General features: G+C 66.9%; 5 protein-coding genes across 5 annotated transcripts; 3 read left to right on the top strand and 2 right to left on the bottom strand.

The window, feature by feature from the left end:
• Positions 1–4193: 4193 nt before the first annotated feature.
• Positions 4194–9112, bottom strand: MECP2 (methyl-CpG binding protein 2). The gene is given in 7 exon segments (XM_066209203.1): positions 4194–4382; positions 4384–4790; positions 4837–5209; positions 5211–5279; positions 5281–5416; positions 5508–5816; positions 9058–9112. Coding segments are annotated over 7 exon segments (1446 nt in total). The 5' UTR covers positions 9096–9112; the 3' UTR covers positions 4194–4268.
• A 3317-nt stretch (positions 9113–12429) lies between these two features.
• On the top strand, positions 12430–17432 carry LOC136305881 (blue-sensitive opsin). Its single transcript, XM_066209198.1, has 5 exons — positions 12430–12814; positions 14170–14338; positions 15058–15223; positions 16503–16742; positions 17304–17432. Exons 1-5 carry the CDS (start codon positions 12430–12432, stop codon positions 17430–17432), a joined length of 1089 nt encoding a protein of 362 aa, XP_066065295.1.
• A 4564-nt stretch (positions 17433–21996) lies between these two features.
• On the top strand, positions 21997–27765 carry LOC136305883 (red-sensitive opsin). Its single transcript, XM_066209202.1, has 6 exons — positions 21997–22132; positions 23071–23367; positions 24140–24308; positions 25468–25633; positions 26201–26440; positions 27495–27765. Exons 1-6 carry the CDS (start codon positions 22021–22023, stop codon positions 27606–27608), a joined length of 1098 nt encoding a protein of 365 aa, XP_066065299.1. The 5' UTR covers positions 21997–22020; the 3' UTR covers positions 27609–27765.
• Positions 27766–32057: 4292 nt separating this feature from the next.
• LOC136305882 (plasma membrane calcium-transporting ATPase 3-like) lies at positions 32058–47704 on the top strand. The gene is given in 24 exon segments (XM_066209201.1): positions 32058–32240; positions 32551–32652; positions 32654–32708; positions 33657–33854; positions 34094–34351; positions 35056–35181; positions 35250–35378; positions 35699–35740; positions 35826–35993; positions 36495–36709; positions 37682–37924; positions 39316–39560; positions 39804–39833; positions 39914–39995; positions 39997–40134; positions 41095–41280; positions 42060–42147; positions 42236–42342; positions 42780–42971; positions 43808–44021; positions 44591–44802; positions 44912–45019; positions 45908–46067; positions 46602–47704. Coding segments are annotated over 22 exon segments (3213 nt in total). The 5' UTR covers positions 32058–32240; positions 32551–32556; the 3' UTR covers positions 45989–46067; positions 46602–47704.
• Positions 47705–47748: 44 nt separating this feature from the next.
• Positions 47749–51028, bottom strand: LOC136305885 (cyclin-Q-like). Its single transcript, XM_066209204.1, has 5 exons — positions 50981–51028; positions 50653–50861; positions 49942–50076; positions 48523–48737; positions 47749–48172 (listed from the first exon to the last, which is right to left on the bottom strand). Exons 1-5 carry the CDS (start codon positions 51026–51028, stop codon positions 47913–47915), a joined length of 867 nt encoding a protein of 288 aa, XP_066065301.1. The 3' UTR covers positions 47749–47912.
• Between the last annotated feature and the right edge of the window lie 30 nt (positions 51029–51058).

Below are 51058 nucleotides of genomic sequence, written 5' to 3'. Positions count from 1 at the left end.
CCTGCCCGGGACGGGAGCGGAGCTTTGGGCGCTCCCCGCGCTCTTCGCTCAGGCCCAACCGCCCCCTCCTCTCGTCCCCCCTCCGGGACGGCCCCGATGCGGCGCCCCAAGATGGCGCAGGTGGGAGCCCGCGGCTCCGCGGCGGCCCAAGATGGCGGCGGCCGCGGGACCCGGATGCGCCGCTCTCCGCGCCGCTCCGCCGCTGCTCCGCACCTGCAGCCACCCGCCGCCCGCCGACCCCGGGCGCCGCTCTCTGCCGCCGCCGCCGCTCGCTCCGGGCCGCCGCCGCCGCGCTGAAAGCCGAGAAAGGCCCGCCCGCCGCGCCGGCTACTGGCGCTTGGGAGCCGCCATTTTGGACGCGTCTCCTCCACCCGCCACAAAGATGGCGCCCGCCTGGCCCCGGATGGTGGCGCTTAACGGCTGCGGCGCTCACTGCGCGTGCGCGACCGCGCGGATGGCTGTGGCGCATGCGCGATTCCACCTCTTTTTTTGCGCATGCGCTTTTCCCGGCTTTCCTGTAACGGATTTTTCTTCAAACACCCGAATTTGGCGCTTTTCGCTCCAGTTTTGCATTTCCGGGACCTTAAAATGCTCCGGGGGGGGTGGGAAGAAGAGAGAGGAGGGGGGGTGGTCCTTGTCCTCAGCAAGGGGTTCGGGATGAAGATCCCAGGGTTTGGGGAGGTTTTGGGGAAGATTTGGGGAGTTTTGGAATGTCCCCTCCACCGGCTCAGGTGTGTAACAACCCCCAGGTGTGACAGTAAACCCCCAGGTGTGACAATAAACCCCCAGGTGTGACAGTAAACCCTCAGGTGTGACGAGGACCGCCCAGAGGGCTCCGGGAGGAGGATTCAGGGGTCTGGAAGGGCGAGTTTGAGAAGGGATTTGAGCCCCCCCTGCAGAAATGAGTCTGGAGGTGCCTCCGGCAACCTCGTGGGGGCTCGGGGCCTTTTGGCGGGGAATGTTGGAGGTCCCAGTCCCTCCCAGTCCGTCCCAGTCCATCCCAGCCTCTCCCAGTCCCGCCGCCTCCGTCCGGGAGGCCCCGCCCTCGGCCCCGCCCCGCGCAGGCGCCGCCATTTTTTGTGTGGCGACAGCGTCGTCCCTCCGCGGTTTCCGCGGCAACGGCGCCATCTTGAATGTGGCGAAACCGCCCCCGGAGGCGGGAAAAAGGGCGGGGCCTAAACACCTTTCCCCGCCCCGAAGCCGCGATGACGTCATTGGATTGATGACGTCGTAAGCGCGAAAGGCATCGCGGGTGTGACGTCATGGCTGTCAGAACACACCCGGGGAGGGACGACACACCTGGGACCCAGTGAGGTCCCACAGGGGGCTCAGTGATGTCATCTGAGGGAATCCAGTGATGTCATCCAGGGGATCTGGTGGGGATATCCTGGATCCACCCTGAGGGCCCCAAAATCCCCCTGGGGACCCCAAACGCCCCCTGTGGGATCCCCAAAAATCAGCACCCGGCGACCTGAAAACCAGCAGGGGGGTCCCAAATACACCTGGATGGATCCAAACCCACCTGGGAGGGGTCTCAAACCCACTTGGATGGACCCCAAACCCCCCTAAGAACCCCAAAATCAGCCCGCGGGGACCCCAAATCCACCCAGGAGCGTCCCAAACCCACCTGAGGACCCCAAAACCCACCTGGACAGATCCAAAATCCACCTGAGAACCCCAAAAGAGGCACCTGGGGACCCCAAAACCCACCTGGATAGACCCAAAATCCACCTGAGAACCCCAAAAGCAGCACCTGGGGACCCCAAAACCCACCTGGACAGACCCAAAATCCACCTGAGAACCCCAAAAGCAGCACCTGGAGACCCCAAAACCCACCTGGATAGACCCAAAATCCACCCGAGTACCCCAAAAGCAGCACCTGGGGACCCCAAAACCCACCTGGACAGACCCAAAATCCACCTGAGAACCCCAAAAGCAGCACCTGGGGACCCCAAAACCCACCTGGACAGATCCAAAATCCACCCAGGGGGGTCCCAAACCCACCTGGGAAGATCCAAAACCCACCTGGCTGAACCCAAAACCCACTTGGAGGACCGGGGGGGGGAGTCCTGAAACCACCTGGGATCCCCAAACTCACAGATGGATCCGGGGGGAGGGGATCAGGGACCCCCTCGGAGTGATCCCGGCCCCCTCCCCTCCGCCGGCCGGGGGGATTCGGGGGGATTCGGGGGGATTTCGGGGGGATCCGTGCGCGGAGCCAAAGAAGCGGCGGAGGCGGCTGAGGGTTACACAGATTTATAATCGCTGGATCACGCGCAGCAGCAGCAGCAGCAGCACAGACACAGACCCGGGGGGGGGGGGCGGGAGGGGATTTTGGGGGGGGGGGAGGGGTGTGTTTGGTGGGGGGGCGGCGCCGTGGGACCCCCCCCCCACCCCCCCCCCAAAAACAACCGACACCGAGGGGCTTTTCCGGAACTTTATAAGGCAAAAACGTCTCGAGAGAATAAATAGGTGGGGGGGGGGGGTGGGGTGGGGGGGGGGGCCCCCCCAAATATCCCCCCCGCGGTGGTGGCTGCCCCCTCCCCCCTCGGGACCCCTCCCCCACACGGGCCCCTCCCCCTCTTTGGGGTTTGCTCTCTCTGGCCGCCCCTCCCCCCCCGTTATTGCCGTGAGGAGCCGGGGGGGGGTGGGGACCCCCGGGGGGGGGGGGGCGATGGAAGAACGGGGGGGGGCACAAGGAGGGGGTGACCCCGACCCCTCCCCCCCCGGAGTGGGTAAAGTGCAGGACGGGGACCCCTCCCCCACCCCGGCATGGGACTGGGGGGGCGGATGGGGGAGGGGCGGGACCACCCCCTTCCCCCAGAGTCAAATGGATCGCCCCGTGCTCGCTCCTGATTGGCTCAGGACCAGATCCCAGCCCAGCTCACTCCTGATTGGTTCCCGATCAGATCCCACCCTCATTTCTGATTGGCTCCAGACTGGATCCCAGCTCCGCCCATGCTCACTCATGATTGGCTCTGCACCAGATCCCACCCTCACTCCTGATTGGCTCCCACCATGCCTGCGGCCTCTCCCAATTGGCCGCGATCGGATCCCCCCCCCCCAGCACAGAGCAACCTCATTGGGCGGGGGCCGGACCCGCCCCTCCAATCCAAACCACTCCCGATTGGATCCTGGCCGGGCCCCGCCTCTGCCCACCGTCACTCCCTGGGCTGGATCCAGCCCTGCCCCCACGGGATCTCAGCCCTGATTGGACGGCGCCGACCCCACCCGATCTCTGATTGGCTCCTGCCTTGATCACACCTCCAGCCAGGGGGATCTGGAATCCCCCCACCCCCCTCTGCTCCCTTCCAGATCGTGGCTCCTGATTGGTAAAACATTGGATCCCAGCGGAACCCAAGGTTGCTTCTTATTGGCTCCAGGCCTGATCCCACCCCTCTTGATTGGCTACACAGCAGATCCTGCTCCTACAGCGATGCCCCCATTGGCCAAAGGCTGTACCCCGCCCCCTTCTGATCCTGCCCCTCCTGATTGGCTCCAGACACCGGATCCTGTTAAGACCGGTAGCTGCTGATTGGCTCGAAATCTGACCCCCAGTAAAGTCGCTCCTGATTGGCTCAACACCAGACCCCTCCTCCTCAGTCGCTCCTGATTGGCTTCACACCAGATCCCACCCCTGCCCAGCGCTGCTCCTGATTGGCTCAGCCCTGGATCCCGGCTGAACCCACCGCTCCTCCTGATTAGCTCCGCACCAGACCCCGCCCCCTGACACCACACCCCCTTCTGATTGGCTCCACGCTGGATCCCTGCCCCCGATTGGCCACAGCCTTGGCCCCGCCCCCTGCTCAGCAGCGCCACTCCCCATTGGCCGCCGGCCAGATCCTGGCCCCGCCCCCTCCCCTCCCCCATAGTGCAAATGGTTCCCATGGGCGGAAAACGCGAACGGAACTGGAAGAACGAGAAAAGCGGCGCCGGGGGAGGGGGGGAAGACGCGGCCCCGCCCCCCCAAAACAACCCCCCCCCAACCCCGCCCAACCTCGGGGAGGGCCCCTGGTGACCCCCCCCCCCTCAAAAAGTGCAAAGTGGGGGGGCCGGGGGTCCCTCGCTGTGCTTGTCGGTAATAAAAATTTCGGGGCCGGGGGGTGGGGGTGACGCGGAGGGGGCTGGGAAACCCTGGGGGAGGGGGGCTTTTGGGGGGGGAGGGGGTCCCCGCTGCCTCGTGAAAGGGGGGGGGTAGGGCGGGGAGGGGGGCCCGTCCGTGTGTCCGTCCGTCCGTCCGTCCGTGCGTCCCCCGCAGGCGCTCACAGTCAGCTGACCCGCTCGGGCACAGGCGTCCGCGTGTCCACCGGCTCCTCGCGGGCCGGGGGCCGCGGCACGGCCACGCTGGGGGGGGGGCGGGGGCGGCGGCGGCGCCGACGAGGACGATGAGGACGAGGAGGATGAAGAAGAGGAGGAGGAGGAGGTGGAGGAAGAGGAGGCAGAGTCTTTGTGCTCGGGCTCCCCTCGGTGTTTGTAGGGCGGCGACGGCGGCAGCGGCGCGGGCGGGGGCTGAGTCTTAGGGGGCTCCTTGGCGCAGCCGTCGGGGGCCGCGGGACCCCCCCTCTGCTCCGCGCACCCGCTCAAGTCCTGGGGGGGCGGCGGCGGCGGCGGCGGGGGGCGGCGGGGGGGGGGGGGGCTGGCGCTGTCCTTGGGGCCGCTCTGGGGGGGCTCCGGCGGCGGCGGCGGCGGCGGAGGGGGCGCGGGGGGAGCCCCCCGGCCTTTGGGGCTGCCCTCCTTGCTGCGCCGGCCGGGGCTTCGGGCGCTGCGGGGGCCGCGGGGGGCCCGGCGGGGTTGGCGGCGGCCGCGGCGTCGTCGTCGTCGTCGTGGCGGCGGTGGCGGCCGCCGTCATGGTCACCGGTTCCACCACCACCGTCTCCCTCGTCTTCCTCTTCTTGATGGGCAGCACGGTCTCCTGCACGGCCGGGGGAGTCGCCGCCTTCTTGTCGGGGCCGCCCGGCCCCCCCGGCCCCGCCGCCCCCGCCGGTTTGCGCCCGCGTTTCTTGGGCACGGCCGGACTGTCCGGCTCGGCCCGGCGCTTGCGGCCCGGCCGCCTCGGGGCCGGCGGGGCGGCGGGGCCCGGCTGGCCCGGAGCGAACGGCATCTTCACCAGCAGCTTCCCGGGGGGCTTCTCCAGCGCCCGCTTGGCCGCGGAGCCCCCCTCGGACACGGCCGCGGCCGCCTTGGGCCGGGCGCCGCCGCCGCCGCCCCCCGCTGCCCTTGGGGCGGCCCCGGCCGCGGCCCGTGCCGGGGCCTTTGGGCGATTTGGGTTTCTTGGGCGGGGCGCTGCTCGCGGCGCGAGGGGCTGCCCCGGCCCGTCACCGTGAAGTCGAAGTCGTTGGGGTCCAGCGAGGTGTCCCCCACCTTCTCGAAGTAGGCGATCAGCTCCACCTTGGAGCGGAATGCTTTTCCCTGCGGGCTGCGGACGGAGAGAGGACGGTCAGCAGCGAGCGGTCGGCGGCGCCGGCCGCGCGTCCCCCCGCGCCCCCCCAAACCCCGCCGGGCCTCACTTGATCAGGTAGACGTCGTACTTGCCGGCCGAGCGGCCGGACTTGCGCTGCTTCAGCTTGCGCGTCCAACCCTCGGGCAGCGTGGGGTCGTCGTACATGGGCCCGCGGTCGCGGATGATGGAGCGGCGCTGCTTCGGCGACGCCGACGCCTCCGGGGCCGCCGGGGCCGCCCCGGCCCCCTCCGAGCTCTCGGCCTTGCCAGCCTCGGCGGGCTCGGCCGCGGGCTGCGCCGGCTCCGGCTCTTTGCGCTCCTTCTTGGGCTTCTTGGCCTTGGGCGGCCGCTGCAGGTTCTCCTCGGACTTCTCCTCCCTGTGGGGACACACAGCGGTCAGCGGCGGGCGGGGGACGGGGTCAGCGATGGACACACGGACGCGGGGACGCGGCCCCGAGGGTAGCTGGACACAGAATGGGTCAGTGCCGGACACACGGACAGTGACAGACAGGGCCCTGCGGATGACTGGACACAGCACTGGTCAGTGTTGGACACATGGACGGAGCTCTGAGGCTCTCTGGACACAGCACTGGTCAGTGCTGGACACACGGACAGGGCACCACAGATCCCTGGTCACTGCTGGACACTCAGACACTGACAGACAGAGGGACGCAGCCCAGTCAGTTCCTGGACACAGCACTGGTCAGTGCTGGACACACGGACACCCACAGACACGGCCCTGCGACTTTTTGGACATGATGCTGGTCAGCACTGGACACACGGACCCAACGGACACACGGACCAGGCCCTGCAACTCTGTGGACACAGTGCCGGTCAGTGCTGGACACACGGACACCAATGGACAGGGCACTGGTCAGTGCCGGACATACAGACAGAGCCCTGCATCTTCCCGGACACAGCAGTGGTCAGTGCTGGACACACAGACCCTGACAGACAAACGGACACCACCGGACAGACAGACACACACAGCCCCCGACACCGGCACGGGGTGACACGGCGCCGAATTGAGCAAAGCACGGGATGGGCCCGGCCGGAGCCAGGACGAGGAGGAGGAGGAGGAGGAAGGAGGGGCAGCCCGGACCGGTGGGAATTCCGGCCGTGGCCGGAGTAACATCCCGGTGTCGGTCAGTCCGTGGTGTGGGGGGCACCGAGGGGACGGGGGCTCAGAGTGGACACGGCCACAGCCACGGCCGGACACCCCCAAAGCCCCGGCCTGGCTCGGCCACCCGAGAGTCCGGCAGCCCCGTGTCCACCCCGCGGAGTGACCGGTGCTAAAACCAGCCCTGGTGGTCCCCAGGGGCCGTGGGCAGCGCGTGGTGACACCACGGCTGTCACCGGACCCCCGTGTCGGTGGCACCACGCTGGTGGCACCGGGGGGTGGGGGGATTTGGGACCCCCGTCCTCGGTGTCACCGCTGTCACCGGCGCGGGGGGTCCCGTCCTGGCGAGGAAACACAGACAGGTGAGGCTGGGGGAGGGGTGGGACCCCCGCTATGGGGTCAGTCATGGGGTGGGGAGGGGGATGCAGCCCCCCAGGACCCCCCCGGGGGTGTCACCCAGCACTGGGGGTCCCCAAGGTGCCACCAGCCCGTCCCCATTCCCGTGGTTCATTCCCAGTGGCCGTCAGGGCCGGGATCGGGAGCGCCCCGACCCCTCCAGACCCCTCCCCACCGAGGGGGGCAACACGGCCGGGACCCTCCCCCAGCCCCAGCCCCATCGTGGGGCTGAAAGTCGGCAAAAAACGGCACCAAAAAATTGGGGAAGGGGCGCGGGAACGTCGGGATGAGGGGGACTGGGGGCACGGGGTGACCCCCAGGGACCCCCCACCCAGGTGGCCTCAGTGCCCCGGGGGTCTCGGGGGGTCTGGGGGTGGGCACAGCAAAGGGTGGGCGCGAGAGGCCGAATTTTGGGGCGTTCCGGGGAAATTTGGGCGATTCCAGCGGAATTTGGGAGATTTCGGGGTGATTTTGGGGGCGATTCGCGGGATTTCAGGGAGTGAGGGCAGTTTTAGGGTGAATCCAGGTGGGATTTGGGGAGACCCAGGGGGGGTCCTAGGACCGCGGCCGTTTTGGGGGAATTTGAGGCGTTTTTGGGAGCAGCGTGAGGGGAACATTTGGGGCAATTCTGGATATTTTGGGGCTCAGCACGGCTGCTGCATTTTGGGGGAGTTCAGGGTATTTTGGGGTAACTCGGGGAGTTTGGAGGCGCTGCACGAGTGCAGCAATTCAGGGAAATTTGGGGGATTTTAGGGTAAATTTTACGGGTTTGGAGGACGCTGCGTGAGCCGCAGTTTCGGGTAATTTCGGGTACTCGGGGGCACCACGTGAGCTCAGCAAGTCGGGGAAATTTGGGGGATTTTGGGGTAAATCAAGAGTTTGGGGTACGCAGCACGAGCAGCACTTTGGGGCAATTTGGGGGATTTTGGGGCGCAGCATTTCGGGATAACTCGGGGGGATTTGGGGACGCGGCGTGAGAAGTTTGGAGCGTTTTCGGGTGTTTTGGGGAGCACATTTCGGGGCAGTTTGGGATATTTCGGGGCGCCACGTGCACGCAGTAATTCGGGGCGGTTTTGGGGTGCAGCATTTTGGGGAAATTCGGGGTATTTTGGGGTAACCCGGGGTGTTTTGGGGCACCACGCGAGCGCGGCGGTTCGGGGCACATTTGGGAGTTTTGGGGGCGCAGCGCGAGTTTAACATTTTGGGGCGACTCAGGGAGTTTCAGGGTGGTTTTGGGGTGACTTCGGGGGGTTTTGGGGTGACTTCGGGGTGGTTTTGGGGTGACTTCGGAGGGCTCGGGATAACTCGGGGAGTTACGGGGTGACTCCGGGGGGGGGTTGGGGGTAACTCTGGAACTCCGGGGTGACCCGGGGCGTTTCGGGGTGCCTCGGGGGAGGGTTTCGGGGTGACTCGGGAGGGGTTTCGGGCGGTTTTTTGGGGTGAATCCCCGCGCTCGCAGCGCGCGGGACGGGCGGGGGGGGTGTGTCCCCTTGTGTGGGGCGGGGGTCCCCTCACGGCGGCTCCCTCCGAGCTGAGGGGGGGGGGTCCCCATCTCCCGAGCCAGCCAAGGCAACACCGCCACGGGGACGCTGAGAAAACGGGGTGGGGGGGGGGGGGGGGGGGTGGGGGTCCCCAAATTTCGGGGCGGGGTGGGGGGGGGCGGGGGGGGCCGCATTTGAGGGCTGACGGGGGAAAGGGAACGGGGGGGTCCCCGCAGCCCCGGGGCGGCGCGGAGGGCTCGGGGGGGTCCCGCCGAAGGGTCGGGGGGTCCCACCGAGGGGTCCCCGCGCCGGGGGAGCCGCTCCCGCCCGCCGGGGGGGGCCGCGGCCGCTCGTGACGCACTCGCGGCGCTCACAGCCCCCCCCCAGCCCTCACACACCCCCCCCGCCCGCCATTCCCGGTTCCCGCCCGGCCCGTGAGGGGAAGGAAAGGAGGGGGGGAGGGGGGGGGGGGGGCGTGAGGGAGAGAAGGAGGAGGGGGGGGGGTCTCGAGCGCGCGCGCGCGCGCGCGGGGCGACGCCCCCCCCCCCCTCAGCGTCCCCACAGCCTTCCCCAACACCCGCCGCGGCCCCCCCCCGGCCCCGCCGCCCCCTCCTCACTCACAGCCGCCCCTCGTCGCCGCTCGGCGCCGCCGCCGCCATTTTCTTCGCAGCGAAGAACCCGCGGGGGGGGGGGGGGAGAGCTGAGGGGGGGGGGCCGAGGGGGGGGGGCGGGAGGGGGGGGGGCGGCCCGGACCGAGCGGCGACGGGAACCCGGAGCGGCGCTGGCCCCGCCCCTCCGCCTGGCGCTCATTGGCCGAGCGTCCCGTCGCTCAAGGCGTCGGCGCGCGGGGATTGGGCGGCGGGGCGGCCCTCCGGGGGCGGGGCCGGGGCTCTCGCGCCGGGCCGTTGGAATTGGCGGGAAGCGCTGTCAGTTACGGGGGGCGGGGCCGGCGGAGCGCGCGCGGCCATTCATTGGGCCCCGCGCCGGGACGCCGGGCTCTGATTGGCTTCGGTGAATGTCGATCAAGCGCCGACGAAGGGGGGCGCGGCCTGGGCCCCCCCGCGCTGCGAAAGGTTTGAAATCCAACGGCCGTAACGGTCCGGGAGACCACGCCCCCTCTTGGCCACGCCTCGGTCACGCCCTGACCACGCCCCGCCCGCCCCGGGTCCCGCTGCCCCAGTATAAGGGGAGAGCGGAGACCGGGATGGGACAGCGGGGACCAGGATGGGAACAGCGGGGATCAGTGTGGGGACAGTGGGGACCAGGATGGGGACAGCGGGGACCAGTGTGGGGACAGTGGGGACCAGTGTGGGGACAGCGGGGACCAGGATGGGGACAGTGGGGACCAGTGTGGGTCAGCAGGGACCAGTGTGGGGACAGCGGGGACCAGGATGGGGACAGCGGGGACCAGTGTGGGGACAGCGGGGACCAGGATGGGGACAGCGGGGACCAGGATGGGGACAGCGGGGATCAGTGTGGGACAGCGGGGACCAGTGTGGGGACAGCGGGGATCAGTGTGGGGACAGCGGGGACCAGTGTGGGACAGCGGGGACCGGTGTGGGGACAGTGGGGACCAGGATGGGGACAGCTGGGACCAGTGTGGGACAGCGGGGACCAGTGTGGGACAGCGGGGACCAGTGTGGGGACAGTGGGGACCAGGATGGGGACAGCTGGGACCAGTGTGGGACAGCGGGGACCAGTGTGGGACAGCGGGGACCAGTGTGGGGACAGTGGGGACCAGGATGGGGACAGCTGGGACCAGTGTGGGACAGCGGGGATCAGTGTGGGGACAGCGGGGACCAGGATGGGGACAGCGGGGACCAGGATGGGGACAGCGGGGACCAGTGTGGGGACAGTGGGGATCAGGATGGGACAGCGGGGACCAGTGTGGGACAGCGGGGACCAGGATGAGGACAGCGGGGGACCAGGATGGGGACAGTGGGGATCAGGATGGGGACAGCGGGGATCAGTGTGGGGACAGCGGGGATCAGTGTGGGGACAGCGGGGATCAGTGTGGGGACAGTGGGGATCAGGATGGGGACAGCGGGGACCAGTGTGGGGACAGCGGGGACCACGATGGGGACAGCGGGGACCAGGATGGGGACAGTGGGGATCAGGATGGGGACAGCGGGGACCAGTGTGGGGACAGTGGGGATCAGGATGGGGACAGCGGGGACCAGGATGGGGCAGCGGGGACCAGTGTGGGACAGCGGGGACCAGTGTGGGACAGCGGGGACCAGTGTGGGGACAGTGAGGAGCAGTATGGGGATCGTGGCCACCTGTACAAGACCAGTATGGGCACCATTGCCACCAGTATGGGCACCACAGACCCCAGTGTGGGACCAGTCCGGCCACTGTGGCCACCAGTGCGCTCGCCGTGCCCCCCAGTCCGGCCAGCGCGTCGCTGGGGGGGGGCGGGGGCTGTTCCGGAGGGGGGGGCGGGGGCCGGGTGCCCCCCCGGCCCGGGTGGGGGATGAGCGGGGATGGAACGTTAATCCCCCCTCCCCCTCCCCCCCGACCCCTTCCGACCCCCCCCGGGACAGCCCCAAACCCCCCCCCGACCCCCTCCCCAATGTGGGACACCCCCAAAGCCCCCCCGGACCCCCCAAGGGACACCCCTACACCCCCCGGACCCCCCTGTCCCCCCGGTGTCCATGGGCCCGTCTCCCCCCCCACCCCTTTTTCCACCCCCCCTCCCCTTTTCAGGGGTCCCGCCCCCCCCTCGCCCCCCCGCCACCCCAGGGATCGGGGCCATCTCCGGGGGGATTGTCCCTAATCCCGGCCATCCTTGACCCCCCCCCCCATTTCGGGGGGATTAGGGGGACACCTGGGGGGGGTCCCCAGAGGGACCCTGGGACATGTAGTCCCCCCCGGGGGGAGACAAGGACCCCCCCAAATGTCAACCGGGACCCTCAAATGTCACCGGGGGGTGGAGCCGGGGACCCCCCAAAATCCCCTGAGACCCCCCCAAAATGTCACCCGTCCCCCTCCCCCGATGTCCCCAGAGCCCTGCGGTGGCACTGGGGGGGGGGCAGCGGGACCCCAGAACCCAGAGGGGGGGAACTGGGAAGGTTTTAGAGGGGCTCGGGAGGAGTTTTGGGGTTCAAGGGGAGGGTCTGGGGTGTTTTGGGCTATGAGGGGGCTCGGGAGAAGTTTTGGGGTGTGGGCGAGGGGGGTCGGGAAGATTTGGGGTTCAAATTTACGGGTCCCAGGAAGTTTTTTTGGGGTTCGGTTTGGGGGCACAGGACGGTCCCAGTAAAATGTTGGTGTGCAGGGTGGTCCCGGGGAGGTTTGGGGCTCCAGTCTGGGATCCCAGGGGGCTTTTTGGGGTCCAACATGGGGTCCCAGGGAGGTTTGGGGGTCCAATTTGGGATCTCAAGGAGCTTTTGGAGTCCAAGTTGGTAGCACGGGGTGGCGCCAGGGACTTTTTGGGGTCTAATTTGGAGTCCCGGGGAGCTTTTAGGGTGCCAACATGGAGTCCCAGGGAGCTTTTGGGGGTCCAATCTGGGGTCTCGCAGAATTTTTGGGGTCCAATTTGGGGTCCCACGCAACTTTTGGGTCCCAATTTGGCATCCCCGTGACCTCCCAGGCTCCAATTCGGGACCGCAGCCCCCCCAAAAACCCTCAACCCCTCCCAGCACCCGGGGGTATTTCAGGACCACCGCCCCCCACCCCCTCCCCATTGCACCAGCACCCAATTAAGCCCTTTTAAGGTGGGGGGGGTGCCCTGATACCCCCTGATCCCCCCCCAACCCCGCTAATCAGGGCTCGGGGGCGATTAAGACCCCCCGAAAGCCGCTTGCCTGGCGCCTAAGCCCGGCTTGGCCAGCGCCGGCCGCCGGATGAGCCGGGCTCAGCCGCGCTTTTCCTCCTGAGCCCCGATTATTGGTGCTGGTGGTGGTGGGGGGGTCCCATCCGCCCCCCGCCCTATAAAAGTTCCTCCCCGTCGCCCCCCACCCATTTGCCGTGCCCCCCGCCGCCGCCTCCGCCGCCATGCAGAAGTCGCGGGACATGCGTGACGAGCTCCCCGAGGATTTCTACATCCCCATGAACCTGGACACCCCCAACCTGACGGCGCTGAGCCCTTTCCTGGTGCCCCAAACCCACCTGGGCAGCCCCGGGATCTTCAAGGCCATGGCGGCCTTCATGTTCCTGCTGATCGTGCTGGGCGTGCCCATCAACGCGCTGACCGTGGTGTGCACGGCCAAGTACAAGAAGCTGCGCTCGCACCTCAACTACATCCTGGTCAACCTGGCGGTGGCCAACCTGCTGGTGGTGTGCGTGGGCTCCACCACGGCCTTCTACAGCTTCTCGCAGATGTACTTCGCCCTGGGGCCGCTGGCCTGCAAGATCGAGGGCTTCGCCGCCACGCTGGGCGGTGAGGGGTCACGGGGACGGGGCGGAGGGGGGGCGTTGGGGTTTGGGGGGGTCTTGGGGATTGTGGGGCACAGGGGTGCCATGGTCTGGGGGGTGGTGGGTTTGGGGGTGTTGGGGGTGCGGGATGTGGGGTGCAGGGTTTGGGGACATTGGGTTTGGGGACATTGGGTTTGGGGGTGGTGGGTCTGGGGACATTGGGGGTGTGGGACATGGGGCACAGGGTTTGGGGACATTGGGTTTGGGGGTGGTGGGTCTGGGGACATTGGGGGTGTGGGACATGGGGCACAGGGTTTGGGGACATTGGGTTTGGGGATGGTGGCTCTGGGGACATTGGGGGTGCGGGATGTGGGGCACAGGGTTTGGGGACATTGGGTTTGGGGACATTGGGTTTGGGGGTGGTGGGTCTGGGGACATTGGGGGTGCGGGACGTGGGGCACAGGGTTTGGGGACATTGGGTTTGGGGGTGGTGGGTCTGGGGGTATGGGATATGGGGTACAAGGTCATCATGGTCTGGGGGTGTTTGGTTTGGGGACATCGGGGGTGTGGGACATGGGGTTCAAGGTCACCATGGTCTGGGGACATTGGGCCAGGGGATGTTGGACCTGGAGGATGGGGGGTAGAAGGTCACCATGACCTGGTGACATTGGGTCTGGGGGTGTTGGGTCTGGGGACGTTGGGTTTGGGGCATCGAGAGTGGGAACATAGCGGGTGTGGGACACGGGGCACAGGGTCACCGTGGTCTGGGGGCGTTGGGTCTGGGGACATTGCGGGTGTGGGACACGGGACACAAGGTCACCATGGCCTGGGGGCGTTGGGTCTGGGGACGTTGGGGACACTGGGTATGGGATTGTTGGGGTGGAAGGACCCCACGGTGCACAGATGGTGGTTCTGGGGACGTTGGAGATGTGGGACAAGAGGGAAGAAGGTCACCATGGCCTGGGGGTGCTGGGTATGGGGACAGTTGGCCAAGGAGCGTTGGCTCTGGGGACACTGGACTTGTGGGCTGTGGGGCAGAAGGTCACTGTGGCCTGAGGACATTGGGGGACAGCTGGCCGGCTGTGGGGACATCAGGCAGGTGGCACCTGACAAGGGTGGGACACCGGGCAGAGGGACAGGGGGACACAAGGACGGGGGGGGCATGGGGACACCAGGGACAGTGGGGACGTGTGGGTACCGTGACATTGGCACCGGGCAGTGTCCCTGTGGTCCCTGGCCATGGTGGCCATGGTGGGGACGGCACAGGAGGTGATGACAGGGGTGTCACCTGTGTCCCCTGTCCCCAGGCATGGTGTCCCTCTGGTCCCTGGCCGTGGTGGCCGTGGTGACAGGAGTGTCACTCATGTCCCCTGTCCCCAGGCATGGTGTCCCTGTGGTCCCTGGCCGTGGTGGCCTTTGAGCGGTTCCTGGTCATCTGCAAGCCACTGGGCAACTTCACGTTCCGGGGCAGCCACGCGGTGCTGGGCTGTGCCATCACCTGGATCTTCGGCCTCATCGCCTCCGTGCCCCCCCTCTTCGGCTGGAGCAGGTCTGGGGGGGGTCCCGGGGGTCCCGGGGGAGTCAGAGGGTCTCTGGGGGTTTGGGGTTCCAGTGGCAGTTGGGGGTCCCTGAGTTGGGGATCTGGGGGAAGTTGGGGGTCACAGTTGCATTGGGGGTCCAAGGGGAGTTTTGGGGTTCCAGGGGGGGTCTGGAGGTCCTGGGTGGGATGTGGGGGTCCTGGAGGGCATCTGGGCGTCCCAGAGGGGATCTGGGGGTCCCTGGGGTGTCGTGGGGTTCCCAAGGTTTGGATTTTGGGGTCCCTGGAGTTGGGGATCTGGGGAAGATTGGGGGTTCTGGGGGGATCTGGGGGTCCCTGAGGGCATCGAGGGGTCCCTGGGGGTCAGGGGTCGCAGGGGCGTTGGGGGGCTCCAGGGGGATTGAGGGTTCGAGGGAGGTTGCGGGGGGGGTCTTAGATGGGGTCTGGGGTCCCGGGCGTTGAGGATCCTGGAGGGTTTTGGGGGTCCCGAGGGTTTTTTAAGAGTCCGGGGGCAGATTGGGGGTCCCGGGGTGGGTCCGGGGGTCCCGCAGGTGCCCCCCCAGCCCATCCCCGGGGGACTGCAGACCCCGCGGGGTCGGGAATGACGGGAATTGTCGGGGATTTGGGGATCCCGGCGATCCCGGGGATTTTGCTGATCCCGGCGGCGCTTCGGGGGTCCCGGGCTGTTTTCGGGGGTCCCGCAGAGGTGTGACCCTCGCCCCCCTCCCCAGGTACATCCCCGAGGGGCTGCAGTGCTCGTGCGGCCCGGACTGGTACACGACGGACAACAAATGGAACAACGAGTCCTACGTGATTTTCCTCTTCTGCTTCTGCTTCGGCTTCCCCCTGAGCGTCATCGTCTTCTCCTACGGGCGGCTGCTGCTCACCCTGCGCGCGGTGAGGGGGATTTGGGGGGTCCCGGGGGGGTCCTGGGGGGTCGGGGGGATCAGGGGAGCGCAGGGTCCCGATCGTCTTCATTTTCTATGGGCGGCTGGTGCTCGCCCTGCGCGCGGTGAGGGGGATTTGGGGGGTCCCGGCGGGGTCAGAGGGTGTCTCGAGGGTCTCTGGGGGCACACGGTTTATTGGGGGTACACGGCTTTATTGGGGTGCGCGGTTTATTGGGGGGCACAGGGGAGGAGGGGTCCCGTGGGGTGGGTGGTCCTTGGGGGGACCCCAAAGCAGGAGGGGAGGCCTCCCTGGGGGTCAGTGACGTCCCCGCGTGTCCGAGAGCCCCGTGGGTCAGCGGCATGGTTGAGTGCCCCAGTCTGACCCCATGAGTGACCCTGTAACTGACCCCCAACGTGTGACACCCCCGTGTCTGTCCCCATATCTGACCCCATATCTGACCCCATATCTGACCCCACATCTGACCCCACATCTGACCCCACATCTGACCCCATATCTGACCCCACATCTGACCCCACATCTGACCCCATATCTGACCCCATATGCCCCACGTCTGTCCCCACTCCCCCGGTGCCTGACCCCTCTCGGTCCCCTATATCTGTCCCTATATCTGTCCCCATATCTAACACCCCCCCGGTGCCTGACCCCCCGTGTCCCCGCTGTCCCCACACCTGTCCCCACACCTGTCCCCACATCCGTCCCCCCCGTGCCTGACCCCCGTGTCCCCTCTGTCCCCACACCTGTCCCCACATCCGTCCCCCCTGTGCCTGACCCCCCGTGTCCCCTCTGTCCCCATACCTGTCCCCACACCTGTCCCCACATCCGTCCCCCCTGTGCCTGACCCCCGTGTCCCCTCTGTCCCCATACCTGTCCCCACACCTGTCCCCACATCCGTCCCCCCCGTGCCTGACCCCTGTGTCCCCTCTGTCCCCATACCTGTCCCCACACCTGTCCCCACATCCGTCCCCCCCGTGCCTGACCCCCCGTGTCCCCTCTGTCCCCATACCTGTCCCCACACCTGTCCCCACATCCGTCCCCTCCGTGCCTGACCCCCCGTGTCCCCTCTGTCCCCATACCTGTCCCCACACCTGTCCCCACATCCGTCCCCCCCGTGCCTGACCCCTGTGTCCCCTCTGTCCCCATACCTGTCCCCACACCTGTCCCCACATCCGTCCCCCCCGTGTCCCCTCTGTCCCCACACCTGTCCCCACACCTGTCCCCACATCCGTCCCCCCCGTGCCTGACCCCCGTGTCCCCGCTGTCCCCGCAGGTGGCCAAGCAGCAGGAGCAGTCGGCCACCACGCAGAAGGCGGAGCGCGAGGTGACCAAGATGGTGGTGGTGATGGTGCTGGGCTTCCTGGTGTGCTGGCTGCCCTACTGCGCCTTCGCGCTCTGGGTGGTGACACACCGGGGACACCCCTTCGACGTGGGGCTGGCCTCCATCCCCTCCGTCTTCTCCAAGGCCTCCACCGTCTACAACCCCGTCATCTACGTCTTCATGAACAAGCAGGTGGGGACGCGGGGACAATGGGGACAGTGGGGACAGTGGGGACAGTGGGGGATGTGGGGGCAATGGGGGCGATGGGGACAATGGGGGTGGTGGGGACAGTGGGGACAGCGAGGGATGTGGGGGCAATGGGGGTGGTGGGGACAATGGGGACAGTGGGGACAGCGGGGACAGTGGGGGCAATGGGAGTGGCATGGACAATGGGGACAATGGGGGACAGTGGGGACAATGGGGGTGATGGGGGCAATGGGGATGTGGGGACAATAGGGGACAGTGGGGGTGACGGGGACATGGAGATGGTGGGGAGATGGAGGTGTTCCTGTGGGTCCCTCTGTGGGTCTGGCGTCTCTCTATGGGTCTGGGGTCCCTCCGTGGGTCTGGGGTCCCACCTGACGCCCCCAGCCCGCAGTTCCGCTCCTGCAATGCTGGAGCCCCTTTGGGTCTGGGGGTCTGTCTGTGGGTCTGGGGGTGTTCCTGTGGGTCCCTCCGTGGGTCTGGGGTCCCTCCGTGGGTCTGGGGTCTCTCTATGGGTCTGGGGTCCCACCTGACGCCCCCCGCCCGCAGTTCCGCTCCTGCATGCTCAAGCTCGTGTTCTGCGGCCGGAGCCCCTTCGGGGACGACGATGACGTGTCGGGCTCGTCCCAGGCCACGCAGGTGTCCTCGGTGTCCTCCAGCCAGGTGTCCCCGGCGTAGGGGCTGCCCCACGGCGGGCCCTGCCCCACGGCGGGGCTGCCCCACGGCTCTGCCCCACGGCTCTGCCCCACAGCGGGCCCGACCCAGCCGGGGCTGCCCCACAGCGGGCTCGGCCCTATATGGGGCTCGGCCTCGCCGTTCTGCCCTATGGAGGGCTCTGCCCCCGGCAGTGCTGCCCCACGGCTCTGCCCCACATCGGGCTCTGCCCCACATCGGGCTCTGCCCCATGGAGGGTTGTGTCCCATATCGGGCTGTGCCCCACATCGGGCTCTGCCCTATGGCGGCACTGCCCCACATTTGGCTCTGCCCCACATCGGGCTCTGCCCCACATCGGGCTCTGCCCTATGGCGGCACTGCCCCACATTTGGCTCTGCCCCACATCGGGCTCTGCCCTACATCGGGCTCTGCCCTATGGCGGCACTGCCCCACATTTGGCTCAGCCCCACATTTGGCTCAGCCCCACATCGGGCTCAGCCCCACATCGGGCTCTGCCCCACATCGGGCTGTGCCCCATGGCGGCACTGCCCCACATTTGGCTCAGCCCCACATTTGGCTCAGCCCCACATCGGGCTCAGCCCCACATCGGGCTCAGCCCCACATCGGGCTGTGCCCCATGGCGGCACTGCCCCACATTTGGCTCAGCCCCACATTTGGCTCAGCCCCACATCGGGCTCAGCCCCACATCGTGCTCTGCCCCACACCGCGCTCAGCCCCACGGCAGCTCTGCCCCCCCCCGTGCCCGCTGTGGGGCAGCCCCACGGCTCCGTTGTACATAACCCCCCCCCGCATTAAACACTGGAGACGCAGCCGCTGCCTCTGCTTTGGGGCCGCCCCACAAGTGCCCCCAGACCCACGGGTACCACGCCGAATGCCCCACAAGTGCCCCACAAGTGCCCCCCAGACCCACAAGTACCACCCTGAATGCCCCACAAGTGCCCCACAAGTGCCCCCAGACCCACGGGTACCACGCCGAATGCCCCACAAGTGCCCCACAAGTATCTTCACAGTGCCCCCACTTCCCCCCCACAGTGCCCCCAGCCCCACAAGTGTCCCCCCAATGCCCCACAAGAGTCCCACCAGTGTCCTCGCACCGCCCCCAGCCCCGCAAGCGCCCCCAGTGCCCCACAAGCACCCCACAAGTGCCCCCAAACGCCCCCATGTTGCCCCCCAAGTGCTCTCAGCCCCCCAAGTCCCCCCCAGGTGCCCCCCAAGTGCCCCCAAATGCCCCCAAGTGCCCCCCAAGTGCCCCCAGGTACCCCCCAAGTGCCCCCAAGTGCCCCCAGGTGCCACCCAAGTGCCCCCAAGTGCCCCCAAATGCCCCCAGGTGCCCCCCAAGTGCCCCCAGGTGCCCCCCAGGTGCCCCCCAAATGCCCCCAGGTGCCTCCCAGGTGCCCCCAAGTGCCCCCAAGTGCCCCCAAGTGCCCCCAAATGCCCCCAGGTGCCCCCCAGGTGCCCCCGCAGTGGGGCGCGCGGCCGAGTTCTGCCAGTAGTGAGCTTTTTTTTTTTCCAGGAAAAAGTTCAGAACTAGCGGAATTCCGGCCGCACGGCCCGGGGGGACACGCGGGGACACCCAGGGGACACCCACGGGGGACACCCCATAGGGGGCACCCCATAGGGGGCACCCCATAGGGGGCACCCACGGGGGACACCCCATAGGGGGCACCCCATAGGGGACACCCCATAGGGGACACCCACGGGGGACACCCCATAGGGGGCACCCCATAGGGGACACCCACGGGACACGCGCAGGGCCCATGGAGGCCCCACAGCGACTCATGGTGGCCCCACAGCAGCCCCACAGCACCCAAAGGTGGCCCTTGGTGGCCCCACGGCACCCACGGGTGCCCCACAGCGACCCACGGCACCCGCTGCTGGCCCCACCGCAGCTCGTGGTGGCCCCACAGTGACCCACAGCAGCCCCACAGCACCCAAAGGTGGCCCCACGGTGGCCCCACAGAGCCCCCCCACCCCCCCGGAGCCCCCCCAGCACTTACCGGCGCCCCCCGCCATGGGGGGAGGGAGAGATGGGGGGTGGGGGGCATCGCCCGCCCCCTTTGCCCCCCAATTTGGGGTGGGCCCGACAGCCCCCCGACCCAATCCCTCCAGCCCGGAACCCACGGGACCCCCCCCCCCCAAACCCCCAGAGACCCCCCCGGACCCCCCAAAGCCTCCCCAGGGACCCCTGGAACGGCCCCAGAACTCCCTCAGAACGCCCCCAAACCCCCCCCCAGAGATCCCCCAGAACCCCCAGACCCTCCCTAGACCCCCCCCGATCCCTCCCAGAGCCTCCCGGAACCCTCCAGACCCCCCCAACATCCCCTGAGATCCACCCCAGACCCCTCCGGAACGGCTCCCAAACCCTTCAAAACCCCCCCGGAGACCCCCGGAGACCCCCGGAGACCCCCGGAACCCTCCGGAGACCCCCGGAGACCCCCGGAGACCCCCAGAACCCCCCGGAGACCCCCAGAACCCCCCGGAGACCCCCAGAACCCTCCGGAGCCCCCCAGAACCCTCCGGAGACCCCCGGAGCCCCCCAGCTCCTCCCCCAGAACTGCCCCCAAACCCCCCCCCCCCCAGAGAGCCCCCAGAACCCCAAAATTCCTCCTAGAGCCCCCCAGAACCCCCCGGAGCCCCCCGGAGCCCCCCAGCTCCTCTGTCTGCGCCGCTCCGCGCCCCCTTTTCCCCGGGGGGGGGATTAAAGTTTCCGTGTCCCCCCTAATCGGACTCCCCCGGGGCGACCCGAAAATCCCGGGATTAGGGGTGGGGGGAGGGGGGGCAGCTCCGGCCCCACCCCCCCGGCATGTGTGGGGGGAGGGGATTAAGGTCAGGCCTGGGGGGCCCTTCTGGGGTGACCCCCCACCCCCGTGGGAAGAGCCCCCCAAACCCCCGCGACCCCCCCGGACCCCCCCGTGGGTGCAGAATGGGGGAGGGGACACACCCCAGGACCCCCCAATTTCAGCCCCCCCCTCGTTAATCCGCCCCCCTCCCCTCCCGCAGTGGGTTAATTGCTAATTAGGGCTGTGGTTATTTTGGGGGGCGGGGGGGGGGGGCTCCCCCCGTGCCCCACTTGGCCCCGGGCCGGAGCCCCCCGTGATGTAACGCGCGGCCCCGTGACCCCGATCCGGGGGTCCGGGGGGGGGGGCCCACCCCAAAATGTGGGTCAGGAGGGGGCCCCGAGCTCCCGGTGTGGGGCAGGACCCCGCCGTGTGGGGCGGGAGGGCGATGTGGGGCAGGGAGGGGGTTCAGGACCTCGCTATGGGGAGGGAGGGGGGTCAACACCCCCAAATGTGGGTCAGGACATGGCCCCGAGCCCCCGCTGTGGGGCAGAACCCCCCGGTGTGGGGCAGACCCCCCAGTGGGGGTCAGGAGGGGGTCAGAACCCCGCTATGGGGCGGGAGGGGGGTCAGGACCCCAATGTGGGTCAGGACATGGCCCCGAGCCCTCAATATGGGGCAGGACCCCGCAGTGTGGGGCAGGATCTCGATGTGGGTCAGAATCACCCGAAGTGGGTCAGGAGGGGGTCAGAACCCTCCGCTATAGGGCGGGACGGGGGGTCAGGACCCCAGTGTGGGTCAGGAAGGGGGCCGGGACCCAGATATGGGGCGGGGGGGGGGGCTCCAGGACCCCTCAATGTGGGTCAGGACCCCCCGATGTGGGTCAGAGCTCTGATGTGGGTCAGGAGGGGTCCGGGACTCTGATGTGGGGCGGGGTGTGCTGGGACCCCCCCTGATGTGGGGCAGGAGGGACAATCGACACCTCGCTATGGGACAGGAAGGGGTCAGGACCCCGCTATGGGGCAGAAGGGGGTGAGGACCCCGCTATGGGGCAGGAGGGGAATCAGAACCCCAATGTGGGTCAAGAAGGGAGGTCAGGACCCCGCTATGGGGCAGAACCGGGACAGGACCCCGCTATGGGGCAGAAGTGGGACAGGACCCCGCTATGGGGCAGCGTCTGGCCGTGTCACACCCCTGGGGGGCTCAGCCCCACACTTGTGGGTCCCGGGGCTCCCAGTTTGGATCCCGAGGGGGCCCAGTCGGGAACTGGGGGTGGGAAATTCCCGCTGGGGTTCGGGGGGGGGGGTCCCGGGGGTTTCTGGAGGCGCCGATTTCAATCCCGGGGGTCCCGTTCGGCTCTCGGGGGTCCCGGGGGGGCAAATTTCAATCCCGGGGGGGGGGGGGGCAATTTGAATCCTGGGGGGGCCAATTTGGACCCCGGGGGTTGGAAATTATCCGGGAAACGTCGGAGCTGCGTGTGATTCACGCTGGGGGCTTTGGGGGTCCCGGGGGTTTCTGGGGGCGCCGATTTCAATCCCGGGGGTCCCGTTCGGCTCTCGGGGGTCCCGGGGGGGGGGGGCCCAGTTGGGAGGGGGGGGGGCCCAGCCCAGGAAACAGCGGGGGATTAGCGCTGGCGTCAATCCCATCAGCTCACCCCGGCTGCTCAGGTGAGGCCGGGCCGCGCCCCCCCGGATCCGCGCGGCCCCAATTAAGGGATTTTGGGGGGGTCCGGGCTAATCCGGGGGTGGGGGGGGGTATAAGAGCAGGGGGGCGCGGGCGGCCGGGGCAGTGGCGCTGGTGGCACTCGGGGGACGATGGCGACGGGCGTTTGGGACGGGGCGGTTTTCGCCGCGCGCCGGCGCCACGACGACGACGACACCACGCGCGACAGCATCTTCACCTACACCAACAGCAACAACACGCGCGGTGAGCGGCGGGGACAGGCGGGGACACCGCGGGGACACCGCGGGGACAACGGGGGAGGGGGTCTGGGGGCGTTTTGGGGGCGGTTTGCGAAGTTTTGGGGTCAACGATCGAGCTTCGCCGACGGTCGCGACGTGCGCGGTGAAGATGTTGGGGACATCAGGGGACACACAGAGGCATGATGGGACACAGAAGGACATCAGGGGACACTGGGGGGGGGGCACTTGGGGACATGGGGGGAGGGGGTTTGGGGGAGTTTTGGGGCGTTTTGGGGGAGTTTTGGGGTCAACGATCGAGCTTCGCCAACGGTAGCAACGTGTGGGGTGGAGATATTGGGGACATGAAGGGACATCAGGGGACACCAGGGAGGCATGAAGGGACACAGAAGGACATCAGGGGACACTGGGGGGGCACTGAGGGACATGGGGGGACACGGGGGGACGGAGCTTGGGGGAGTTTTGGGGCAGTTTGGGGGAGTTTTGGGGCCAACGGACATCAACGGCAGCGACGGGCGGCGAAGACGTGGAGGGACATGGGGGGACAAAAAGGGGCGCGAAGGGACATCGGGGTCACCAAAAGGCGTGAAGGGACATGGGGGGACACAAGGGAACACGGGGGGACATGAGGGGATACAGGGGAAGCATTTTTGGGAGAGTTTTTTGGGGGAGTTCTGGGGTCAACGATGAACCTGCGCCAACCGGGATCGATGGCAGTGACGCAGCGAAGACGTGGGGGGACATGGAGGGGACATGAGGGGACACAAGGGGACACGGAGGGACACGAGAGGATGGCTTTGAGGGAGTTTCGGGCGAGTTTTGGGGTCGTTTTACGGTCAACAACCAACCACCATCACCGCTGCCACCGCGAGGGGACACGGGCTGACACCAGGGGACACAAGGTGACACGAGGGTCACCTGGGGACACCTCCTACCGTCCCTCAGGTCCCTTCGAGGGCCCCAACTACCACATCGCCCCGCGCTGGGTGTACAACCTGACGTCGCTGTGGATGATCTTCGTGGTGATCGCCTCGGTGTTCACCAACGGGCTGGTGCTGGTGGCCACGGCCAAGTTCAAGAAGCTGCGGCACCCCCTGAACTGGATCCTGGTCAACCTGGCCGTGGCCGACCTGGGCGAGACGGTCATCGCCAGCACCATCAGCGTGGTCAACCAGATCTTCGGCTACTTCATCCTCGGCCACCCCATGTGCGTCATCGAGGGCTACACCGTCAGCGCCTGCGGTCAGTCTGGGGGGCAGGGTGTGGTCAGTCTGGGGGGCAGGGTGTGGGGTGTGGGGACGTGGTCAGTGTCAGTGGTCAGTCTGGGGGGCAGGGTGTGGTCAGTCTGGGGGGCAGGATGTGGGATGTGGGGACGTGGTCAGTGTCAGTGGTCAGTCTGGGGGGCAGGGTGTGGAGTGTGGGGATATGGGCAGGGGCTGTGGTCAGTCTGGGGGTCAGTCTGTGGTCAGTCTGGGGGGCAGGATGTGGGATGTGGGGACGTGGTCAGTGTCAGTGGTCAGTCTGGGGGGCAGGGTGTGGTCAGTCTGGGGGGCAGGATGTGGGATGTGGGGACGTGGTCAGTGCCAGTGGTCAGTCTGGGGGGCAGGGTGTGGTCAGTCTGTGGTCAGTCTGGGGGTCGGGCTGTGGTCAGTCTGTGGTCAGTCTGTGGTCAGTCTGGGGGTCGGGCTGTGGTCAGTCTGGGGGTTGGGCTGTGGTCAGTCTGGGGGTCGGGGTGTGGGGTGTGGGGACATGGTCAGTGCCTGTGGTCAGTTTGGGGACAGAGATATGGAGTGTGGGATGTGGGGCGGGATGTGGGTCACAGATGCGGGTCACAAATGTGGGTCAGGGATACGGGTCAGAGATGTGGGTCAGGAACTCTCTATGGGTCCAGGCGCTATAGGGCCGTGTTCTATGGGGTTCTACGGGTTTGAGCTCTATGGGGCCGTGCTCTATGGGGCCCTATGGGTCCGGGCGCTATGGGGCAGCCCCATAACCAGCCCGAACCCCCCCGCAGGCATCACGGCGCTGTGGTCCCTGGCCATCATCTCCTGGGAGCGCTGGTTCGTGGTGTGCAAACCCTTCGGCAACATCAAGTTCGACGGGAAGCTGGCGGTGGCCGGGGTCCTCTTCTCCTGGATCTGGTCCTGCGCCTGGACCGCGCCCCCCATCTTCGGCTGGAGCAGGTGCGGAGGGGCCCGGGGCTCTGGGCAGGGGTCTGGGGGTGTCACAGAGGTGACACGGGTGTCCCCAAAGTGTGGGGAGGGCTCTGGGCCGGGGTCCTCCTATCCGGGATCTGGTCCCGCCTCTGGACCGCGCCCCTCATCCTCGGCCGGAGCGGGTGGGGAGGGGCCCCGGGGTGCCACGAGGGTCCCCAGAGGGTGTTTAGGGTGACACGAGTGTCCCCAGGGTGTCACAGAGGTGGCACGAGGGTCCCCAGAGGGTGTTTAGGGTGACACGAGTGTCCCCAGGGTGCCACAGAGTGTCCCCAGAGGGTGTTTAGGGTGACACGAGTGTCCCCAGGGTGTCACAGAGGCGGCACGAGTGTCCCCAGGGTGTCACAGGGGTGGCACAAGGGTCCCCAGGGTGTCACAGAGGTGACACAAGGGTCCCCAGAGGGTGTTTAGGGTGACACGAGTGTCCCCAGGGTGTCACAGAGGTGGCACGAGTGTCCCCAGAGGGTGTTTAGGGTGACACGAGTGTCCCCAGGGTGCCACAGAGTGTCCCCAGAGGGTGTTTAGGGTGACACGAGTGTCCCCAGGGTGTCACAGAGGTGACACGAGTGTCCCCAGGGTGTCACAGGGGTGGCACAAGGGTCCCCAGGGTGTCACAGAGGTGACACAAGGGTCCCCAGAGGGTGTTTAGGGTGACACGAGTGTCCCCAGGGTGCCACAGAGTGTCCCCAGAGGGTGTTTAGGGTGACACGAGTGTCCCCAGGGTGTCACAGAGGTGGCACGAGTGTCCCCAGGGTGTCACAGGGGTGGCACAAGGGTCCCCAGGGTGTCACAGAGGTGACACAAGGGTCCCCAGAGGGTGTTTAGGGTGACACGAGTGTCCCCAGGGTGCCACAGAGTGTCCCCAGAGGGTGTTTAGGGTGGCACGAGTGTCCCCAGGGTGTCACAGAGGTGGCACGAGGGTCCCCAGGGTGTCACAGAGGTGACACGAGTGTCCCCAGAGGGTGTTTAGGGTGACACGAGTGTCCCCAGGGTGTCACAGAGGTGACACGAGGGTCCCCAGAGTGGGTTTGGGGGTGACGCCCCGAGGTCCCCAGGTGTCCCCAGGACCCGGAGGGGTTTTGGGGGTGTCCCTTTTGTCCCCCCTGAGCCCCGGTGTCCCCCCGGGCAGGTACTGGCCCCACGGGCTGAAGACCTCGTGCGGGCCGGACGTGTTCAGCGGCAGCACGGACCCGGGGGTGCAGTCCTACATGGTGGTGCTGATGGTCACCTGCTGCTTCTTCCCGCTGGCCGTCATCATCTTCTGCTACCTGCAAGTGTGGCTGGCCATCCGCGCGGTGAGGAGAGACCCCCCCCCCCTCTCCCTCCCGAAAAAATCCCCACCCCGAAAAAAAAAAAACCAACCCCGGGGAAAAAAAAAAAAAAAAATCCCAAACAAGCAAACAAAAGAAAACCCGCGGGAAAGATTCTGACTCCAAAAAACTCCGGGGGAAAAAAGAAAAAACCAACCCAAACAAAAGTAAAAAAACCTGGGGAAAAAAAAAAAACCCGACCCCAAAAACCCACCCTGGATCCACATTTCCCCCTATAAACCCCCCCCCCGGACCCCCCCGACCCCCCGAATCCCCCTCCCCGCAGGTGGTGGCGGAGCAGGAGTCACCCCTTACACCCCCTATAAACCCCTCCAACTAAACCCCCCCAAAACCCCCCCTGGACCTCCCAAAACCCCCCCCTGCGACCCCCCTGACCCCCCAAATCCCCCTCCCCGCAGGTGGCAGCCCAGCAGAAGGAGTCACCCCATAGAGCCCCTATAAACCCCTCAAACTAGACCCCCCCAAAACCCCTCCAAACCCCCCGGGGCCCCCCCAGGACCCCCCCTAACCCCCCGAATCCCCTCCCCGCAGGTGGCAGCCCAGCAGAAGGAGTCGGAGTCGACGCAGAAGGCGGAGAAAGAGGTGTCCCGCATGGTGGTGGTGATGATCCTGGCCTACTGCTTCTGCTGGGGGCCCTACACCGTGTTCGCCTGCTTCGCCGCCGCCAACCCCGGCTACGCCTTCCACCCGCTCACCGCCGCCCTGCCCGCCTTCTTCGCCAAGAGCGCCACCATCTACAACCCCATCATCTACGTCTTCATGAACAGACAGGTACCTGGGGCACACCTGAGATACCTGGGACGCACCTGGGTGCAGCTCAGGGCATGGGGATGTGGGATATGGGATGTGGGGTATGGGACAGGCCACCATCTACAACCCCATCGTCTACGTCTTCATGAACAGACAGGTGGGCTCTGGGCACCTGAGATACCTGGGATATACTTCAGCACACCTGGGTACAGCTGGGTGCAGGTCAGGTTATGGGGACACAGCCAGGGCATGGGATATAGGACAGGGTCACCATCTACAACCCCATCATCTACGTCTTCATGAACAGACAGGTGAGGGACGCACCTGGGACACACCTGACCTCACCTGCATACACCTGGGTACACCTGGGTACAGCTCAGGGTATGGGGTATGGGACAGGGCCACCATCTACAACCCCATCACCTAAGTCTTCAGGAACAGACAGGTGGGCTCTGGGCACCTGGGATACCTGGGACACACCTGGGTACACCTGGAGACACCCAGGACAGGCCTCTGTGGGACACAGAGCAGGGACAGGGGACACGGAGCAGCTGCCACCCCAGCTCCACCTGTCCCCCCCGATGTCACACACCAACCGCACACATTGTCACCTGCACGGGACCCCCGATGTCGGGGCCCCGGGCTGACCTGGTGTCCCCTGTCCCTTGTCCCCGCCCCTGTGTCCCCCCTGTGTCCCCCCCGTGTCCCCCGTGTGTCCTGTGTGTCCTGACCCTGTCCCCCGTGTGTCCCCTGTCCCTGTGTCCCCTACGCCCCTGTTCCTGTCCCATGCGTGTCCCCTGTCCCTTGTGTATCCCTTGTCCCCCGTACCCCTCCTGTCCCCCTGTCCCCTGCCTGTCCCCGGTGTCCCCTGTCTGTCCCGTGTCCCCTGTCCCCTGTCTCTCCCCTCTCCCTGTCTGTCTGTCCCGTGTCCCCTGTCCCTGTCTGTCTGTCCGTGTCTGTCCCCGGTGTCCCCTGTCTGTCCCCGGTGTCCCCTGTCTGTCCCGTGTCCCCTGTCCCTGTCTGTCTGTCCGTGTCTGTCCCCGGTGTCCCCTGTCTGTCCCCGGTGTCCCCGCAGTTCCGGAACTGCATCCTGCAGCTCTTCGGCAAGAAGGTGGACGACGGCTCCGAGGTGTCCACCTCGCGCACCGAGGTCTCCTCCGTGTCCAACTCCTCCGTGTCCCCCGCCTAGGGACCCCCGCCGCCCCCTCCCCAATAAAGCTTTGTACCTCCCGGACACGTGTCCGCCCGCTGTCACCTCCCGCCGCCGTCCCCGGTGTCCCCAGGGTGCTGGGGGGTCCTCGGTGTCCCCTCCTCGGGTGTCCCCAGGGGGCTGGGGGTCCTCGGTGTCCCCTCTTTGGGTGTCCCCAATGCCCCCAGGGCGCTGGGGGGTCCTCGGTGTCCCCTCCTCGGGTGTCCCCAGGGGGCTGGGGGTCCTCGGTGTCCCCTCTTTGGGTGTCCCCAATGTCCCCAGGGCGCTGGGGGTCCTCGGTGTCCCCTCCTCGGGTGTCCCCAGGGGGCTGGGGGTCCTCGGTGTCCCCTCTTTGGGTGTCCCCAATGTCCCCAGGGCGCTGGGGGTCCTCAGCGTCTGCTCCCAGCGCTGTCCCGATGTCCCCAGGGCGCTCGGTGTCGCCGATGTCTCCCCCTCGGGGGTTTCCAACGGTTCTGGGGTCCCCAGTGTCCCCTCCCTGGGTGTTCCCAATGTCCCCAGTGGCTCTTGGGGTCCTCAGTGCCCCCTCCTTGGGTGTCCCCAGTGTCCCCTCCTCGGGGGTCCCCAACGACTCCAGGGGTCCCAAATGTCCCCACCTGGAGGGGTCGCCAATGTCCCAATGGCTCTGGGAGGGTCACACCCCCCCAGGGGCGCCCCCAATGTCCCAGTCAAGGTTGTCCCCAGTGTCCCCATGGCTCTGGAGGTCCACAGTGTCCCCCCCAGCCGGGGGGTCCCTAATGTCCCATCGCCTTTGGGGGTCGCATCACCCCCCCCCCTCAGTGACCCTCCGGGGGGGTCCCCAACCTTCCCATCAGCCTTTGGGGCGAGTCACCCCCCCGTTCCCGTCAGCCCCTGGGGCTGTCACCGCCCCCCCCCCCCCGTGTCCCCCCAAATTCCCCCCGGACCCCGGGGAGCGACATCCCCGCCCCCGCGAGCTCGCAGCCAATGGGAAGCGCTCCCGCTGCGCGCGGCTCTGCTATTGGTCAATAGAGATGTCAATCTCCGCTGCCCCAAGCGGCCAATCAGGAGCAGGGGTGGGGCGAAAGAGGCGTGATTTGAATGCGGGTGATGTCATCGGCCCTGGCCACGCCTCCTCCCGTGCGCTCTGATTGGTGAAAAAGGGCGGGAGGGGCGCGCGCCGTGCTGTGATTGGCGGGGAAGGGGCGGGAAAGGGGCGGGGCCAGAGGAAAAGGCACGTGGAGGGGGGGACGGGGATGGGGACAAGGATGGGGACAGGGATGGAACAGGGACGGGACAGGGACAGGACAGGGATGGGGACAGGGACGGGGATGGGGACAGGGACAGAGACAGGACAGGGACAGGACAGGGATGGAGACAGGGATGGGGATGGAGACATGGAAGGGACCGGGACGGGATTGAGGACAAAGATGGAACAGGGATGGGACAGAGCTGGGGCAGGATGGGGACAGGGATAAGGGGGGGGGACGGGGGACGGGGGACAGGGACGGGACAGGGATGGGGACAGAGACAGGAATGGGGACAAGGATGGGACAGGGATGAGAAAGGGACTGGGACAGGGACAGAGACGGGATGGGGACAGGGCTGGGACGGGGACAGGGACAAGGATGGGGACAAGGAGTGGACAGAGATGGGGACAGGGATGGGGACAAGGATAGGGACAAGGACAGGACAGGGATGGGGATAGGACAGAGACAGGACGGGGACAGGGCTCGGATGGGGACGGGACTGGGACAAGGACAGGGACAAGGAGTGGACAGGGACGGGGACAGGGACAGGACAGGGAATAGGACAGGAATGGGATGGGGACAGGGCTGGGACAGGAGTGGTGACAGGAAAGCGACAGGGATAGGGACAGGGGGGTTTCCCCGGAGGTGACACTGTCCCCGGTGTCCCCACACCCTCTGTCCCTCGTGTCCCCCATCCCTGTGTCCCCATGTCCCCGTGCCCCCCATCCCTGTGTCCCCATGTCCCCGTGCCCCCCATCCCTCGTGTCCCCGTGTCCTCCCTGACCCCTGTGTCCCCCCGGGTGGGTGGCCTGGCCCTCCAGGGACACCGAGGTGACACGGTGAGGGGGACAGCGGGGAGGGGCCAGGGGGAACACAGGGGAGGGGACACGGGAGGACACCAGGGGGACACGGGGGGTGACAGGGAGGGTAACAAGGGGGGGGACACGGGGGAGGGGACAAGGGGGGGACACAAAGGGGGTGACACGGGGGAGGGGACACGCAGGAGGCGGCACAGAGGAGGTGACAAAGAGGCGGTGACAACCCCCTGTGGTCTCCACCAGCGACATCGAGGGGAGGGGGGGTTTGGGGGGGGTCCCACCCCGTGGGCGTGGCCTCCATCCCCGGCCCCACCCCCGTTCAGGCCCCGCCCCCGGCCCGCAGCGCCTCCGGCAGCGCCGCAGCGCCGGGACCGATGGGCCGGGACCGGTACCGGGGGGGGCCGCGGGGCCGGGGGGGCTCCCGGGGCTCCCGGGGGGGGCCCCGAGCTCGGGGGGGGGCTCGGGGGGAGCGGGGGAGGGGCGGGGGGAGGGGGCAGCGCGCGGGGCTGCGGGAGGGGGGAGGGGGGAGGATGCGGGGGGAGGGGGAAAGGGGGGGTTGGGGGGGTTGGAGGGGACGGGCGCGTGCGTGGGGAGGGGGGTGAGAGCGAGGGGGGGACACCTGTGCAGGTGTGAGCCCGAGGGGGGCAAGGGGGGCGGGACAGGGGTGGGCAGGGGCGGTGGGGACAGCTGTGACCAGGTGTGACAAGGCCGGGGGTGGCCAGGTGTGGTGGGGACAGGGGTGACCAGGTGTGTCGGGGATGTCCCGGTGTCAGGGCCAGGGGTGACCAGGGGTGACCAGGTGTTGTCAAGGGCAGGTGTGTCCAGGTGTGTTGGGGTTGGCCGGGTGTCAGGGCCAGCTGTGACCAGGTGTGCTGGGGGCAGAGGTGACCAGGTGGGACAGGGATGTCCAGGTGTCAGGGCCAGGTGTGACCATGGGTGACCAGGTGGGACAGGGATGTCCAGGTGTTGGGGACAGGTGTGACCATGGTGGGATAAGGATGTCCAGGTGTTGGGGACAGGTGTGCCCAGGTGCGTCAGGCACAGGTGTGTGCAGGAACTGGGAGTTACTGGGTGAACTGGAAGTTGTTGGGGTTCACCAGAGGCACTGGGAGTTCCTGGGGGCACTGAACGAACTGGGAGTTACTGGGAGTGCTGGGAGTTACTGGGAGAGCTGGGAGTTACTGGGAGCTACTGGAGGAACTGGGAGCTACGGGGGTGAACTGGGAATTACTGGCAGCACTGGGAGAGCTGTGAGCTACGGGGCACACTGGGACTTACTGGGGTTCACTGGGCAAACTGGGAGTTACGGGGGATTACTGGGACCACTGAGACTTACTGGGGGCACTGGGACTTACTGGGGGTTACTGGGGTTCACTGGGCAAACTGGGAGTTACTGGGGGTTACTGGGACCACTGAGACTTACTGGGGGCACTGGGGGTTACTGGGGTTCACTGAGTGAACTGGGGGTTACTGGGAGCACTGGGAGCACTGGGAGAGCTGGGAGCTATTGGGGACACTGGGCAAACTGGGAGTTACCCGGGGCACTGGTGGTTACTGGGGTTCACTGGGTGAACTGGGGGTTACTGGGAGCACTGGGAGAGCTGGGAGCTATTGGGGACACTGGGCAAACTGGGAGTTACCCGGGGCACTGGTGGTTACTGGGGTTCACTGGGTGAACTGGGGGTTACTGGGAGCACTGGGAGAGCTGGGAGCTATTGGGGACACTGGGCAAACTGGGAGTTACCCGGGGCACTGGTGGTTACTGGGGTTCACTGGGTGAACTGGGGGTTACTGGGAGAGCTGGGAGCTATTGGGGACACTGGGCAAACTGGGAGTTACCCGGGGCACTGGTGGTTACTGGGGTTCACTGGGTGAACTGGGGGTTACTGGGAGAGCTGGGAGCTATTGGGGACACTGGGCAAACTGGGAGTTACCAGGGGCACTGGTGGTTACTGGGGTTCACTGGGTGAACTGGGAGTTCCTGGGGGTTACTGGGAGCACTGGGAGCCCACGTGTGCCCAGCTGTGCCGCGCTGGGGGCGGGGCTTTGCCCGCTGTGGGCGGGGTTCACGGCACGGGGGCGTTGCTTTCCCCCGCGTGTTGGGCGTGGTTTTACCCATATATGGGCGTGGGTTTCCCGCCCCCGCCCCGAGGCCACGCCCCCGGTTTGGCGCAGTCCGCGCGCGCCGCCGCAGGGCCGGGGGCGGGGCCTCCGCGCTGGTCACGCCTTCTCCGGGCGCTGATTGGTTGGAACGGCGGGATGGACAGGATGGGCGGGGCTTAGGCGGAGCGAAACGGGACTGGGAGAACTGGGAGGAACCGGGATTTACTGGGGGCACTGGGGGGGATTGGGGGGACTGGGGGAAACTCGGTGGACTGGGAGAACTGGGGGGGACGGGGGGAACCGGGAGCACTGGGATTGACTGGGGGCGCTGGGAGTTACTGGTGGTCACTGGTGTCCCCGGGGGGCGGGGCCGGTGCCCGCTGGCCCCTCAGGTGTCCCCGCTGTCCCCAGGTGTGGCCCGGGCAGGGGGGGCGGCCGGGCCCCCCCCCGGCGAGACCCCCCCCAGGCCCCGCCAGCGCTGACAGGTGAGGGGCGGTGGCGCTGTCGCTGACCCCAGCGATGTCCCCATGGCTGTCCCCCCCCCTTTGGTCCCTCCTGCTGTCCCCAAGTGGAGCTCGGTGTCCCCCGGCTCTGATATGTGTCCCCAAGCCTTGAGCCGTGTCCCCAGCGCTGTCCCCAAACCCCGAGCGCTGTCCCCAGCGCTGTCCCCATGTCCCCAGCCATACCCCCATCCTTGTCACCCTGTCCCCAGCGCTGTCCCTGTGCCCCCCATCGCTGTCCCCTGTCCCCACGGTTTGTCCCCAGCGGTGTCCCCACGGCTGTCCCTGTCCCCAGGCCGCCATGGGGGACGCCGGGGGGGGTTTCGGGCTGGGGCTGCCGGAGCTGCGGGCGCTCATGGAGCTCCGGGGCGCCGAGGCGCTGCTGAGGCTACAGCGGGACCTGGGGGGGGGTCCCGGGGCTCTGCCGCCGCCTGCGCACCTCCCCCACCGACGGTAACGCCCCCGGGACCCCCGGGAACCCCCCCAAAATCACCGGGACCCCCAGAACACACCGGGACCCCCTAAAAATCACCGGGCGCCCCCAAAATCCTAGACCCATGGCAACACCCCCAGCCCAGGGGGGCCCGTGGGTGACCCAGGGGACCCCAGGGTGGCTGTGGGGGTGACAGGGGTGTCCCCAGGGTGGCTGTAGGGGTGACCCCCGTGTCCCCAGGGCTGTCTGAGGGTCCCCAGGGTGGGTTGGTGGGTGACCCCCGTGTCCCCAGGGCTGTCTGAGGGTCCCCAGGGTGGGTTGGTGGGTGTCCCCCGTGTCCCCAGGGCTGTCCGAGGGTCCCCAGGGTGGGTTGGTGGGTGACCCCCGTGTCCCCAGGGCTGTCCGAGGGCCCCCAGGGTGGGTTGGTGGATGACCCCCGTGTCCCCAGGGCTGTCCAGGGGTCCCCAGGGTGGGTTGGTGGGTGACCCCCGTGTCCCCAGGGCTGTCCGAGGGTCCCCAGGGTGGGTTGGTGGGTGACCCCCGTGTCCCCAGGGCTGTCCGAGGGTCCCCAGGGTGGGTTGGTGGGTGACCCCCGTGTCCCCAGGGCTGTCCGAGGGTCCCCAGGCTGGCTGTAGGGGTGACCCCCGTGTCCCCAGGGCTGTCCGAGGGTCCCCAGGGTGGGTTGGTGGGTGACCCCCGTGTCCTCAGGGCTGTCCGAGGGTCCCCAGGGTGGGTTGGTGGGTGACCCCCGTGTCCCCAGGGCTGTGCAGGGGTCCCCAGGGTGGGTTGGTGGGTGACCCCCGTGTCCCCAGGGCTGTCCGAGGGTCCCCAGGGTGGGTTGGTGGGTGACCCCCGTGTCCCCAGGGCTGTCCGAGGGTCCCCAGGGTGGGTTGGTGGGTGACCCCCGTGTCCCCAGGGCTGTCCAGGGGTCCCCAGGGTGGGTTGGTGGGTGACCCCCGTGTCCCCAGGGCTGTCCGAGGGCCCCCCGGGGCTGGAGCGGCGCCGCCGGGCGTTCGGCCGGAACTGGATCCCCCCGCGGCGCCCCAAGAGCTTCATGGCGCTGGTCTGGGAGGCGCTGCAGGACGTCACCCTCGTCATCCTCGAGGTGGCCGCGCTCGTGTCCCTCGGCCTGTCCTTCTACGCCCCCCCCGGCACCGCCGATGAAGGTGACACCTCTGTCCCCACGGCCCCATCCCCGTGTCCCCCATGTCCCCATCCCTGTGTCCCCTCCCCGTGTCCCTCAGCCGTGTCCTTGTCCCTGTGTCCCCACGTCCCCTTTCTCCATCCCTGTGTCCCCATGTCCCCAAATCCCCATCCCACATCCCCTACACCCCCTGGCCATGTCCCTGCACATGACACTGGTGTCCCCACGTGTGTGTCACCGTGTCCCCCCCGGTGTCCCCAGCGTGCGGGCAGGCGTCGGGGGGCGCGGAGGACGAGGGCGAGGCGGAGGCGGGCTGGATCGAGGGCGCGGCCATCCTGCTGTCCGTGGCCTGCGTGGTGCTGGTGACGGCGTCCAACGACTGGAGCAAGGAGCGGCAGTTCCGGGGGCTGCAGAGCCGCCTGGAGCGCGAGCAGCGCGTGGCCGTCCTGCGCGGGGGACACCTGGCACAGGTGCCCGTGGCCGACCTGGTGGTCGGGGACGTCGTGCAGGTCAAGTACGGTGAGCGACATCCTCATCCCGATGCCATCCCTGTCCCCGTCCCTGTGTCCCCATCCCCATCCTGACGCCATCCCTGTCCCCATCCCTGTGTCCCCATCCCCTGTCCCCACCCTTGTGTCCCCATCCTGGCGCCATCCCTGTCCCCATCCCTGTGTCCCCATCCCCATCCTGACGCCATCCCTGTCCCCGTTCCTGTGTCCTCATCCCCTGTCCCCATCCCTGTGTCCCCATCCCCATCCTGACGCCATCCCTGTCCCCATCCCTGTGTCCCCATCCCCATCCTGGCGCCATCCCCGTGTCCCCGTGTCCTCCTTTGTCCCCACACCCATGGGCACACCAGGGCACATCAGGGGACGTCCCAGGGGACGCACCAGGGGACTTGAGGACACGTCAGAACACACCGCAAGGTCCTGGTCACACCACGGCGACACAGCCTGCTCTGGGGACACCCCCAGGGGACACGCCACAAAATTCTGGTGACACTGCGGTGACACAGCCCAGACACCTGGTGTGGGGACACCCCAGGGGACACCCCAGGGTGCACGGTCACTCCATGATACACCATGAGGTCCCCGGTCACACTGGGACACACCACAAAGTTCTGGGGACACTGCGGTGACACAGCCCCGACGCCGGCTCTGGGGACACCCCAGGACACCCCAAATCTCCCCGGTGACACCGTGGTGGCCCTGTCCCCTGCCCAGGTGACCTCCTGCCGGCCGACGGGGTCCTGATCCAGGGCAACGACCTCAAGATCGACGAGAGCGCCCTGACCGGGGAGAGCGACCACGTGCGCAAGTCCCTGGACAAGGACCCGCTGCTGCTCTCGGGTGAGGGACGTTCGGGGACGCGGGGGACACCCAGGGGACCCCGCCGTGACCCGCCGTGTCCCCGCCAGGCACCCACGTCATGGAGGGCTCGGGCAGGATGGTGGTGACGGCCGTGGGGGTGAACTCGCAGAGCGGCATCATCTTCACCCTGCTGGGCGCCGCGGGGGACGACGAGGACGACGGCAGGGACAGGAAAGGTGACAGCGGGGACAGGAGAGGTGACACGGCGCCGGCTGGCACCGGGCGTGGCACTGGGGGTGTCCCCAAGGAACCTGGCCGTGGTGACACCATGGCTGGCTGGTGACCCTGTGGGCTCTGTCACCTTCTGTCCCCAAGTCCCTCCCATGTCCCCAAGGCCTCCAGACCCCTCTGTCCCCCTCTGTCCCCGTGTGCTCCACCCCTCCCAGCAGTGCCACCACTGCCGCTCCCCGCCCCCAACCCCACTGCCACCACCACCACACTCCCTGTCCCCCTCCCCTGCCACCCCCAGGTGACATTTCGGGGCTTTGTCCCACAGGGAAACCCCAGGACGGCGCCGTGGACACGCCACAAGCCAAAGGTGCTTTGGGGGTCGGGTGGGGACAAAGCACCGCCCGCCTCTGTCCCCGGTGGTGTCCCCTCCGTGCCACGTGCGGTGTCCCCAGGCAAGCGGCAGGACGGGGCGGTGGCCATGGAGATGCAGCCGCTGAAGAGCGCCGAGGGCGGGGACGCGGCGGACGGGCCGGCGACGCGGCCCCGGGGTGGCCCCAAGAAGGAGAAGTCGGTGCTCCAGGCCAAGCTGACCCAGCTGGCCGTGCAGATCGGGAAGGCAGGTGAGGCCCTGGGGTCCCCCGAACCGGGGGGTGACAAGCGCTGAGGGTGGGTGGGTTGGGGACACGGCCCCGAGGTGGCCCCGAGGACAAATCAGTGCCCCAGGCCAAACTGACCCAACTGACCGTGCAGATCAGGGTCCCCAAATGGGGTGACGAGGAGTTGGGGACACTGGGGACATGTCCTGAGGTGTGGATGACAAGTGCTGAGGGTGGGGACACTGCAGATGGGTTGGGGACACATTCCCAAGGTGTCCCCAAGAAGGACAAATCGGTCCTGCAGGGCAAAGTGACCCAACTGACCGTGCAGATCAGGGTCTGGAGGTCCCCAAGGAGGGGACGAAGGGTTGGGGACACGTCCTGAGGGGTGGCCGAGGGTGGGGACAGGACAAACCAGCGCCCCAGGCCGAACTGACCCATCCAAGTGACCACACAGATCAGAGGTGTCCCCAAAAGCGGGGTGACGGGGACACAGGGACACGTCCTGAGGGTGTCCCCGCGCAGGCCTGGCCATGTCGGCCATCACCGTCATCATCCTCGTGCTCTACTTCGTCATCGAGACCTTCGTGGTGCAGGGCCGGCCCTGGGTGGCCGAGTGCGCCCCGGTCTACGTCCAGTACTGGGTCAAGTTCTTCATCATCGGCGTCACCGTGCTGGTGGTGGCCGTCCCCGAGGGGCTCCCGCTGGCCGTCACCATCTCGCTGGCCTACTCCGTCAAGGTGGGGGCCTTCGGCTGGCCGGACGTCTGTCCATCTGTCCGTTTGTCCGTCTGGCCGTTTGTCCATGTGCCCATTTTGTCCATCTGTCCATCTGTGTCCGTTTGTTCATCTGTCTGTCTGTCCATCTGTCTGTCCATCTGTCCGTTTGTCCATCTGTCCGTTTGTCCATCCGTCCGTTTGTCCATCCGTCCGTTCGTCCATCCATGTCCATTCGTCCTTCTCTCTGTTCTTCCGTGTCCCTCTGTGTTCATCTGTGTCCATTTGTCCATCCGTGTCCGTTTGTCCATTTGTTTATCCATCCATCCACTTGTCCATCCGTCCGTTTGTCCATCTGGCCATTTGTCCATCCATGTCCATTTGTCCTTCTCTCTGTTCTTCCATGTCCCTCCGTGTCTCTCCGTGTCCCTCCATGTCCATCTGTGCCCATTTGTCCGTCCACGTCCATTTGTCCATCCGTCTGCTCACGTCCATCTGTCCATTTGTCCGTCCATCCGTTCGTCCGTCTGGCCATTTGTCCATCCATGTCCATCTGCTCATCCACGTCCGTTTGTCCATTTGTCCATCTGTCCATTTTGCCCATCCGTGTCCATCTGTCCATTTTGTCCATCCGTGTCCATCTGTCCATTTTGTCCATCTGTGTCCATCTGTCCATTTTGCCCATCCGTGTCCATCTGTCCATTTTGTCCATCCGTGTCCATCTGTCCATTTTGCCCATCCGTGTCCATCTGTCCATTTTGTCCATCCGTGTCTCATTTTCCCCCCAGGAAATGATGGACCACAACCCGCTCCCATTTTCCCCCATTCCCCCCCATTTTCCCCCATTCCCCCCCATTTTCCCCCATTCCCCCCCATTTTCCCCCATTCCCCCCCATTTTTCCCCACTTCCCCCCATCTTTTCCAGTTTCCTCCCCTATTTTTTCCCCGTTTCTTTCCCCCCCCCCCCAAATTCCCTCGTTTTCCCCCCCTCCCCAGAAAATGATGAAGGACAACAACCTGGTGCGGCACCTGGACGCCTGCGAGACCATGGGCAACGCCACGGCCATCTGCTCGGACAAGACGGGCACGCTGACCACCAACCGCATGACCGTGGTGCAGGCCTACGTGGGGGGGTCCCACTTCGGCCAGCCCCCCACCCCCGCCGCCCTGGCGCCCCCCACGCTGGACCTGCTGGCCCAGGCCATCGCCATCAACAGCGCCTACACCAGCAAGATACTGGTGAGGGGCACTGGGAGCACTGGGGGGCACTGGGAGGAGGCTGGGAGGGAATTTTGGGGGGATTTGGGGGGGATTTGGGGGGGTTTATGGGCCCAGGCCATCGCCATCAACAGCGCCTACACCAGCAAGATACTGGTGAGGGGCACTGGGAGCACTGGGAGGGGGCCGGGGGGGATTTTTGGGGGATTTTGGGGGGGTTTGGGCGGCATTTGGGGTCTCCTGGGCCGTGCTGTGGCACTAACGGGGGTCTCTGTGCCCCCTTTGTGTGCCCCCCCCCCTTGTACCTGCCCCTCACCCCCTTTACCTGCCCTCCTCACCCCCTTCCTCACCCTCTTTACCTGCCCCACCCCTTTACCTGCCCCGCCCCCTTCACCTGCCCCACCCCTTTACCTGCCCCGCCCCCTTCACCTGCCCCACCCACCCCCTTTACCTGTCCCCCCACCCCCTTTACCGGCCCCCAACCCCACCCTGTCCCCTTTACTTGTCCCCCTCACCCTTTACCTGTCTGCCCCCTTTACCTGGCCCCTCCCCTTTACCTGCCCCACCCCCTTTACCTGACTCCTTTATGTGCCCCCACCCCCTTTTTGTGCCTTCCCCCACCTCCTTTACCTGCCCCCTCACCCTTCATGTGCTCCCCTTCCCCTTTACCTGCCCCCCACCCCTTTACCTGCCCGTGACCCCTTTACCTGCCCACAACCCCTTTACCTGCCCACCTCTTTACCTGTCCTGCCCCCTTTACCTGCCATGACCCCTTTACCTGCCCCCTTTACCTGCCCGTGACCCCTTTACCTGCCCACAACCCCTTTACCTGCCCACCTCTTTACCTGTCCTGCCCCCTTTACCTGCCATGACCCCTTTACCTGCCCCCTTTACCTGCCCATGACCCCTTTACCTGCCCACCCCTTTACCTGCCCATGACCCCTTTACCTGCCCACCCCTTTACCTGCCCGTGACCCCTTTACCTGCCCACCCCTTTACCTGCCCGTGACCCCTTTACCTGCCCCCTTTACCTGCCCACGACCCCTTTACCTGCCCACGACCCCTTTACCTGCCCACCTCTTTACCTGTCCTGCCCCCTTTACCTGCCATGACCCCTTTACCTGCCCCCTTTACCTGCCCATGACCCCTTTACCTGCCCATGACCCCTTTACCTGCCCACCCCTTTACCTGCCCATGACCCCTTTACCTGCCCACCCCTTTACCTGCCCGTGACCCCTTTACCTGCCCCCTTTACCTGCCCATGACCCCTTTACCTGCCCACCCCTTTACCTGCCCATGACCCCTTTACCTGCCCACCCCTTTACCTGCCCACCCCTTTACCTGCCCGTGACCCCTTTACCTGCCCACCCCTTTACCTGCCCACCCCTTTACCTGTCCCCCTCTCCCCGCAGCCCCCCGAGGCCCCCGGGGCCCTCCCTCGGCACGTGGGCAACAAGACGGAGTGTGCGCTGCTGGGGCTGGCGCTGGCCCTGGGCCGCGACCCCGAGGCCGAGCGGGCGCAGGTGCCCGAGGAGCACCTGGTCAAGGTGTTCACCTTCAACTCGGAGCGCAAATCCATGAGCACCGTGACCCGCCGGCCCGGCGGCCAGGGCTACCGCCTGCTCTGCAAGGGCGCGTCCGAGATGGTGCTGCGCAGGTGAGCGCACCTGGGGACGCACCTGGGGGCACCTGGGGACACACCTGGAGACACCTGGGGGCACCTGGGGATACCTGGGGGAGCCACCTGGGGACACACCTGGGGGCACACCTGGGGGCACACCTGGGGGCACCTGGGGGCACACCTGGGCACACCTGGGGAGGTGCAAAGCGACCCCAAAACACACCTGGGGAGTCTCAAAGGGGCTTCCAAGAGCCCCCAGATCCCCCCCCCCCCCCGCAGGTGCAGCTCCATCCTGGACCCCGGGGGGGCCCCCTGACCCACCTGGGACCCCCCATACCCCCTCCCCTGACCCCCAGGTGTGTCGCCCCCGCAGGTGCAGCTCCATCCTGGACGCGGGGGGGGGCCCCGCGGGCGCTGGGGGGGCCGGAGCGGGAGGAGCTGGTGCGGCGCGTGGTGGAGCCGATGGCGGCGGGGGGGGCTGCGGACCCTCGCCCTCGCCTTCCGCGACTTCCCCGCCCGGCCCGAGCCCCCCTGGGACGACGAGGCCGCCGTGGTCGGGGAGCTCACCTGCATCGCCATCGTGGGCATCGAGGACCCCGTGCGGCCCGAGGTGCGCGGGGACACGGGGACATGGGGGGGACATGGGGACACGGGGACATGGGGGGGACATGGGGACATGAGGGGGAATGGGGACATGAGGGGGAATGGGGACATGGGGGGACATGGGGACATGGGGACATGGGGACATGGGGACATGGGGGGGAATGGGGACATAGGGGGGAATGGGGACATGGGGGGACACGGGGACATGGGGGGGAATGGGGACGTGGGGACACGGGGACATGGGGACATGGGGACATGGGGGGGACATGGGGACATGGGGGGGGAATGGGGACATGGGGACACGGGGGGACACGGGGACATGGGGGGGAATGGGGACGTGGGGACACGGGGACATGGGGACATGAGGGGGAATGGGGACATGAGGGGGAATGGGGACATGGGGGGACATGGGGACATGGGGACATGGGGGGGACATGGGGACATGGGGGGGGAACGGGGACATGGGGGGGAATGGGGACATGGGGACATGGGGGACATGGGGACATGGGGGGACACGGGGACATGGGGGGACATGGGGACATGGGGGGACATGGGGACATGGGGGGACACGGGGACATGAGGGGGAATGGGGACATGGGGGGACATGGGGACATGGGGGGACACGGGGACATGGGGGGACACGGGGACATGGGGGACATGGGGACATGGGGGGACATGGGGACATGGGGGGACACGGGGACATGAGGGGGAATGGGGACATGGGGGGACATGGGGGGGAATGGGGACATGGGGACATGGGGGACATGGGGACATGGGGGGGGAATGGGGACATGGGGGACATGGGGGGGAATGGGGACATGGGGACATGGGGACATGGGGGCAGACGGGGACATGGGGGGGGCTTTGGGAGAAAGGGGACATGGGGGGTCATGGCGGGGAAATGGGGACAGGGCGGGGACACACGGGGGACACCGGGGACAGCAGTGGGGACAGGTGCGTGTGGCAGGTGCCCGAGGCCATCCGGAAGTGCCAGCGCGCGGGGATCACGGTGCGGATGGTGACAGGCGACAACCTGGACACGGCGCGCGCCATCGCGGCCAAGTGCGGCATCCTGCCCGCGGGCGGCGGCGGCGACTGGCTGTGCCTGGAGGGGAAGGACTTCAACCGCAGGATCCGCAACGACCGCGGGGAGGTGGCACTGGGGACACTGGGGGACACTGGGACAGGGACTGGGGACACTGGGGGACACGGGCTGTGCCTGGAGGGGAAGGACTTCAACCGCAGGATCCGCAACGACCGCGGGGAGGTGGCACTGGGGACACTGGGGGACACTGGGACAGGGACTGGGGACACTGGGGGACACGGGCTGTGCCTGGAGGGGAAGGACTTCAACCGCAGGATCCGCAACGACCGCGGGGAGGTGGCACTGGGGACACTGGGGGACACTGGGGGACACTGGGGGACACTGGGACAGGGACTGGGGACACTGGGGGACACGGGCTGTGCCTGGAGGGGAAGGACTTCAACCGCAGGATCCGCAACGACCGCGGGGAGGTGGCACTGGGGACACTGGGGGACACTGGGGGACACTGGGACAGGGACTGGGGACACTGGGGGACACTGGGAGGGACTGGGAGGACTGGGACAGGGATTGGGGACACTGGGGGACACTGGGACAGGGACTGGGGACACTGGGACAGGGATTGGGGACACTGGGGGACACAGGGACTGGGGACACTGGAAGAGGTACTGGGATTACTGGGAGGCACTGGGAGGGGTCCCCTGCGGGTCTCGCCCCCCCCCCCCCCCAGGTGGAGCAGGATCACCTGGCCAAGGTGTGTGGGGATGTTCTGGGGTGGCTCAGGTGACGCCGGGGGTGGAACAGGTGGTCACCTGAGGGGTCTCGGGGGGGTCCCCCGGGGGTCTCGGGGGGTCCCCGGGGGTCTGACCACCTCCCCCAAACCCCCCCAGGTGGAGCAGGAGCGCCTGGACAAGGTGTGGCCCAAGCTGAGGGTCCTGGCGCGGTCATCGCCCACCGACAAACACACCCTGGTCAAAGGTGGGGATTTGGGGAGGGGTCCCGGGGGGGTGCGGGGGTCCCGGGGGGGCTCTGCCGGAGGGTCCCCAGCGCCCCCCCCCGTCCCCAGGGATCATCGACAGCACCATCGGGGACCAGCGGCAGGTCGTGGCTGTCACCGGCGACGGCACCAACGACGGCCCCGCCCTCAAAAAGGCCGACGTGGGATTCGCCATGGTAACGCCCCCTCCCCAAATAAACGGCGGGACCCCGCCCCAAATAATTAAATATCGGGACCCCGCCCCAAATATCGGGAATCGGGACCCCGCCCCAAATATTGGGACCCCACCCCAAATCTCAGAGGTGTCGAACATCATCCTGTCCCCTCACCCACCTGGGGTCACCTGGGGGTCACCTGGGGGGGTCACCTGTGGTCACTTGCGGGTCACTGGGGTCACTTGGTATCACCTGGGGGTCACCTTGGGGGGACCTGCCATGGTCACCTGGGGGTCACCTGGGGGTCACCTGGGGGTCACCTTGGGGACCTGCTATGGTCACCTGGGGGGTCACCTGGGGGTCACCTTGGGGACCTGCCATGGTCACCTGGGGGGTCACCTGGGGGTCACCTTGGGGACCTGCCATGGTCACCTGGGGGTCACCTGGGTGTCCCCAAGGGCATCGCGGGCACGGACGTGGCCAAGGAGGCGTCGGACATCATCCTGACCGACGACAACTTCTCGAGCATCGTCAAGGCCGTCATGTGGGGCCGCAACGTCTACGACAGCATCGCCAAGTTCCTGCAGTTCCAGCTCACCGTCAACGTGGTGGCCGTCATCGTGGCCTTCACCGGCGCCTGCATCACGCAGGTGAGCTCACCTGGGCACGTGGGACACCTGGGGGACTCACCTGGGCGGGTGGGACACGGGCACAGGGGGGATTTATCATCGTGGCCTTCACCGGCACCTGCATCACCCAGGGGTGAGGGGTCACCTGGGCCTGAACCTCATGGTCCTGCTGTGCCCATCTCTCTGTCCTCACCTGTCCCGATCCTCTGAGCCCACCTGTCCCCACCTGAGCTCACCTGTCCCTGCTCCCAGGACTCCCCGCTGAAGGCGGTGCAGATGCTCTGGGTGAACCTGATCATGGACACCTTGACCTGTGCCCACCTGAGCTCACCTGTCCTCACCTATCCCCACCTGAGCTCACCTGTCCTCACCTATCCCCACCTGAGCTCACCTGTCCTCACCTGTCCCCACCTGCCCAGGACTCCCCGCTGAAGGCGGTGCAGATGCTCTGGGTGAACCTGATCATGGACACCTTGACCTGTGCCCACCTGTCCTCACCTATCCCCACCTGAGCTCACCTGTCCTCACCTGTCCCCACCTGAGCTCACCTGTGCCCACCTGTCCCCACCTGTCAGGACTCCCCGCTGAAGGCGGTGCAGATGCTCTGGGTGAACCTGATCATGGGCACCTTGACCTGTGCCCACCTGAGCTCACCTGTCCTCACCTATCCCCACCTGAGCTCACCTGTGCCCACCTGTCCCCACCTGTCAGGACTCCCCGCTGAAGGCGGTGCAGATGCTCTGGGTGAACCTGATCATGGACACCTTGGCCTGTGCCCACCTGTGTGCACCTGAGCTCACCTGTCCTCACCTATCCCCACCTGAGCTCACCTGTCCTCACCTGTCCCCACCTGTCAGGACTCCCCGCTGAAGGCGGTGCAGATGCTCTGGGTGAACCTGATCATGGACACCTTGGCCTCTCTGGCTCTGGCCACGGAGCCGCCCACGGAGGCGCTGCTGCTGCGCCGCCCCTACGGCCGCGACCACCCGCTGGTGTCCGGCACCATGCTGCGCAACATCCTGGGCCACGCCGCCTACCAGCTGCTGGTCATCTTCACCCTGCTCTTCGCCGGTCAGTGACACGGGGACACGGGCACAGGGGGCGTGGGGACAGGGGGGACACGGCCCTGCAGGTCGTGGGAATCCGTGGGGACGTGGTGGGGACACAATGGGACATCCCGGGCCACGCCGCCCACCAGCCGCCGGTCGGTGACACCGGGGACAGCGTGGGAGGGGTCCCACACCCGCGGGCATGTAGCCGTGACCCCAGGGGGGTCCCCAGGGGTGTCCCCATGTCCCCAGGGGTGTCCCCGTGTCCCCAGGGGCGTCCCCATGAGTGTCCCCATGTCCCCAAGGGTGTCCCCATGAGTGTCCCCATGTCCCCAGGGGTGTCCCCATGAATGTCCCCATGTCCCCAAGGGTGTCCCCACGAGTGTCCCAGTGTCCCCAGGGGTGTCCCCATGTCCCCACGAGTGTCCCTATGTCCCCAGGGGTGTCCCCACGAGTGTCCCCATGTCCCCAGGGGTGTCCCCATGAGTGTCCCCATGCCCCCAGGGGTGTCCCCATGTCCCCATGGGTGTCCCCATGTCCCCAGGGGTGTCCCCAGGGGTGTCCCCACGAGTGTCCCCCATGTCCCCACAGGGGAGGTGCTGTTTGACATCGACAGCGGCCGCGCCGCCCCGCTGCACGCGCCGCCCTCGGAGCACTTCACCATCATCTTCAACACCTTCGTGCTGATGCAGCTCTTCAACGAGCTCAACGCGCGCAAGCTGCACGGCGAGCGGAACGTCTTCGAGGGCGTCTGCGCCAACCCCATCTTCTGCGCCATCGTCCTGGGCACCTTCGCCGTGCAGGTGACACGGGGGGACACCGGGGGACACCCGGGGGGGACGCGTGGGGACACGGAGGTGTCCGGGGGGGTGTCCTGGGGGGGGTGGGTGACCCCCCGTGTCCCCCCCCCAGGTGCTGATCGTGCAGTTCGGGGGGAAGCCGTTCAGCTGCTCCCCCCTCAATGCTGAGCAGTGGCTCTGGTGCCTCTTCGTGGGCATGGGGGAGCTCGTCTGGGGACAGGTAACGAGAGACCCCCACCCACCTGGGGACCCCTGACCCACGGGAGCCCCACCCAGGGGACCCCCACCCACCTGGGGGACCCCTGACCCACGGGAGCCCCACCCAGGGGACCCCCACCCACCTGGGGACCCCCTGACCCACGGGAGCCCCACCCAGGGGACCCCCACCCACCCAGGGGACCCCTGACCCACGGGACCCCCACCCACCTGGGGACCCCTGACCCACGGGAACCCCAAACATGGAGAACTCACGGGACCCCCACCCACCCCCACAGAGCCCCCTGACCTCTGGGGACACCCCCATTCCATTGTCCCCACTGTCCCTGGGGTGTCCCCACTGTCCCCAAGGGTCCCTGGGGTGTCCCCAAAGGTCCTGGGGTGTCCCTGGGGTGTCCCCCACTGTCCCCAAGGGTCCCGGGGTGTCCCTGGGGTGTCCCCAAAGGTCCTGGGGTGTCCCTGGGGTGTCCCCCACTGTCCCCAAGGGTCCCTGGGGTGTCCCCGGGGTGTCCCCACTGTCCCCCAAAGGTCCCGGGGTGTCCCCACTGTCCCCAAAGGTCCCGGGGTGTGTCTTGGAGTGACCACTGTGCCCTGGCCCTGCTGGCGGTCAGCGGCCGGAGTGGTCAGAGCCCAATGACCTCACTGGCCCTGGGGTGTCCCTGGGGTGTCCCTGGGTGTCCCCACTGTCCCCAAAGGTCCCGGGGTGTCCCCACTGTCCCCAAAGGTCCTGGGGTGTGTCTTGGAGTGACCACTGTGCCCTGGCCCTGCTGGCGGTCAGCAGCCGGAGTGGTCAGAGCCCAATGACCTCACTGGCCCTGGGGTGTCCCTGGGGTGTCCCCAGGGTGTCCCCACTGTCCCCAAAGGTCCCGGGGTGTCCCCTCTGTCCCCTCAGGTGCTGGTGTGTGTCCCCGGGGGGGCCGCAGTGTCCCGGCCCCTCGGGCGGTCAGTGGTCGGAGGGGTCGGAGCCCGATGACCACGACGAGCTGGACGCGGCCGAGCTGCGCCGGGGGAAGGTGCTGTGGGTCAGGGGCTTGAGCCGCATCCAGACCCAGGTGAGACCCCCCCCCCCAAAATAATCCCACCCCCCCAAAATCATCCCACCCCCCCCCCCCCCAATAATCCTACATCCCCAAAATTCCCCGCTTTGTGCCTGAACTTTGGGGGGAAAAAACCCCCAAATTTGGAATTCCCAGGGGGGAAATGGGGGTTCGGGGTTTTTTTTAGGGGAGGATTTTGGGGGTCCAGGGGGTTTGGGGTGGGTGCCCCCCCCCCAAATTCCCTTCTTTTCTCCCAGAATTTGGGGGGAAAAGCCCCCAAATTTGGGGATTTCTGGGGCAAAACCTGGGAAATGGGGGGTTGAGGGTTTTTTTTTTGGGGGTACCTGGGGGGGTCTTTGGGGATTTTTATTTGGGGCGGGGGGGGGCGGGTTCTTTTGGGTGATCATCCTTTGGGGGGATGTTTCTTAACTGGGGGGGGGGGTTAATTTGGGGTCTATTTTATCACTTTGGGTTGGGGGGGGGCTCTTTTTTATATTTTTGGGGTATCCCCCCCCCCCCTTTAATTCCTTTCCCCCCTCCCCCCGCCAGATGCGGGTGGTCCGCGCCTTCCGCAGCAATTTGGGGGGGGGTCCTCCCCCCCTGCCCCGCCCGGAGCCCCCCCTGGGGATGATGGTGCTGGCGGGGGGAGGGGGGCGGCCCTTTCGGGGTGCCCCCCCACGCCGAGCTGATTTTCGGGGACACGCGGGACATCCCCCTGATCGACGACACGGACGCCGAGAGCGAGGCCCCCCCGATCCGCGCCCCCCGCCCCCCCCCCGAACCGCAACAACAACCACCGGCCCCCTCCCCCACCCCGCGCTCTGCCCCCCCTCCCCCCGGGCGCCTCCACAGCCTCGAGACCTCGCTCTGAGCGGGGGGGGGGGTCCCCAAAATCCCATCCCCTCACCCCCCCTCCCCGAAATTGGGGAAAAAAAAACCCCCCCTTTGAAAATTGGGGGACCCCCGAATTAGGACCACCCCCCCTTAAATTGGGAAACCCCCCCTCAAATTGGGGAACCCCCCTTTAGAAACTGGGGACCCCCAAAATTAGGATCACCCCCCCCTTAAATTTGGAACGCTCCTCAAATTGGGGACCCCCCCGAATTAGGACCCCCCCTCCCCTTAAATTGAGGGAACCCCCCCCTCAAATTGGGGACCCCCCCCGAATTAGAACCACCCCCCTTAAATTGAGGGACCCTCCCTCAAATTGGGGACCCCCCCGAATTAGGACCCCCCCCCTTAAATTGGGACCCCCCCTCAAATTGGGGAACCCCCCGAATTAGGACCACCCCCCTTAAATTGAGGGACCCCCCCTCAAATTGGGGAACCCCCCCTTTCAAATTAGGGACCCCCTCCCCAAATTGGGACCCCCCCTCAAATTGGACCCCCCCTTGAAATTGGGGACCCCCCCTCAATTTAGGACCCCCCCCCATAAGCCTTGTTTTTGTTTTTTTTTTTTGGGGAGGGGGCACAGCAGCCCTGGGTTGGGTTGGGGGGTGGGGGGAGGTTTGAATTAATTAATTTATTGGGGTTTAATTGATGTAATTATTTATTTGGGCGGGGGGGAGGGGCGCGCACGGGGTCGGGACCCCCCCCCCTCGTGTGCGCCCCCCTCCCCCCCCGCGCGGGAATTAAACAGGGCCGAGGCTGAGGGGGGGGCTCCGTGTGGGTTTGTTTTTATGGGGGGGGGCGGATTTGGGGAGGGGTCCTGGGGGGGGGTCGGGAGGGAGATTTGGGGGGGTCTGTCTGTCCCATGTGATTTTTTGGGGGGGGGTCCCTCTGTCCATGAGTGTTTTATTTTGGGGGGGGTCTCAGGCTCTGTCAGGAGCTGGGGTGGGGTTTTTTTTTGGGGGGGGGGTCTCAGGGGTTGGGGGGGGGTCCCTCTGTCTGTCTGTGGGAGGGGGGGAGGGGCTCCGTCTGTCCGTCCCTTTGTGGGGGGGGGGGCTCCGCCTGTCGGGCCGGGGGTCCCGAGGGTCGCCGGGGGGGTGGGGAGGGGGGCAGCGGGGGGGGAGGGGCGGGGGTCGCGCCCCCCCCCCACCTGCGTGTCCAGGCTGTAAAGCGCCAGGAGCTCCCGCACGATTCCTTCCAGCGCGGGAGGGGTTTAACCCCGGGCTCAGCACCTGGGGGGGGGAGGGGAGGGAGGGGGAGGGGCACGGGGGGCTCGTTACCCCCCCCCCGAGACCCCCCAAAATTCCCCCCCCAAAATCCCGGGATCGCCAGGACCCCCCCAAAACCCCCCCAAGCCCCCTCCCAAATTCCCCCCAAATCCCCCCCCCAGGACCCCTCCCCGTCCTCCCCCTCACCTGCCACCACCTCGGGGGGGTCCCGGGGTCCCCCCAAATCCCCCCCAGACCCCCAAATCCCCCCAAATCCCCCCCCCGGACCCCCCCAAATCCCCCCAGACCCCTCAAATTCCCCCCAGGATCCCCCAAATCCCCCCCACCGGACCCCTCCCCACCCTCCCCCTCACCTGCCACCACCTCGGGGGGGTCCCGGGGGGCGCCCCCCCGCCCGCACAGCTCCAGCCCCAGGTGCAGCGCGGCGGCCGCCAGGTGCGGGGGGGGGTGGCGCAGGCCCAGCCCCCCCGCGGCCCCGTCCCGCAGCAGCGCCCACGAGACCCCCGGGACCCTCCCCCAGGGACCCCCCCCCCCAGCGGCCCAGCGCCAGCAGGTACTGCAGCAGGTACTGCGGGGGGGGGGGAGAGAAAATGGGGAAAAATGGGGTTAGAGACCCCCCCCCCAAAGAGACCGAAATTCCCGAAAATTCCACCCCGAATCGCCCCCAAAATTCCACCCAAAATTCCCCCCAAAATTCCACCCAAAATTCCCCCCAAATTGCCCCAAATCCCCCAAAAATTCCTCCAAAATTCCCCCAAATCCCCCAAAATTCCTCCCAAAATTCCCCCCAAATCCCCCCCAAATTCCCCCCAAAATTCCCCCAAAATTCCCCCCAAATTCCCCCCAAAATTCCCCCAAATCCCCCAAAATTCCTCCCAAAATTCCCCCCAAATCCCCCCAAAATTCCCCCCAAATTGCCCCCAAAATTCCCCCCAAAATTCCCCCCAAATTGCCCCCAAAATTCCCCCCAAATCCCCCCCAAAATTGCCCCCAAATTCCCCCCAAATCCCCTGAAACTGCCCCAAATCCCCCCAAAATCGACCCCCAAACTGCCCCAAAATTCCGCTAAAATTCCTCCCAAAATCACCCCAAATATCCCCAAAATCCCTTTTGGAGTGGGGGCCAGCAGGTACTGAGGGGGGGGTAGAAAAAAAATGGGGAAAAAATGGGGTTAACCCCCCCCCCCCCAAATAGACCGAAATTCCCGAAAATTCCTCCCCAAAATCACCCCCCAAATCTCCCCAAAATTCCCCCAAAAATCCCCTAAAATTCCTTCCAAAAGCATCCCCCAAAACTCCCTAAAAATCGTTTAAAATTCCTCCCCAAATCCCCCCCAAATTCCCCCCAAAATCCCGTTTTTGGGGAGGGGGGATCAGGCCCCCCCCCCCCCCCCCCAGGGGAGGTTCTGTAGGAGATCCATCCTGGGGGGGAATTTGGATTGGAGACCCCTCCCCAAAATATCCCCAAATCCCCCCAAAATCCCCCCCAAATATCCCAAACCGGGCGGGATTGTGGGGGGATTTTGGGGGTCCCAAAATTCCGGGATTTTTTTGGGGGATACCTGGAGGGGGGTCCCGAGGTTATTTTGGGGGGGGGGGTCTCACCTTGTGGGGGTGGGCGGAGCATCCGGAAGCACCAGAAATTCCAGAATTTGGGGTTTTTTTTGGGGGGGAATTGGGTGGAATTTTGGGGGTTTTTGGGGGTCCCAAAATTCCGGGATTTTTTTGGGGAATACCCAGGGGGGTCCCGAGGTTATTTGGGGGGGGTCTCACCTTGTGGGGGTGCGCCAGCGGCAGCCGGAAGCGCAGCACCCGCAGCAGCAGCAGCTCACACTGCAGGAGACTGTCCCGGAGCCCCCAAAAATTCCCGTCCAGGGCCGGGGGGGGGGGTCCCCGGGGTGGAGACACCTGGGGGGGGGCACAGAGGGAAATTTGGGGGGTCCTGAGGGGCTTTGGGGGAATCCTGGGGGGATTTTGGGGGGTCCTGAGGGGCTTTGGGGGAATCCTGGGGGGATTTTGGGGGGTCCTGAGGGGCTTTGGGGGAATCCCGGGGGGATTTTGGGGGGTCCTGAGGGGCTTTGGGGGAATCCCGGGGGGATTTTGGGGGGTCCTGAGGGGGTTTGGGGGAGTCCCGGGGGGATTTTGGGGGGTCCTGAGGGGCTTTGGGGGCGTTTGGGAGGCTCCTGTGAGGTCCTAAAGGGGTTTTGGGGAGATTTTGAGGGGCTTGAGGTGATTTTGGGGTATTTTGGGGTCACCTGAGGTGATTTTGGGGTCACCTGTCCCCCCTTTGCTCACCTGAGGGTGACGCTGAGGTGATTTCGGGGTATTTTTTGGGGTATTTTGGGTAACCTGAGATGGTTTTTGGCTATTTTGGGGTCACCTGTCCCCCCCTTTGCTCACCTGAGGATGACGCTGAGGTGATTTTGGGGTATTTTGGGGGTCACCTGAGGTGATTTTGGGGTCACCTGTCCCCCCTTTGCTCACCTGAGGGTGACGTTGAGGACGTCGCGGGCGCGCCGCGGGGTGCCCTGGGCCTTGGCGGCCACGAAGAGCGCGGCGGCGGCCACCAGGTAACGGTCCTGGGGGGCCCCAGGGGCCGCGGCGGCCGCGAAGGCGTGGAAGGAGCCGCAGGCCGTGGCCAGGGCGGCCGAGCCCAGCCCCAGCTTCACACCTGGGCAGGAATGGCACCCGGGTCACCTGGGGACACCCGGGGGTCACCTGAGGGTCACCTCTGAGTGTCACCTGGGTCAGAAGGTCACCTGGGCGACACCTGAGGGTCACCTGTGTCACACCTGGGTCACCTGGGGCTCACCTGGAGGGGGGGGTCACTGATGCGAGCCCACCCCTGCTGTGCCACCATGACGTCACAGTGACATCACCGAGCTCAGCT

Source organism: Chamaea fasciata, unplaced genomic scaffold, assembly GCF_029207755.1.
Source record: "Chamaea fasciata isolate MVZ Bird 193981 ecotype frontalis unplaced genomic scaffold, bChaFas1.0.hap1 SCAF_742, whole genome shotgun sequence".
Classification (NCBI taxonomy): Eukaryota; Metazoa; Chordata; class Aves; order Passeriformes; family Sylviidae; genus Chamaea; species Chamaea fasciata.
The sequence above is the reverse complement of the archived record's forward strand: the minus strand, read 5'-3'. Positions and strand labels throughout refer to the sequence as shown.

What these genes read in the sequence shown, in the direction of transcription:
- LOC136305885 (XM_066209204.1), bottom strand. Translation starts at nt 51,028, where the DNA reads ATGGTGGCACAGCAGGGGTGGGCTCGCATCAGTGACCCCCCCCTCCAG. An exon ending in TCAGTGACCCCCCCCTCCAG is followed by an intron (nt 50,862 to 50,980) that starts GTGAGCCCCAGG and finishes GTCCCCAGGTGA; the next exon opens with CCCGGGTGCCATTCCTGCCC. An exon ending in GTCCTCAACGTCACCCTCAG is followed by an intron (nt 50,077 to 50,652) that starts GTGAGCAAAGGG and finishes GCCCCCCCCCAG; the next exon opens with GTGTCTCCACCCCGGGGACC.
- LOC136305883 (XM_066209202.1), top strand. Translation starts at nt 22,021, where the DNA reads ATGGCGACGGGCGTTTGGGACGGGGCGGTTTTCGCCGCGCGCCGGCGC. An exon ending in CTACACCGTCAGCGCCTGCG is followed by an intron (nt 23,368 to 24,139) that starts GTCAGTCTGGGG and finishes ACCCCCCCGCAG; the next exon opens with GCATCACGGCGCTGTGGTCC. An exon ending in CCCATCTTCGGCTGGAGCAG is followed by an intron (nt 24,309 to 25,467) that starts GTGCGGAGGGGC and finishes CCCCCCGGGCAG; the next exon opens with GTACTGGCCCCACGGGCTGA.
- LOC136305881 (XM_066209198.1), top strand. Translation starts at nt 12,430, where the DNA reads ATGCAGAAGTCGCGGGACATGCGTGACGAGCTCCCCGAGGATTTCTAC. An exon ending in CTTCGCCGCCACGCTGGGCG is followed by an intron (nt 12,815 to 14,169) that starts GTGAGGGGTCAC and finishes CCCTGTCCCCAG; the next exon opens with GCATGGTGTCCCTGTGGTCC. An exon ending in TGCTGCTCACCCTGCGCGCG is followed by an intron (nt 15,224 to 16,502) that starts GTGAGGGGGATT and finishes CTGTCCCCGCAG; the next exon opens with GTGGCCAAGCAGCAGGAGCA.